Source organism: Homarus americanus, unplaced genomic scaffold, assembly GCF_018991925.1.
Source record: "Homarus americanus isolate GMGI-L3 unplaced genomic scaffold, GMGI_Hamer_2.0 scaffold40565, whole genome shotgun sequence".
Taxonomy (NCBI): Eukaryota; Metazoa; Arthropoda; class Malacostraca; order Decapoda; family Nephropidae; genus Homarus; species Homarus americanus.
Window position 1 is genome coordinate 1,205,698 of NW_024735503.1, and position 72,089 is coordinate 1,277,786.

The window sequence follows — 72,089 nt, forward strand, 5'->3', positions numbered from 1 at the left end:
TGATCAACCCCGCTGCGACACCTGGGCCAACACGCAGCTGTGTGGTCGCCGGCAGTATAGCTAGGCACGTGCAGGTTACTCATGACACAAGAAACTCTGGCGGCGAGATATATTTACTTGTAGTGAGTAAAAACAGAATGTCATGGCTTGCTGGTTGTGTTGTGCACCCAACTGTCAATATACCCTCACATTGTTTCGGCGTTACTGTGGTCGTCAGACGATCCATATTATGAAGAGTAGAAATAAATTCTTAAATAACGGGCGAGTCTCGAGGTTATACCTGAGAAGTGGGCCAAGTGGCGGTACAGAGGCCGGGTTCATTGATGATATTCTGGCGCCAGTTAAGTAGTTCCTTTTTCACAATACTATACACCGATATCACAACTGGAACAATACACACATGGTATCTTTAGTACGATTATATATTTATTGTTTATATGTATAATGATTGACTTTTAGTGTGTGTGTAAATACTTAGCATCACGAACGCTAAGTGGAGCAGCGTAAATTTCAATCTTGTTATTAATAGACTACACCTGTCTTCCCACTGCTGCCCTTGACCCTTAGTTTAGATTATCCTCTTCATACATAAGACACCATCGATTTATTAAACTGTTAATTAACCCGAACCATTGTGTTCCTGTGGTTAGAGTTGGCATCCCATCAACCATCTAGAAGTTATGACTGACCAGATAAGTGATAATTGTCTTAGTATACGTCTATCTCTGTACTCAGTTATCTATATTCACTTACCCAGATGTATTGAGTTATCCGTATTGAGTTATCAAGTAATCGTGGACAGTTAAGGGGACGATAACCTCATTAGGTATACCTGGTACCTGCCTAAAGTGTGGTGAGGAAGAGATGGAAAAAATAGTGGGGTGGTGGTGTAGGGGTGTGAGGGAAGAAAGGAGAGTGGGGTGGTGGTGGTGTGGGGGTGGAGAGTGGGGTGGTGGTGTAGAGGTGTGAGGAAGAAAGGGGGTGAGGGTGGTGGTGTAGGGGTGTGAGGGAAGAAAGGGGGGAGTGGGGTGGTGGTGTAGGGGTGTGAGGGAAGAAAGTGGGGAGGTGGTGGGGGGGGGTGTGTGACCGGGATCTAGTGAACGTCCGTCAGTAGTGTGGGTGCCGTATGTAGAAGTGGGACTTCTTCAGTGTCTTTAGGTGAAACACTCTCTCATGGACAATGGCTCCAGCCGACCCTGCATAATCCATCTTAATGTATCCCTTCCTTCCTCTTGTCTATCTTTTTATCCTATTCTTTCGCTTCTTCCTCCTCCTATTTCTCTCCCTCTTATCCTGCCTCCTCTTCCTCCTGTATCTCTCCCACCTTCCCCTGTTTCTCTTCTTCCTGTTTATTTCCCTCCTTTTCTAACTCCTCTTTAACTCCCTGTTTCTATTCTTCTACTTCCTTGTCTTATTCCTCTTTCTCTTCCTCCTATTTCTCTCCATCCTCCTCCTCCTCCTCCTCCACTTCCATTGTTATTTTCATCTATTTTTTTCGTATCATCTTTTTTTCTACCTGTTCATTACTTCATCATATTATCATCATATCACTTTCGTTAACCTCCTTCTCTTCCATATCTCTTCTTCTTCATCAACCATCTCCGTTTTTTTTGTATTTCATCTTCCTCTTCCTCAATTACTTTCTCTGTCTTTATTCCTGTTGACTGATTCTTTGTCGGAGCTCAATTTTTTTTGTTCGTATGCGCTTATTGTCTGAGAGTGGTGGGAGAGCTCTCAAGTGACTGCTGAGAGACTCTTTTTAAGTACCTGGATCTCTATCGATGTGAGAGTCTCTTTAAGTACCTGGATCTTTATCGCTGTGAATCTTCAAAATATCCCAGGTATATACTGTTCTCACTAGTGTACCGTACCTTATACCTATCTAACATTCATACCGGGCTAACTTATCCTTACCCCACACCTGATAAACAAACTATAAACTAACAGAAATGAAAGATAAATCAGGAAAAAATTAATACAAAACTTACAAAAAAAAATTCCAGGAAAAAAAAGAATTAGCTGAAAACGAAAGAAATTGATTGAGAGAGAAAAAAAAATAATGACGAGTGTTTTAAAGATTCATTGGAAGGGTTCGGTTCTTTGATGCTGAATTCGGTTTATTCGAAGCTTCGTTTACATACAGATTACGAAAACAAACCCATTCTTGAAGTTGTTGAGGTGTTGGGGGCAGAGAGAGGAGGATGTGAAATATGAAGATGGTGGATTGGAACTGAAGGAAGGAAGGAAGAAAGAATGAATGAAGAAAGAAGCTGGAAGGACTCTAGACTACATAATAGGAGACGAATTGAAGAAGAAAACATGAAATGAAGATATGGAAGAGTCTTATGATTGAAAAGCAGATAGAGAGACAGGAACACCATCCGTTAGTTATCTGTCTGTCTGTCTGTCTGTCATTGTCTGTCTGTCTGTTCATTGTGTATTATTCGTTCTATTGTTGTGATCTTCCTGTTGACAAGTGATGCAGCTCCGTTAACCTCGGTGTTCACTTGTTCCCGGTGAAAACTACTTGACCTAATAAGAACAATGTCATTCCCGAGCGGCTCCCCTTAAAGGTCTCTCTCTCTCTCTCTCTCTCTCTCTCTCTCTCTCTCTCTCTCTCTCTCTCTCTCTCCTGTGGTGGGAATAATGTGTGGAGAATCCTTCGTTAGATTGGCGGTTCCTCCTTCGTCGCCGTCTGAGATAAACGGGCAATTATTTCTCCTAACAGGTACGGTTGACTATCTCCCGGGGAAATATTTCAAAGTCTGTCTGCCAGCCTAATGTTGATGAGTGTAAAGGCTGTCTCTCGTGTATTCTCCATAGGTATATGTTATAATATACTGATGATGGATTTGTTCACTGGTCAGCGCCTCGAGCATCCTAGTGAATCATCCTACTATACTCCTAGTTAGTCCTTACAAGCTGTGATAAATGTTGTGACGAAGTGAGTCAGTTTAACCCGGGAGTATTATAGTATATATTGTCTCCCAGGGGCTAATTCTATCTGCCTGGGACGAGAACTAAGTAGGTAGTGGTAGTATGTATATTGTGTACGGGGAATATACTTCATGTCTGCTCGTGGCGATGAAATATTCGTGTAGTCTGCCAAGCTGGAAGCCTCGCCACACACACACACACACACACACACACACACACACACACACACACCTAACCAACCCAGGGCCCGGGACGCACTCACTATTTTCCACGCTAATTCCACGCTGAATTTCATCCCTGCACTGTTTTGTCACGAGCGTTTCAAGCAGTCTTTTATGCTATGTTGGCGCTGTTCTCTGGCCTGTTTATTGGACACGCCCGGCCAGATAGATGAGATAGCACAGGCGTGAAATTGGAGGATTGACTGTTTTGCATGAGGCACGAAACGGGAGTGGCGGAGAGACGAACTTTGCTGGAACTCAATCAGCTGGGTCCTGCCACCACAACGGTGATGATAATAACAACAATAGCTGTCTCGACAACAACACCCATCACCAAAAACACCATTTATCGCCAACCGTATCGAGAAGGATGGTGGACTACCGTGCCTATTAAACTTAAAATAACAATGACGATGTGTGATTTTTGAATGCCGTTAAGAGTGCAGTCGGTAAAGAATGGTCGTAGGTGAGTGGGTGCCTCGTGTCAGGAGTGTCAATTAAGGAATATATTAACACTAGAGGTTTTGAGAGAAGTTCCCCATAGCAACATGTAACCGTACCAGCCACCGACCGCATCAAAGCCCTACAACTGGTTCTCGGAGTAAACACAAAAACACCAGAACTCGTTACGTCAGGAAGGTGTCTGTATACAGGTAATCTCTCCTTGTATTCATAACGTTAATTTTTTCAGTATAGGAAATTAGACCTCAGCATGACGAACGTACGGCTTGATGAGGTCCTCCCCGCGCCCTGCAGGTCCTTCTCAACAAAAGTATCCCACGTACGCGTTTTCTCCGTCGTGGTTTTATTGTTGGGACATTAGTGGTGGTGGTAGCATGAAGAAGCTCTTAATAGCGACGTTGATATGCGCAAAATGACACAGGAGTTGCAAGTCAGAGCGGAACGGCTGCTCTACAATACCACCGCCTGGTCAAACTGAAGCAGTTGATGGTGGGAGGGAACTAATGGTCAAGTCTGTGTTGTCTCGTGTTGCTGTTGTTGGGCGTGACCGTGAGCCTGTGGTGTGTGTGTGTGTGTGTGCTTGTGTTGTTGTATACCTGTTTATGATTGTGTAGGTATGTGTGAATTATGTATCATGTGTTTTAATTAAGAACTCACACCACACATCTTCCCCAAACACGTAACGTTAATGCATCATGTCTACCGGGTCTTCAGTCTTATTTTCTTCCTCGCCGCCTTACTCCTTCCTGGCTCAGTCTGTGTGTTCAGTGTTAATTATGTAACGACAAGGGAGACCTCATCTGGAGGTTTGTAATGAAGGGAGTCTGACTCGTTTGGGTGTTGCCTGCCACTTGGGGGCATGTGTCGAGTCCGTGCGAGTAGTATCAAATACTTGTGGAGGAAGACGAGGGAGCGAGGCAGCTGGTGGGAGCTACTTGGGATTAAACAGGATACGTGCCTGCAGGTGCTGGATTTTTTGTCTTCATTTCCTGTTTATCTTTTACATTAGGTAGGAACTGTGGTGGATATCCGGTGTAACTATCAGGGCATCTATTGTTAGGTTTGTTAAGGGAAATGTGACAATAGTCGTAGTTTAATAATATAGCCTGAGAAAACTAGTGTAGATGGAGAACATGTTGTATTCAATAAGTAAAGCCAGTAGGGACACACTATTGTGTTGAAGTGTCACTTGACGCGTTGCACCGCTCATACTTATGGTGTTAACACAATTTGCATATCTTGTCACCTCCGTCAACCCTGCAGTTGCCATGTATCAAAGTGACAGAACTCGACTGCAGTAAATAAACACCGCGTGTCACCACTTACCCATATAATAGTTTTATTTAATGTAACAAAACGAAACTAAAACACTCCTGCTAGACAACCTTCCACCTTGTTCAGTACAGTAGTTGTGTTATATAAAAGTTAGTTATCATCAACACGTCGTTACCAAATGCTATCAGCGAGGCGTGAAGGTAGGCGGGGGAGTATCTCGTAGAGCGCATTAACTCCTGGGGTCACCGACACTGCTTTGTTGTGTCACTTGAGGGTCACCAACCATAACAAGATCTTGTCACCTCACCCCTCCCCTACACCCACACACTCACCCTGACGTAAGTAGAGGTATGGTACGTTAGTTGTGTAATTCCTGGATTGTGGACGGACTGGTGCACCTACTTAAACGGCTCTGATTACCACGTGAGACAGAGGCCAGAGAGAGAGAGAGAGAGGCGGTTTTGTAGCGTGTGTTGTGGTAATATCTAGACAGTAACCGCTCTCTGCTATGGTTAGTGTATGGGGGGAGAAAGACGGTAGATGTATCGTGCGTGCCTGCAGTAACTGACGGCGATTGATTGCCTCCGTCAGCCATGATGGGAAACACAAGGGGAGCAGAGGTTACATGGGAATGTTGTGATCCTGTAGAACCAAGATGAGAATAAGGGCGTTAGAGGGAGGGGTGATGCACACATCTGGTGGGTCCTTGTTCATTAACGGCCGTCGTGCAGGGGAGCTCCTCCGTGATGGGGTCTTGTGTATGTGTTATTGGCCATTGCCTCAAGGCGCGTTCTCTTATTGCTGCTACCGCTGTTCTCGTTACCAGGAGGAGGGAGGAGGAAGCCTTTGTCAGGCCTCCCAAGTTTAATGAACAACATAGATCTACCGAACGGGAACAACAGATCAGGCTCAGGATAGTATTGTCTTGGGAGGCGGCCAGATGGAAGAGGCTCGCACACCTCCACATGAAAGCGACTGCTAGGCTTTGAATACACGCTTCACCCTTCCTAGTCTAGCTAATGTCCAGAATATTTCCTTGTGCTTGTCGACAGTGTTTGATGTATGCCTTTAATCTCATCCGTAACAAAAGCCATGCAAGCAGATAGGTGTATATTGTGTATATATCGTATTTATACTTGAATAATTACCAACAATACAGTACTACACCCCAAACGATAATACAATCCACTGAAGGCAACAATCACTGTGTATACTTGCTTGTAACACGATCATACTCCCCCACCACCTCTCGTGAGTATTTCGCATTTGTGTATTAATTCATGAGGTGTATTTTGTAGTTTATTATGAATGATCTCTCACCTATTAAGTAAAGTATTTCGTGAAGCGGTGAATGGGACGATAAATAATAACTAGGCGGGGACTGAGGGTGGGGGGGGGGGGCACAAACAACAGGATAATGAGATAAACAGTAAAAAGGAGAATAAGTTAATAATTAGTGGAGGGAGAGAGAGAGAGAGACTGATTGAGTGGGAGTTGGAGAGGGGTTGAGTGAGTGACAAAGGGAGAGGGACTGATTGAGTGAGAGTAAGGGAAGGAGAGAGACTAATGGAGTTACAATGGGTAGAGGGGATAATTGAGAGCCAGAAAGATGAGGGAGAGGGATGATGATGGGAGAGAGGAAGGAAGGGAGGGAATCAAAGTAGATGTGAATAAAATTAGTGGTGATGAGACACGACAGAGAGGGGGAGGGTGAAACGTAACATGTGTGGGAGAGACGGAAACAAACCGAAAAAAATGACTTGTTTTATATCTTTTTAACACTTACTATATAATTTACTCCAGCATCAATTAACTTCTATTATCTACATTACCTGGATATTATTATTATTATCTTTATTATTATTGTTATTATTCATTCTTCGGTTATTCCTCCATTATTTATATTATTCTCTAATATATCTTCGTAATATAACACAGACCTAGATTATGGTGGGTTAGGATAGTGCTAGTCCAGCTGTGTGTGTAGGTGTGTGCGTGTGGGGGTGTACGTGAGGTGTGGGGGTGTGTGCGTGTGTGTGGGGGGTGTGTACGTGTGTGTGGGGGTGTGTGCGTGTGTGGGAGGTGTGTACGTGTGTGGGGGTGTGTGGGTGGGTGGGGTTTAATGTGCCCTGTGAAAACTCATCTGGAAATTAAAACAATCAGTGTGTATATTTTTTTGAGTACACATATTAATTCTTCTTGTTCTCCTATTTACCAGTTTTCCGAACTCTGTCTGTCTGTCTGTCTGTCTGTCTGTCACTCTGTCTGTCTGTCTGTCTGTCTGTCTGTGTATGTGATCCAGCAAAGTCATGAGATCTTTTAAAACACAAGTCATGGACCGTATTAACCCTTCACAGAAATAAACCCGTCAAATTCACACCACAGGAGCTAAGAATGTTTGGTGGGGGTCGTTTTTAACACGTAATGCTTTTTCACGTATTGTTTTTTATGGAGGTATAGTGAGGTGTTTATGCCCTCCCGTGTGTGCTGTGGTTGGCGAAGAATTGTGTGGTTTACGGTGGAATTCTCAGTGTGTGTGTGAGAGAGAGAAAGTCTGAGAGAGAGAGAGAGAGAGAGAGAGCTCCAAGACGTCTGCCAAAACTCCCGTGTAATTAGTGGCATAAAATCATCATGTGTTAGAGCGAGCGGTGAGGGTAGACGACGTGTCTTAGGTAGGAGGAGAAGCCCGAGGGTCAAAAAATAAATGAAAGTTAAATTTTTTTGTTGGTGTGAGTAAACTTTTTAATTTATCATACTTTCGTTTTATTTACTAGTTTCGTGTTTTTGTTTTATCTCTGTTTTATTTACTGGTTATTGTTTGTAAGGATATGATAATAATAATAAACAATGATAATAATAATAATAGTAAATGGTTATACTACTACTACTACTACTGATAATAATAATAATAATAATAGTAACTAACAGCATAATCATGTGTGTGTGTCTTGTATAAACAGTTATGTGTTGTACTAAAAGACGAAATATCAATCCAGTTTAAAAATAAAAAAATAACTTTATTGAACTGTGAAAAAAAAACTAATTTGAACCTGAAATATTGATTCATTTGGGATGGGGGAGGTTGGCTCATTACCCTTTCCCATTAGTTTCTGTCTTTCCCATCACCCCTTCCATTAGTCTCTCCCCATATCACCCCTTCAGCCGCTCTCTCTCCCTTATCCCATTTCCTCCCCCAACCTATTTTTCTTTCTTCCATTCATTATTCTTCCCATCCTAAAATTAGTTTCATAATTTCTCCGCCTCCTCTTTCTACCCCCACTCCCTCTACCCCCTCCTCTACCCCCTTTACCCCCCTCCCCCTTTTCCTCCCCTCCTCTACCCCCCCACCCCCAGGCTATTACTCCCCCCTGTGTGCTTATTTCCCCATTACTACCTCTCAGCCCCCCCACAGCTGAGCATCTCTCTCTCTCTCTCTCTCTCTTTCTCGATGTAGGCATCTCTTTTGTTTTCTTTCTTCCTATTCTTTCTTCCCCTTCCTCCTCCTCTTCTGTGCCCCCTCCTCCTCTTCCTCACTACCCCATCCTTCCCTCCTCCCCTTCCTCCCTCCCTTCCCTCCCTCCCCCTTCCTTCTTTTATAGTTTCTCATTACAAACTTTATAATTTCTTATCCCTAGGTACTCTTTATCCCCATCCTCCTCTCCTTCCCTTCTCTTCCATCTTCCTTCCCTTATCCTTCTTCCCCCCTTCACCGTTCCTTCTGCTATTCATTGTCTATTCCTCCTTTCCTTTCATCACACCCCAACCCTTCCATCGTCTTTTCCTCCTTCCCACCCACCTCCTGCTGGTCACGTCTGGAAGGAGGAGGGTGAGGGGGGTGGCCGAGGGCGACGCCTCACAGTGGCTGCTAGACAAAGAAACGTAATTAATGTAAGCAGGTAACCCTCCTCCTCCTCCTCTCCCCACACCATCCGCCTCCTCCCTCCTTCCCCTCCTCTTTCCCCTCTTCCTTCTCCTCCTCCAACCTCACCTCATGGAGCATCTAGTCTTCCTCCTCCTCCTCCTCGTCCCATTGTCGTTAGTGGTAGGCGCTGTGCAGAAGGGGTTAATGGTAGCGGTAGTAGCAGGTAGTGGTGGTAGTTGTGGTAAGCTAATGTTGATGGTGGGAGTGGTTTGTGTTGTTAGCTGGTATAGTGATAGCTTTGGTGGTGGTGGTAGCTGTTGTATTGGTAATGGTGTGTGTGTGTGTGTGTGTGTGTGTGTGTGTGTGTGTGTGTGTGTTGTGTTGTGTGGGTGGGTTGTGTGTGTGTGTGTGTGGGAGGGCTTCCTGCACCTGTGAGCACGCCTGTAATAACACACACACACACCATAACATCACTAACATCCGAAAGTCTTACAGGGGCTGTGTGACTGTGACGTCACTTCCGCTACCATCCTTAACACCATTCATTCTTTAAGAAAACGACGTCATTCATTGTAAACCTGTCCAGAACACGTACCAAACGTGGCAAAACAGTGCAATACCACTTTTACAGTAACTAACTATTTTGTATTTAATTTATATAAGTATCCTCTCTCTCTCTCTCTCTCTCTCTCTCTCTCTCTCTCTCTCTCTCTCTCTCTCTCTCTCTCTCTCTCTGTCAGTGTTGCCAGATGCTGGAGTGGCAACAAGAGGGGTGTAGTCATCCGCCAGGTGTCGTGTTGTCGGGGGCACTTGGCAGCAGCGTCTGGCTACACTCATCTGCATGTGGTGACGTCACGTGTGGATCAGCTGATGCTCATTCATGCCGCATTGGGTGTGGGGGGGTCGAGAGAGAAAAAGATAGACAAGGAATGAACTGTTGAATAATGACGTAGAAAGAGACAGTACAAAAGAAGGAAGGGAAGAAAAAGAAGAGAGAGTGAAAAATATTTCTGACTTTATTGAAGGGAATCGTATAGACCAACAGCTGTACGGAATGACAGGCTGGGCTAGTGAAATCTGTGCCAATATGTTTTTGTTTTCCAATACACACACACACACACACACACACACACACACACACACACACACACACACACACACACACACACCCTTGTTCTCCCTACGTGTGGACATCTCTGTTGGGTGACGACGGTGGTAGTAGTGGTGGTGGTAGTAGTAGTAGTACTGGTTGTAGTGATGGTGGTGGTGGTAGTGGTGGTAGTGGTGGTCGTGACATCCTCTGAGTACCTAAACCAACCCCCCCCACCCATAATCCCTTCTCCAGGATGACCCGGATTACGTGGCGTTAATCCGTTCTTCTCCATCCGGTTTAAAGGTTTACGGTTCCTGGTTAAAAAAAATATATATATATATTATATATATATATATATATTTATATATATATATATATATATATATATATATAATATCAGCCATTAAGACAGTCCACCCCCAGGAAAATTACACACAGGTGAGGTGAGGTAAAGGTTAGGGATGTTAGGTTAAGTCATCATCATCATTATTATCGTTATTACTGATTAATGACATCGTGTGTACATTAGTGGTGGCTGCTAGAGAACTGAGTTAAAATTCATTGCCAAGGAATTAAAGTCATGCGCAGTAATTATTGTATTATTTTGATATTATTGAATATTAATGAAGAGGAACGTGTGTGTGTGTGTGTGTGTGTGTGTGTGTGTGTGTGTGTGTGTGTGCTAATTGTCCTCTCCTTCATCTCCCTCTCTCTCTTTCTTTTCATTTCCTCCTTTCTCCCTCTTTCCCTCCCCTCCCTATCGTTTCCTTTTCCCTTCCTTCCTTTCCCTTTCTTTTTTCCCTTTCCCCTTGTCCACCCTCTTCACATCCACACACACACACACACACACACACACACACACACACTCACTGTATACAAACATCTGTACATGTTTCGGGGTCGGTGGGATGGAGAAGAGGAGGGTGGGAGGAGGAAAGAGAGAGAGGAAGGGAGAAGGGTGGAGAAAGGATAGGGAGAAAGAATCAAACTCCCACCCACCAAATACAAGACTCCCCCTCCTCACGCCTCACCCCCCTCCTCACCCCTTCCCACCTCACCCCTTCCACCCCTCCTCACCCCTTCACCCTCCTCCCCCTTCCACCCCCTCCTCACCCTCTTCCACCCCCCTCCTCACCCCTTCAACCCCTCCTCACCCCCTTCCACCCTCCTCACCCCTTCCAACCCCTCCTCACCCCTTCCACCCCCCTCCACCCCTTCCACCCCTCCACCCCCACCCAAAACTAAAATATATAACAGGGTCGCGTGGGCAGAACTCTTATACTCGGGTCGTGTTATGGGGCGATGTGAACTGTACCGACGGTAACCCAACGTTTTAAAGCTACTTCTCTTTTATTTTAGTATCATATACTTTTTTTTTTTTGCGGGGGTATTAATTGGAGCTGCATCGTGTGTGTGTGTGTGTGTGTGTGTGTGTGTGTGTGTGTGTGTGTGTGTGTGTGTGTGTGTGTGTGTTCAGTAGTTGCATCTTTATCTAACTTTTCACTTTTTTCTTCCTTTCCTCCTCCTCCACTTCACCACCTGTACTCATCCTCCCTCTTTATCCATCACCTCTCCTCCTCCAACCTCCCCACCACTTACCACTACCACCCGCCCCTCCATATCCCCCCACCCCCACCCCAGGAAGCCGTCCGCCCCGCCCAGGCAGGCAGGTGCACTTCCGGTGTCGCGTTGTCCTAATCACGGGAAGAGGTGGGAGGGGAGGATCTCCTGTGTGGAGGGTAGAGGTAGGGTGGAGGAAAACTTTCTCTGGGAGAGGGAGGCTCACCTGGAGGGAAGAGAGGGAGGAGATGCATTAGGGAGAGGGTGTGAGAGAGAGAGAGAGAGAGAGGCTGTACTTTATTGTACATAATACCTCCTCCTCTAGTGGTCTCTCTTTGTCTATTTCCTCAACCCTCCACCTCTCCCCTCCTTCCTCAGCTCTCCCCCCTCCCTCTCTCCCACTCTCCCCCTCCTCCCCACCACACTGATCATACTGGTGTTGACCTTCCTAAAGCAAGGCATTATCTGTGGTCCCTTAAGTGTCAAGGGGGGGGTGGTGGTCTTGCCTTGTATGTACTTGTTTTGTTCTATTCCTTGTTTGGTGTCTAGGGGGTGAAGAAGGATGGTAAGGGGGTGGGGGTGCACCACAAGAAGGAAGGGGAGGGAGGGAGGGATAGATGGGAGGGAAGAGGTGGTAGAAGGGGTTGAAAGAGGTGGAGGGAAAGAGAAGGAGGAAGAGGAGAAGACTAAGGGAAGTGGAGGTGGTTTGGTGAATGGTGGAAGAGAAGGAAGAGGAGGAGCGGAGGGAGAAAGAGAGGAGAGAGATGCTGCTTCAAAAGTTACTCTCCATATGACTAAATCCTTGCGATCCTGTCCTCATCCATATTCATCCTTAATCTCTTAACACCGCCCCTCCCTCCCTCACCCACACCCTCCCTCACCCATACCCACCCTTCCTCACCCACCCACACCCTCCTCACCTACACCCTCACCCACCCTCCTCACCTACACCCTCCTCACCCACACCTTCCTCCCTCTAATTTCATCACATTTCGTCCCCAATATACCCCTGTCTCTCTCACTTCTTCCACTCCTCCTCTCCCTCCCTTTCCACCTCTCTCCTTCCTTCCCATCCCTCACCTCTCTCCCTCCCTCACCTCTCTCACTTCCTCCTCTCCTCCCTCACCTCCTCACTTCCTCACCTCTCCACTCCCTCACCTCTCTCCTCCCTCACCTCCTCACTCCCTCACCACATCCAGCTTCCCTCACTACATCATTCCCCGGAAGGAGCATTTAGCCAGCGTCCATAACACGACCCTCTGGACACCCCGGCACTCAACACGTGTCCGGACGTCTTGAAGGACCAACATATTACACCTGACGGAGGAGGAAGGGTGGAATGAGAGGACTGAGAGGTGAGGGGGAGAAAGGGGAGGAAGGGGGGAATGGGAGGACTGAGAGGTGAGGGGGAGAAAGAGGAGGAAGGGGGTAAGGACGTGAGGGAGAGTTGAAGGCGAGGATAAGGTTGGACGGTGTCTTACTATTAACTACCACCACACACCACTACTACCACCAATACTAACCACCACTACTACCACCAATACTAACCACCACTACTACCACCAATACTAACCACCACTACTACCATCATTACCACCATCACCACCCACCACCACCAGCACTGTCATCAGGGTGTCCTTGTGCCAGCCGCCCGTCCTGCAGTGTCACTATGGCCTCCTCGCCTGGATTTTTTTTCCTCTCCTCGCTTTTGCCTCCAACATGTAATTTTCCCTCCGTCGATGATCTGTATCTCGCCTGGTAACCTCCTTCACGGCTGGTGCTGAACGGTACTGTCTGGGAGGCCGTCAGGGCTCAAGCGCACAAGAATTTTCATGAGCTGACTTTTCCCTTTAATCATTAATGTTTTGAATGTGTGTCACTTAATTTACGACAAACTTGATGGATTCATAAACGTTCGTGCGTGCGTAAGATTTCCTTCTTAATGATCCAAGGAAGTATCGTAAGTGTCTCATTAAAGCTACGATGTAAAGATGGATTTTGATTCTTAAACGTCCTTAATTTAACTTTTTTTAAGACATCATCTAACAATCTGGCTGAAGTTATAAGTTAACGATAGTTTCTTAAACGCCCGGTGCGCTGCCAAAAATTTTCTTTAACAAAGGCGACTCAATAAAACTGTGGCCGCACTCAAGCAACGACACAAAACACTGGTCACATGACGTTGAAATTACACCGAGACTCTACATCACGACCGCCTGTGCCCTCGCTCCTTCAGCCTCGGTGAAAATATTAAACGTACGAAGCTTTTGGGAAATATGGGTCAGGGGGCCTGCGTGAGGCGTCGTGCGGAGGAGTGTCCTTCCCTCCTTCCTTCCTTCCCTCCTCCACCTTACCTCACCCCCTCCCACCCTCCCTCCCTCCCTCCCTCCCTCCGCTAGGAGTGATGTATGACACAGGCTGTCAAGTGACCAACAACAACAACGGGACTACTTGACAGTCATTCTCCTCGTCCGTCTGTTGACAATCGTCTGGGAGTCTAATTGCACCGTGTAGCGCTGATTGCTTCATTGTCCACGAGGTGTCCTTCACGACGCCTGCAACAACAACACCGCCGCTGTCCCTCTCCCCCCTCCCCCTTACACCTGCCGTCACACCCTTTACCCCATTCTTCCCCGTGTTTACCCTCCAATTCCCCCCCCCCCTAACACCTGCTCTTGGCTCCCCTTGCCTCCTTCAATTTGTTTATATCTGCTCCTCCTCCTCTTCCTCCTCCATATTATCCACCTCTTCCTTCCCTTTTCCTCCTGAATTCCACCACTTCCTCCCTTCCTGCTACTTATCCTTAAATCCCCTCCCCCCTCACCTCCATTCCCCCGGGCCATCTACCCCTACACAGCCATTTCTCGTTTTCCTCCCTCCTTCCTCCCATTTATCATCTCCTTGATCCCCTTCCACATTGTTCTCCCAGCTCTCTACCTCCTTCACTCCCCTCCCTCCCTCTACCTCCCTCCCTCACTCCCCTCCCACACTCGTACCGGAGGTCTCTTGTGACGAAACATCAAACCTCTTTTCCCTCCTCCCCACCACTATCACTTCACTTTCATACCCTTCGTTCCCCTTCCCTCCCTTACCACCTTTTCTTTCCTTCCCCATCGTCATCTCCTTTTCTTCCCCTCCCCATGATTCACCCCTTCCCTCTCACCCTCCCATGCCAGCATCCCCTCTCTCCTTATGGCGTTTTTGTTATTGCAAGTGGGTAATTTTATGGCGCAGAGTTATTGGTTCAGGTGTCTTGCTGCCCGGCACGACTTTTGGGGTGGGGTGGGGTGAGGTTGGGGTAAGATGAAGTGGGGTGGGGTGAGGTGAGGTTGGGGTAAGATGAGGTGGGGTGAGGTTGGGGTAAGATGAGGTGGGGTGAGGTGGGGTAGATAGTGGGGTGAGGTTGGGGTAAGATGAGGTGGGGTGAGGTTGGGAGGTAGATGAGGTGGGGTGAGGTTGGGGTAAGATGAGGTGGGGTGAGGTTGGGGTAAGATGAGGTGGGGTGAGGTTGGGGTAAGATGAGGTGGGGTGAGGTTGGGGTAAGATGAGGTGGGGTGAGGTTGGGGTAAGATGAGGTGGGGTGGGGTAGAGACAAGCCTTGGTCGTCTTCCGCAAGTGACTCTCTCTACGTCCCTCCTCGACGTGTGGCTTGTGATGGTCAGGGGATATATCACCTCACGCCCCAAGGCTTAGCTAGAGGTGGAGGAAACTGTAGAAGAAAAGGATGAACGCTGTCCCTGTGTGTACTTGTAAACGGTAATAATTGATGCTGATATAATAATAATAATAATAATAATAATAATAATAATAATAATAATAATAATAATAATAATCTGATTGTCTCCTCTTCATCACCTGTTCTTCCCCACTCCCTTCCTTTCCTCCCCCTGCTCTTCTCCCCTCACCTCCACCTGTCCTTCTCAACCATATAGGTACCTGACTGTCTCTCCGTCGCGTGCCACCACAGGTCAAACTGTGACCTCTCACGGTGCCCTGGAGACCTTTTGGCCGCCTGCGACATGACCGCTACGATGATTTAGCGACGCCCGCATGCGAGGCCACACTCCTGACAATACCGCACCTGTGTGAGGATTCCCAAAGGTGACTTACCTAATGACGTTTGCGACAATACGTCATTGGGAAACCTGCGGCAGCATTTCCAATGACAACCCTTATTAAACACCGCTTGCGACAATACTCCACACTGCGCTAACCTTCAGCCGCTTGCGACGGGACGTCCAAAACGATATCTCACATACGTGTACGTGCGGCACAACTTCCTTACCTGTGAAAGAAAGAAAAACAGCGAGGTTACCCGTGAGTTATCAACAGACGGAGGGAACATAGAATCGTGTCCAACACCTGGGGCGGATAGCAGTAATGGATGTGTGTATTATCAAAGAGTGCCGATACACACACACACACACACACACACACACACGCGGTGACCTTGGCAATATCAACACAAGAGGCACCTCGGCAGGTCACATATACATACAAGGACATAATATTTATGAATTGTTAGGCGGTGATATAATGGTGTGGGTGGTGGTGATATAATGAGCCAATGGTGGTGGTAGTCCTAATAATTAATGGAGTAGTGGTGATATAATGAATATTAGTGGTGGTGATATAATGGTGTAGGTGGTGGTGATATAATGGTGTGGGTGGTGGTGATATAATGGTGTGGGTGGTGGTGATATAATGGTGTGGGTGGTGGTGATATAATGGTGTGGGTGGTGGTGATATAATGGTGTGAGTGGTGGTGATATAATGGTGTGGGTGGTGGTGATATAATGGTGTGGGTGGTGGTGATATAATGGTGTGAGTGGTGGTGATATAATGGTGTGGGTGGTGGTGATATAATGGTGTGAGTGGTGGTGATAGCGTGGATGGTGGTAGAGCCAGGGGATTAGTGAGTGTCCAAGGTGACCAACTGTTGGCTGGCGGTATAACTGAAGTGCGAGGTCTGAGGAACTGGTGTTGACCACGTGTAGTTGTCTGTTTGAGGGACGTACACACACACACACACACACACACACGACATGAGCCACCCACCTCAACCCTCATCCTCCTCCCACACTTGTCTTTCCCTCTAGCTTTGGTCCTCTTTCCTTCACTATCTCTCCCTTCCAACCCTCATCCTTCTCTCCCCTTCAGCCCTCACCATCTCTTCCCCTCATCCCTCCTCCCGCTCCCCTCACCCTGGAGGCGGCAGCGGTGGTGTGTATCGGAAAACTTTGGGGCCAAGTTTGCTGAGTTAGTGATATAGATTAGCTCATTAATACACGACCGCTGGCATTAATACTCGTATCGTAAAGGAATCTCTGCTCCGAGAGAAAATGTAAAGCTTGTTGCAGGGCCTTTTGGTTATGCTTGTTTCAGGGCACTGGTTTTATGGTTGTTGCACGGCCTCCTTGTTGCACGGCCTCCTTGTTGCACGGCCTCCTTGTTGCACGGCCTCCTTATATGTGTCGCAGAACACCCGTTGCAACACTTGTTCCAGGGCCCTTGTGTAAGCTTGATGCGGGCCACTCATGTTATGCTTGTTCCAGGTCTTACTTGTTACGCTTGTTACATGGCACCTGTTTCGTTTTTGCTTCTCCAAGATGGCCGCCGCCAATATAGTCTTAAAATTAACGAAAATCTCAGTTCCCAAGTCGTAATGAATTTAGTCTTGTAATTGGCCCAGCAGGAATTAATTAATGTAAGCCTTAAATTAAAGCAGGGAAGTTGGTGCATTGTTTTCTTCCACAATAGTTTATCTTTGAAAGTTAGTTGTAATTAGAGGCGGCGGGGAGATGAGAGCGGCGGAGTCGATGTTCCTGCCACTCTTGTTGGGAAAATTCTTGTAGGTCTTGTCTACAAACATACACACAAAGATAATTTTTGTCTGATTGTGAAAGATACTATACTGTAGACTCAGGTTACTGTAGAGGGCGAGAAAGATGCTCACTGAGAAGAACTAAGAGTGACAAAGAAACACTTCCTTGGCTGGCACTCAAAGCAAGGTGCCACAGAGGACCTAAAGCCACAGAAACACTGGCTAGGCTGACTATCTCGTTAACTAGGGTTGCCACCAGGAACTTTGGCAAGACTTGACTTCCCTACTAGGGTGCACACGGGGCCAGCTAGTGGTGGCACCTACACGGCAGACCTCCCCATAACCCCAGCTGGACGAGGTTTGTTTTGATACGAAAAGTTTGTTATGGTTACAAGGACGCCAGAAGACTCGGGTCCTGGTTGTGAAGGTGCGTGAGAGAGACTGTGTATGTGTGTGTTGGTAATCTTGTGTGGACACCCATGTACGTGTGTGTGTGTGTGTGTGTGTGTGTGTGTGTGTGTGTGTGTGTGTGTGTGTGTGTGTGTGTGTGTGTGTGTGTGTGTGTGTGTGTGTGTGTGTGTGTGTGTGTGTGTGTGTGTGTGTGTGTGTGTGTGTGTGTGTGTGTGTGTGTGTGTGTGTGTGTGTGTGTGTGTGTGTGTGTGTGTGTGTGTGTGTGTGTGTGTGTGTGTGTGTGTGTGTGTGTGTGTGTGTGTGTGTGTGTGTGTGTGTGTGTGTGTGTGTGTGTGTGTGTGTGTGTGTGTGTGTGTGTGTGTGTGTGTGTGTGTGTGTGTGTGTGTGTGTGTGTGTGTGTGTGTGTGTGTGTGTGTGTGTGTGTGTGTGTGTGTGTGTGTGTGTGTGTGTGTGTGTGTGTGTGTGTGTGTGTGTGTGTGTGTGTGTGTGTGTGTGTGTGTGTGTGTGTGTGTGTGTGTGTGTGTGTGTGTGTGTGTGTGTGTGTGTGTGTTCCTATTAAATTATATGCAAGATGATATGCCACAAATACCACCGTGGGAACAGTCCGTGATCCATGTACCTAGTTGTTAGTGTTACGTTAAGACTAATCTATAGAAGCGACCTCCAAGACCAGGTTCAAAAGCCAGTCTCAGAAGCCTCCTCAAAGGCTGACCCCTCTCCCCTGATCCCCCAACCCCCCGACATCAAACGGACATTCTCTCGTCTCCTTGTAATTCAACTAGCAGATTCTCTCCCGAGATTAACTAGGAGGCTGCCAATCCTCCCGTTGCTATTATGGCCGGCTTTCCTTCTCATTATTATGGCCAGTGACAGCGTAATTTCCAGCTGTGGGTTAGCACTTTCATGTCTTTCCCCCCCCAAGCCGAGTAATTACGTTTTATAAGGTAAGTTTTGAGCACTGAGAAGATCATTATGCGTTTGTTATTGTCCTTGTTCTTTGTTCTTTTTTATGTGTGTGTGTGTGTGTGTGTGTGTGTGTGTGTGTGTGTGTGTGTGTGTGTGTGTGTGTGTGTGTGTGTGTGTGTGTGGCGAAGCACTAGGTGGAAAAATCTACCACACTTTTGCCTGCTTTATCACCTTCCTTCTTTCCTTCCTTCTTCCTCCTCCTCCTCCTCCTCCTGCATGTGGTCTTGATGAAGCAAACACGCGATCATTCTTGCTTCTAATCTTTTCTCTCTACTCTGTGCCAGTTTGTCTCACTAACACCCCCCACTACCCTCCCCCAATCCCTAAGCAGGTGTTGTAATCGGTCACAGATTTTACCCAAATTTTGTGTTACCTGGTGCTGTTAATCGGGTTGATAATCGTTTGTGTACATCGGTGCTGTAGAAATCGGCAACAGATTTCAAATTCAATATCGGTGTTTAACTTCATTGTCTCTTGATATTTCATTAATCTCTTACTTCTTGTTAATCTGACCTCAAATCCATGACCCCGTATTAATCCCTGACCTCATACCAGCACGATATCTATCACGTATTACCTACAAGTCGATCGCCACCAATTACCTGTTCTTGAATGTCAGACGAGCATGTATGTATGTGTGTGTGTGTGTGTGTGTGTGTGTGAGCGTTGGTTGGGTCACTTGCCAGGCTTGTTATGTTGAGCTTACTGCGTCTCATATCTCCATTGGCTCGGTATGCCACAAACTTACGTGACTTTACAATGCAACACCTGATGTATTTTTAAAGGTGACTTAACCTACTCCACTGTGATGCATACTCAAAGGTTAGTAAGTCCGTGTTTTCCCTAAGTGAAAATACCATTACGTGCCCAACTTATGAAACGTGCCCAACTTGAAACGTGCCAACTTGAAACGTGCCCAACTTTAAACGTGGCCAACTTGATGTATTCTCAAAAAGGTTCGTAAATTAAAATATCGATTCCCGTTGACTGGAGATGAGAGAACACGTCTGAGTGGCCGACATACGTAAAGACTTAAAGGTATTATGGCTTCTCAGAGATTACGTTAAATATTTCTCTCCAACTCCTCCTCCTCCTCTTCCTTCTTTGCCTCCTCCTCTTCCCCGTCCTTCTCTTCCTTCTTTGCCTCCCTCCTCTTCCCTCCTTCTTTTTTTCTTTCTTCCCTCCTCCCTTTCTCCTCTTCTTCCTCTCTTCCTCTTCATCCTGTTCTTCCCTGACCATAGAGATATGAGGGCCTCTTTAACAAGCCTAACTGTAGCTGCGACACTTAACCCTTGTCTTGTCCTTTGTGGCTGAACAAAACCCGGGTCAGAGGCGTTGGTTCGAGGAGTGGCGGGGAGGGGAGGGTGGTGAGGAGAAGGGGGGGTGTCGTAGGATGGAGGGTTGTGGTAGGAGGTGGAGGAGTTGGTGAGGAGGAAGCTTTAGGAGGAGGGTTGTGGAGATGTGGATGGGGAGGTACTCTTGCAGTTTCACCCACAAAATAACTCTGCAGCCCCATAAAACAAGTATACCCATGAACGCACGTGTGTGTGTGTGTGTGTGTGTGTGTGTGTGTGTGTGTGTGTGTGTGTGTGTGTGTGTGTGTGTGTGACAGATGAAAGTCGTCCAAGTAATAAAAACACTTGACCAAATCCTCTCTCCTCCTCCTTTTTTTTCCTCCAGGTACAGGTGGACGGAGGGAGGAGGGATGTGATGAAGGAGGAGGAGAAAGGAAGAATATGATGAAAGAAGTAAAAGAAGGAGAGGGATCAAGAAATAAAGGAAGAGAAAAATGAAAAGAAATAAAGACAGTGAATGAACGCGCCCTACCTCACCACCCCCCCCTCCCCATCCCTTCTACCCCCAGCGACGTCCACCCCCATGTAAACACCCCTGAATGTCAACGAACCACCACCTCCTCCTCTCCTTCCACTTTGGGTGAATAGGTCTGCGACCACCTTATTCCCCCTCCTCCCTCCCCACCCCTTAGACACCCCTTCCCTCAATGGTGGCGCCCCTACACCCTAAGCACGGCAACCCCCACCCCCTTTATCTCTACTCTATTAATTTACCAACACTACTAACCCCCCTCCATCTCGACACCCCTTCCTCTTACCATCACCTTCCCATCTCTCCTCCCTCACCTCTCCTCTCACCTCCTCCTCACCTCTCCCACCTCCCACCTCCCACCTCCTCACCTCCTCCCACCTCCCCACCCTCCCACCTCCCCACCTCCTCCCTCCCACCCGTCCCTCACCTCAGCAGCAACAGGAGGTAGCTGTAAACCTCTACTTTCATAGTGATGTTTACAGCGATACTTGTCCACGTTTGGTCCTCATTATACAGCAAGTTGGAGGACCACCCCGCCACCCTCCCTGCCTCCATTCACTGGGGGTGGGGTGGGGAGATGGCACAGAGTGGGTGGAAAGGTGGGGAGACGGCAGAGAGGGTGGGTGGAAAGATCGGTTGTGCTGGGGGTTTGCGTGAAATGGGAGTTAAGGGGACTGTGTGTGTGTGTGTGTGTGTGTGTGTGTGTGTGTGTGTGTGTGTGTGTGTGTGTGTGTGTGTGTGTGTGGTAAGCACAGGCTAACCTATGTACTCTACAACTGTTACCTACTTTTACTTCTGTTCTCACCACCCTCCCTCTCCTCTCTACTCTCCCTCCTCTACCCACCCTCCCTCCTCACATCACACACCACCCACACACCACCCTCACCCACACACCACCCTCACCCGTCGACAAAAACAGGTAGAATGAGTGTAATGTTTTGTTTGCTCTTAGTTGAAAGTTGCTGTAAACTGGTGGGGTCTGACTTGATGTTTTCCGGCCAGTGTTCGTCCCTCTGTGGCGGAGGAGGAAGAGGAGATGCATAAAGGAGGAGGAGGAAGAGGAGATGCATAAAGGAGGAGGAGAAAAGGATGAAAGAGGAGGAGGAGCAGGATAATAAGAGTAGAGGAGGAGGGGGTGGTAAAGGAGAAAAAAGGGGGAGGATAAGGAAGGGGAGACAGGGAAGAAGAAAAGGATAAGGAAGAGGAGGAGGAAGGAAGAAAGGAAGTAGAAGAGAAGAGGGAGTAAAAAGTTAAAACAACAATTAGGTGAACAGCCAGATGATCCATTTAACACACCCCCATTAGTGTACAGGTAGACCAGGTAAGGGTGCCATGGAACAGGTAAATTAATGAAGGCACAAGTGAGAGAATGAGAGGTGAGGAGGGAGGAAGGGTCTTAGGTGAGGGATGTATGGGTGAGTGTATGAGTGAGAATACGGGTGTAAGAGAGGGTGTCAGGGAATGAGGGACAGGGGGTGGTGAGGGAGGATGAGGGCGAGGCAGGACAAATGAGTGTATACATCTTTAAGTGTGAGGGAGAGTGGGGGATCCTGTGGGTGGTGGTCCGCTGTTGAATGACCCCACAATGAATAGACCAGCGTTATGCATTATTTATGGTGAGATTAATGACCGATTCTTGTATTGTCAATCTGTCTTCTTCATCAGTCTGTCTGTCCCTTTAGTTAGTCTGTCTGTCAATCTGTCTATATCTCTGTCTTCTTTATTCCATCTCTCTCTCTCTCTCTCTCTCTCTCTCTCTCTCTCTCTCTCTCTCTCTCTCTCTCTCTCTCTCCACCATAATCAATAATATTAACTAAATTCCTACCGCCATGCTCTCGACGATGGACGGCTGTGTAGCAAGTATAGATGGTGGTGGGTCTTGGGTTATGCACGATGCTCTACAGTGCATAGCAATAACACTTGGGGAACGTCTCATGAATTATACAGAGCTGAATGATGAGGGAGGTTGTTGTGAGGTGCTGGGTGGGGTGTGGGAAAGGTAGGGGGTGGAAGGGTAATGAGGAAGGAAGGGAATGTGGCAGAGGTGGAAGGGGAATGGGATGGTAGATGCTGTTTTGTCTCATTATCACAAACACCAACTTGATACCACCACGTCTACGACATTACCACAACACCTCCACCACAACAGCACCACCACTACACTACCTCCACCTATCCACCACCACTTCACCACTTATTACCTCTCCACCACCACTTCTCCACCACTATCACCTCTCCACCACCACTTCTCCACCACCTTTATCACTTCTCCACCACCTTTATCACCTCTCCACCACCACTACACCACCATCTCTCCACCACCAGGAGCGCCACCCTCTGTAGTTAATCCCCTCAACACCCTGTAACTAACAAGACGTACGGCCATCACCTCTTGACCCCCCGCGCCCCTACATGGCCAGGAAGACCCGTGTAATGGCTACTTCGGCAGGCCAGTTCCCTAACACGCCACCGCCACCAAATAATGCACAATTCCTCCGCCAGGGCCAAAGACGGCGTTGTTTATGGAGTGTTGCTTCTTGCTAAACACCACCCCCCTCTCACACAACCCCCCTCTCACCCCACCCCCCTCTCACCCCACCCCATCCCACTCTATTTTGCTCGTGTTCACCGTCGTGCTAAAAGGTAGTGAATTGAATTTTCCTGAAGAAGGGGGTTTTTATCTTGAAGGTGGTGAGGTTGTGTTGTGACGGTGGCCGGGGCGGGAAGGAGTAACACGAGGCTATGTTAGATTAGGTTATGGGGGGGTGATATCTAGTGAAGAGGATCAGAGTTGGGTGATCAAAGTCTCTGGAGGAGTAGTAATAGTCCTAGTTGTTGTTGGTAGTAGTACAGTAATAGTAGTAGTAACTCAATAGTCTTGCATCTACTTCAGCATGAGTGAGGATATATTAACTAACAGTAACACTAAGAATCTGGAGGTGTTCAGATGATGATAACTTCACTAATGACTCTTATTATGAAGGTACCAAACGTATTCAGTACACCACGGGCTAACAGCAACCTTAAAAACAACATTTACTTGAGGAAAAGGCTGTAGAAAGACTGTGTTTACCCAAGACAAGTGGACGGAGAGTAGGAGGAGGAAGAGAATGGGGAGGAGGAGAGGCAAGTGGACGAAGAGGAGGAAGAGAATGGGGAGGAGGAGGAATAGAATGAGGAGGAAGAGGAAGAGAATGCGTAGGAGATGGAGGAAGAGAAGGCGTTGAAAGAGGAGGAGAAGAGGAAACCAAGCAACCAGCACCAACCATTCGAGTCACTTTTCAACAGGTTTGGATTCACCCTCAAAGTGACTCCCCGAAGGCACTGTTGATAACTTAACCTCTCACTGTAGCTTAAGTTATAATCTTACGGTTGTGAAGAGAAGACCGAGGGCATGACGGAGGACTGGAGGAGATAAATAAAGACAAAATGGTGGGGTGATCTGCGGCGTTTGAGGTATTTTGACGAGATTACAATGTAGCCTGTATCGAGCTTCAAGACTATAGCATGTTATCGATCGTCTGATTGTTATTGCTGTTAAATAATATGTCTATCTTATGAATTATTTTTGGGGGGTTGAGAAATAGAGTTATATAGTGATTATTTATTAAGACAGGTGAGAGAAAATGAAATGGCGTGTTTTGAAATGTTGAAGTGTGGGTGTGGGTGGATGTGGGTGTGTGTGCCTCGTTAACGTAGTGTATATCACATAAAATAACACAGAGAAGGAAAGAAACACGGACAAAAACGTGTAGTGCTTTAGAATAACAACGAAGGAAGAATATATTATTTTCTCCACGTCATAACACTATATCTTTTATAGCAACAGCTGCCGTATACCGCTGGTCTGAGTCGTTGGTATTAGTGGAAAGTTTCATCTCGCCATTGTGGTTTTGAGTTTTCCTTACAAAAAGTTTCCTTATGGCGTGTAAACAGTCAAGATTTACTCGAAAATGACTTTAATGACGGCACTCGCTAAAATATCCCGAAGTTAACAATCTGTTGAAAAAGATACTGTGCTTTCTCCTGTGTGTGTGCGTGCGTGTGCTTGCTCTTAAAGTTAAACTACAGTATTGTCATCGTTCTCAATTGACTGTTTTAGTTTGATAGCTCCAAAATATATCTCTGATGAAGGAAAATATGTCGTTAAAAGATCCACCCTCCACACACGGCACTTACTCCGGTGTACGCTTGAAACTTTATACAAGAGTTAAGACATTTGAAGGAAAATGACTGCCTTGTTTTAGATAAGTTACCCGGTATGATGTCGCTTAAGTCTTCCTCGCCCTTCATAAAAGCAGTTTTTACGTCGGTGAATTGTCTTGCCGGTATTAGAGTCTCACCCTGAGTGTCGGTAGTGTCAAGTGGAAGGAGTTTGTGCTCCAATAACCTCACAGTTTGATATCTGGGCTGTTGTCTCAACCAGTCTTGGCCAGATGTCATGAGGTGTGTTGAGGAGACGTCGTTCTGGAGGTGAGAAGTCCGCCCCCTCTTGACTGACTGTACGTGACTCGCTTTGAGAAGGACCTCCGTTGGGTACATTATATCATTTGAGCTTTCACACTTTCTCTGAGTTGGTATCATTTTGTAACTACCTGTGTGGCAGTTCTACCTGGGTGCTGTACTACTTACCTAACCAATCCTGATGCCATAACAGCGGACACATTCCTTATTTGGTTTTGTCACATCGAATAAATCTCTTTCCGGACGTATCTTAGAAATGTTTTTGTGTTTATTAAAAAAAATATTATACGAGTATCATGAATTTGGTACAGATTATTTTGATAGTTTGGGTGAACCAGATTATTATTTTCTAATGATTTTCTTTCTTTTGGGAGTTTATAATGATATATTCAACAAGTGTTTGTTCACCATCTTCAATTTCTCTGGGGACGTTGACACCTAAGTTTGATAGACTGTTGAATGTTTTGTCTCTTGACTATAATATATATATATATACCTGGCCAAGGGTCTCATTGTGGACGCTATATTGGTCGTGTGTGTGTGTGTGTGTGTGTGTGTGTGTGTGTGTGTGTGTGTGTGTGTGTGTGTGTGTTTGTTTGTTTGTTTAATGACTTAACTACTAGGTTTTCGCGTCCTAGTTTTGCTTTTAAATGGCTTCCGACGTTATTTCATCATAATGCAGCAGCAAATAACAATCTCGACAGCCATTTTCTGGTTAACAATGCCTCCATAAAACTGTGTCCCTTGGTTTTCGCTGTTTATAACGTCATTATCGCTCCCGAGATGGGCTTCTCCATCATGGCCCCTTGGGTGTGATGTGTTACGTGCGCCTCACTCAACTAATATTTTTTTTTACACACGTTATTTATACCCACCGCGGGGTAGTTGATATTGCGTCTCGTTCAGCAAAGTTCCATCGTTGTTTGACTTGAGCTGAGGTATAATGGAGAGGAACGCGATATTACATAATCATAGAGTCAGCCAGTCGATCAATCTAACAAGCTTAGCCAGAACGGGGCATCGCACGCGACCTGAATATAGGGGCTGAACCCTTCCCCAGGCCTGCGTCAATACCCTTTATGGGAACGTGAACATCTCGCCGTGAAAAGGTTCCGCTCATAAGTTAAGTAATTACTCGATATCGTGATAGTTGTATCATCGTGTTGTGCGGGAGATCATAATGTAAAACATTTTTAATTACGAACTTGGAGCCGTACAATCAATACGGAGTAGGTTTTTTTCACCACATCAATCACTCAGGGGTCAAAATGAGCTCCACCCTAAGACGCGCACGAGGGTTCTGGGCCTCAGGTACAGGAACAGTAAGGGTCTTATATACGGTAATGGCCGCGGAGAAACCACTTTACTTTCCCTTGAGGTTTGACATTGTTTTGCCCCCTCTCCCCTCCCCCTCTGGGCTTGTATAGACGATGGGGTAGCCGGCAGCCATGTTTTCTCCGGGCCTGGCAGCTGAACCATGTTGGGAAACTGAACATGGTCATTATGGCCGAGTTTTGGGTTAATAGATTGTTTGAAAACCTAATTTGATTACGGGTTATAAATTGACCGAAGGAATTTATTCATGTGCTGTATAGACTAGACAGCGTTAGTATAATAGTGATAATGATAACAAATGATTATAACACTACTCATTAATCTAAATTATTTATATTATTAATAGTCTCATAATAATTGTATTTTTTTAATTGTTTTTTTTATTTATAGTGCATTGACCATTGTAGATAAAATACTGATCAGCCTAGTAAATAATGGCTGAGTAAGCGACGTAAACATTGAAACAAATGACGAGCGTGAAGCGGTGATCCTACACAATAACTCTAATAATTATCATACACTCAACAGCACCAGATCCGTATATTAAACCAACTTTAATAAAAAAAACACCTAGAATATCGTTGTTTACCAAGATATGGGGAAGTTTGTACGGTAAATAATGGATTACTCGTTAACTGGAGGCGGTAATACGGACAAAAATTGGATAATCTTGCGGTAAGGAGCCCAGGACGTGACACTAAATTCCTAGTTCTCTTCGTTGTAGTTAAGATGAGGGGAAGTTAAGATGAGGGGGGGGTGATGGGGTGGTTGTGTGTCGTTGTGATGATGGTAGTAGTTGTGGTAGTTTGAAACACAGTCACCTAGTCTCTCCTCCCCGTCCCTCAAGCTGCCTCTTTCCCCTCACTCATTCTTTCACACAACTCACCACTCCCCCTCACCACTTGACTGCCTCTCCTCCCTCCTCCTCTCTCTCCCTCACTCACTCAAGGCTCCCTCTCTCACTCTTTGTGTCCCTCTGTTGAGTGCCGTGACTGCGCTTAGGGAGAGAGAGAAAAAACTACAAAATGTTCTACATAAAAAACTACAAAACAAAAAACGATATATAAAAAGAAACAAATACACAAAAACAGTACAAAAAAATAAGCGTAACTCTAAAAGAAAATACATAACCAGAAAAAACTACAAAGAAAAATGTGTGTGTGTGTGTGTGTGTGTGTGTGTGTGTGTGTGTGTGTGTGTGTGTGTGTGTGTGTGTGTGTGTGTGTGTGTGTGTGTGTGTGTGTGTGTGTGTGTGTGTGTGTGTGTGTGTGTGTGTGTGTGTGTGTGTGTGTGTGTGTGTGTGTGTGTGTGTGTGTGTGTGTGTGTGTGTGTGTGTGTGTGTGTGTGTGTGTGTGTGTGTGTGTGTGTGTGTGTGTGTGTGTGTGTGTGTGTGTGTGTGTGTGTGTGTGTAGGTGTGTGTGTGTGTGTGTGTCACTCTTCACCTGATGCTGACTTTCCTTGATGAATTCCCTCAGGGTAGGGCGGGGGGTAAAATGCAACCTTGCAATCACATCAACACTCCTCCAACCCCACCACCAACCACCCCATAACCCCCTGGTGCAACAAGCATCATAACCTCCCCTGACATTTTGAACCCTTACCAGTAACACACACACACACACACACACACACACACACACACACGTACGTCCACGTATTGAACTTTTTTAAACGTTAGCTGTGAAGTCTGACGTATTGCTGACAGTGAACATAAATTGATAGTAATCTCTAGTGTAAAAAAACGCTGACACTGTTAATTTTCTACGTTTAAACGCTCAAAAAATGCTTACAGTGACATCTAACAGAACGATAACAGAAGGCTAACAGAAGGCTAACAGAACTCTTAACAGAACTCTAAACAGAAATCTAACAGAAGGCTAACAGAAATCTAACAGAACGCTAACGTAAATCTAACAGATCTCAACAGAACTCCTAACAGAAATCCAACAGAACGCCAACAGAAATCTAACAGCAACTCACAAACAGTAAACCCTAAAAAAAGGTAAACACAATCCCTTCAGAAAACACAACGACTCCCAATTAAAACACAAGAGAATGGCCTTTTAACTATCTTCAAACATCACTCTAAAGACCAGTGTTGGAGGGACGTGTGGTGGTGATTACGTACCCCCCCCACCCTCCTCTTAGACGACTACATGTGAACTACTGTACTGCTTGTTCTGTCACTTCAATAACCACAGAACAACCACACGCCCCAAAAGGTACTCTAGGTAATTAAGCCTTTCAATCACTGGTTTAACTGCACAACCATAAATAAAGTACAGGAGAAAGTCTACCATTGGCAACCACAACCAGACTACCACCATCTTTCACCCCTTACTACTACCACCATCATTATCCTCACCCCTCACCACTACCACCATCCTTCACCCCCATTACCAACATCCTTTCCTCTACCACCACCATCCTTACCCCCATCATCATCATCATCATCATCATCATCATCATCATCATCATCATCATCATCATCATCATCATCATCATCATCATCATCCCTTACCAGCCATCCTCACTCCTCTCATTAAATTAAACCTTTGATACGATAAGAACCTGACCTATGTTCAAATTATGGTGAACCTGCTCTCAATTGATACAAACAAGAGAGAGAAGCAGCTTGATGTAGGCCTAGATACAGGGGGGAGGGGGTTACCGAGCCTATACACGGCCAGAAGCACGGATAGGCCTCCTAGATAACGCATCTTGAGAGGGAGAAAAAAAAACGTAATAATTAAATAAAATGGGAATTGGGGATGTGGCGTTAATGAGTGTACAGGGTCTCTTAAAGGCTGTCTGTGCTCATCACCTGACGAAGGGAAAGAAAAAACCGGAAGGGGATGAAGGGGCAAGACTGACCAGGTCCTCTGATATTAGTGAACGTACAAAATACCTCCATTGGTTGACTTGCCTTTATTGATTTTTTTTCTGATCATCTATTAACCTGTGTACCCCCCCCCCCCTTACTTAATTTACCCTGAAGATGTTTACTTATTGACAAGAACGTAAGCGGTAGAGGCCGGTTATTTCAGGGTTAAGTTAGTGGACGTTAGGGTTAGAGGCCGGTTATTTCAGGGTTAAGTTAGTGGACGTTAGGGTTAGGTATTTGAAGCTGGATGACGTGAACTGATGGAGGTTATAATGACGAAGATAATATTAAGTTAACTATTATACTTCCCCCTCCCCCACCCTTTCCTTTCCCCTTTCCCTCCTTTTCCCTCCCCTCCCCTTTCCCTCCCTCCCCTTCCCCTCCCTTCCCCCCTTCCTTCCCCTCCCCTTCCCCTTTCCCTCCCTCCCCTCCCCTCCCCTCCCTTCCCCCTTTCCCTCCCTCCCTTCCCCCCTTTCCCTCCTTTTCCATCCCTCCCCCTTCCCCTCCTTCCCTCCTTCCCTTTCCTCCCTCCTTCCCCTCCTTCCCCTTCCTTCCTCCTTCCCCTTTTCCCTCCACCTCCCTTCCCTCCTTCCCCCCCCTTCCTTCCCTCCTTCCCCTTCCCTCCCCTCCTTCCCCTTCCCTCCTTCCCTTTCCTCCCCTCCCCTTCCCTTTCCACTCCCCTCCCTCCCTCCTTCCCCTTTTCCTCCCCCCCTCCCCCCTCTCCCTCCACTGTTTATAAACATTTTTGCGGGTGTTTGCAGTTCGTGGTTAGTGGCATCATTACTGGCTCGTGTTTACCTTGTCTACATGTGCTCTCCCCTTCACGCCCTGCTTCACCTCCTGTGTGATGCGTGGGTGTGGTGGGTGGGTGCGTGGAGTGGAGTGGGGGAGTGGGTGGGAACACCTTCTCATCTGGTTCTTCTCACAGCTGGACTCTCTCTCTCTCTCTCTCTCTCTCTCTCTCTCTCTCTCTCTCTCTCTCTCTCTCTCTCTCTCTCTCTCTCTCTCTCTCCTCTCTCTCTCTCTCTCTCTCTCTCTCTCTCTCTCTCTCTCTCTCCACTCCTCTTCTTTCTTAGCACCCACACTTCTTGTTTTAGTCTGTTCACCACCTCCTCCCTCCTTCTCTCCATCTACTGGCAAAGGAAGTTGAGAATATTTTGAAGACTAGGAAAGATCATCTCCCGCGGACAGAGATTATAGCGTTAAGGGCGTATATATCGGGCGTATATCCTGCGTATGTACGGGGATAGGGATTAGGAACCTTATGGAGAATAAGCTTAGGGGCGACTTTAGAGTAGATGAGTGGCCGGAAGTGGCTTGGGGAAGGGGGGGGTTGAAGAGGAGGGGGCGTGAAGAGGGGGGGTAGGGGTGAAGATGGAGGTAGAGAGGGGGAATAGGTACAGATAAAGGGGTAGGGGGAGAGGAGGGTGTGAAGGAGAGGAGGGAAGGGGGAAGGAAGGATCTACTTATTAAAACTTTGAGAAGGACTTTGTGGGTTAGGTGGCGATACTCTCTCTCTCTCTCTCTCTCTCTCTCTCTCAGCGACTTAGTCAAATTAAGGATAATTATTTACCCAGTCATCAGGACGTGCTCATTAACACAAAGCCGGAACAGCCAATTAATGAAGTTGTTACAAAAGATCGAGGTAATTAGTATGGGGGGTGGTCTATCCTTATATCATCCTCCTCCTATTGGTGGACCTGTGATCACCTGAACACTATCCATAAGCCTAACCTAACCTAACCTAACTAGCAACCCTAACCCCACTGTCTGGTATACGGTGTTCTGATTGGCTGTATTTTAATGTCGTATGGATATCTTCCTCTTATGCTGTTGTCGATTTTGATTGTGTGTGTGTGTGTGTGTGTGTGTGTGTGTGTGTGTGTGTGTGTGTGTGTGTGTGTGTGTGTGTGTGTGTGTGTGTGTGTGTTTTTTGACTCCCACATCGGCAAATTAATATAGTTATATTTAGAAGTATCTAATTGTTTAATGATCGCTCGGTAATTAGGCACCGGAGGCCTTGTGGGTGGGCGTGTCTCTCTCTCTCTCTCTCTCTCTCTCTCTCTCTTTCTCTCACACACAGAGAAAACGGGGCCTATGTATGGAGGGCTCCGCTACCTGTCAGGTCTTATGGGCGTGGTGGGCGTGGATGCTAAGATGCTATGGGCGTGAGTTAGTTATTAAAGGGCACGTTTCTAGGCGGCAGGGGGCAGTGGTTGGTGGACAGGCGCCGAGTGTATCACATGGCGTGAATTGGTACAAAAATCTCATCGTTTGTTGACATGGGCGTGTGGGGGATGGGCGTGTGGGACCTCTACCCGTATGATTAGGCGCGTGAGGACATAGATTGGCAGGGAGGTGGTGACTGTGGTAATGATTAGGTGCTTAAGGGGCACGTGTGGGGGGGGGGTCGTGGGCGTGTGGGCGGTGGTAGAGATACAAGTGTAGGGGAGGTGATTACTTTATTGGGTGTACTAACTACAATGCACATGAGTGGTCGCAGATGGTAGCGTTGTCCTGCCAGCTGCTTGGTACAAAGGGAAGGGGGAGGGAGGTAAGGAGAGGGTGAAAAAAGGGAGGGGGAATAGGTGGTGAGGAGACATCATCATCATCATCATCATCATCATCATCATTATCATTATTATTATTATTATTATTATTATTATTATTATTATTGTTTTTGTATGTTTATTAGTATATTAATTATAATTATCTTTACAGGTAAGCTTGTGGAGGTGTGACAGACCGACTTCTTCCGCCCTGTGAGTAGACTGCTGTGTGTTGACGATAGATAGATAGATAGATAGATAGATAGATAGATAGATAGATAGTTACTCTTGCCATTAGGTTGAGCTGCTCCTGTTGTGATACTTTGTCTACCTGAGTCCACTTAGTGTTTGTGTATAAGGCTTCTGTGTGTGTGTGTGTGTGTGTGTGTGTGTGTGTGTGTGTGTGTGTGTGTGTGTGTGTGTCCTGGCCGGAGTATTAGTGTCTGTTTGTGTTCCTGAAGCATTACTAGTATCTGGCATTGTGTCTGTCTGTCTGTCTGTCTGTCTGTGTCCCAGCTGCTGCGTGTGATGATGGACTGTTTAAAGCCATTGAATCTCTCCCTGTGTCTCGTCTTGTGTGGATGTTTTGTTTCCATGTTTTGAGCCGAGATTAAGTCATGTCAGTCAGTCAGTCAGTCAGTCATGTCAGTCAGTCGGTCACTACTGTAGGTTACATTATAAACGACCTTCCAGTGATACGAGTTACAGGATGTTGTTATTGACCTACTGTACTACCTGACCTACTGTACTACCGCAAGAGTGAAGCACCGTCCACCTACTGTACCGCTTGCCCTTCTAGGTCACAAACGGTATGAAAACCACAGTGAGTAGGTGGGGTGGGTTGGGTGGGTGTGTTGGGTGGGTGGGTGGGATGGGTGGGTTTTAGTGTGACCGCCACCATCACTATTACAATGCGTTACCTCAATTCACCTACTGTGTTCTACCTTTTGCCTTTCATTCCTCCTCCTCCTCATCTTTCCTTCCTCCCCCTACTTTTCCTCACCCCTCCCTTTTCCTCTCCTCCTTCATCCGTCCTCCCTCTCCACCTTCCCTCCCACTTCTACTATCCCTCCTTCCTCCCCCTCACCCCCTCCCCATCCACCCCGGGGTCATCTGTCATGGCTGCCGGGGTCATTTTCACCAGTTTTACACAACAAATTTCAACGATGCAGCCTTGAGATGATTTATTTACAAGGCAGAGACATCACAGGGCATAAGATATGAGCTGGTGTGTGTGTGTGTGGGGGAGTTCTCTCTCTCTCTCTCTCTCTCTCTCTCTCTCTCTCTCCTACCACCACCTCCACCACCACCCTAGTCTACCACCCCCCACGCCCTCAGATACCTCCACAGCTTACTTGGTGATCGCCTGTAGGAGTGACCTCATGGTCACCGGCAGTTCACGGGGCCCTCAGGAAAGCGATCCACTTAAAGGCTCAATTACCTATTTCGTCCAACAGGCCACAGATGCCGCGGGTGGCCGAACTGTGCCACTCACTCCCTCCCTCCCACAGGTCAATCCCTCCCTCCCACAGGTCACTTCCTTCCCTCCACGGGTCACTTCATCCCTCCCACAGGTCACTTCATCCCTCCCACAGGTCACTTCATCCCTCCCACAGGTCACTTCCTCCCTCCCACAGGTCACTTCCTCCCCTACCCCTACAGGTCACTTCCTCCCTCCCACAGGTCACTTCCTCCCTCCCCCTACAGGTCACTTCCTCCCTCCTACAGGTCACTTCCTCCCTCCCTCCCTCCCACAGGTCCTTCCTCCTTCCCACAGGTCACTTTATCCCTCCCACAGGTCACTTTCTCCCTCCCCTACAGGTCACTTCCTCCCTCCAACAGGTCCTCCCTCCCCCTACTAATCCTCCCTCCCCACCACTCACTCCTCCCTCCCCTACTCCTCCCTCCCTTCACTCCACTCCCTCCCCCCCTCTCCTCCCTCCCCTCCCTCCTCCCTCTCCCCACTCATTCCCTCCCTCTCCCACTCATTCCCTCCCCCCACTCACTCACCCCCCACAAGTCACGCCTCTCCTGTAGTGACTTTCGGGCTCCGTCACTAACCTGTTCCTTCAGTATCATTCGTGACTGACTGACTGACTGACTGACTAACGGAGAAGTCTCGGTAGGTGATTCGATTAGGTGGGTCTCAATAAGTGGGGGTCAAAACTTCATCCGAGTAAGTAATTCTGACTTGGTTCGATTAAGTGATTCGAACTGGTGAACCCGAAGTGTTAAGTCGACCGTGTGGGTGTAGTAATTAAGATGATGGCAGTGTGTTATTCTCCCCCTCTCTCTCTCTCCCTCGCTCTCCCTCCTTCAGGTTTTCCTCCCCCGGCAGGTGGAGAGACGCCCTTGAACGTGACCCCGGTATAAGCGAGGTATGAGGTGCTTCCCTTGATGGCGGTGGATTAGGTGGATGTGAGGCTTAAGAGGGAGGATGATTAGGAAAAGTGTCAATCAGGTAAATTACTAGTGATTGGCCGGATAGATAGAGAGATAGATAGATAGATAGATAGATAGATAGATAGATAGATAGATAGATAGATTCGCTCAGTTTCATAACTTCAACAACGACATAACAAAGACGACAACAATAAAAACAAACAACTTTTTTTTCTCAACACGACATAAATTTAGATTTTTTTTCACCCGTTCCACCGCGACCACGACGACATATGTCCTCCGCGACAGAAGATACAGCTGGGAATTTTTTTCTCTCCATTCGTGACCAGTCGTGTGTACTGAGCGTCATTTTAATACACTCTGCCGCGGCTCAAGTCGGCTTAGGCCTATATGGATGATGGGAAGGGGTCGCTTTGATCATTCCTCGAGGGGCTCTTGACACCCTAGGGGGGGGGGGTTCTGGGGGCCGCTTTGGGGATGTTTTAGAGGTCTTCAGGGCTCTCTGGGTCCCTAGGGTGAGTCTTTGAGGGTTTTAATGCCCTAGGGGGTTCTTGGGTCCCTAAGGAGTTCAGGTGCTTGCTTCAGGGCTTCGAGGGAGGGGAGAGCTAAGGGTAAATGAAGCTCCGGTAGTTTGAGGGGGTGGGGGGGTAAGGTTATCAGTACAGCTGGACTCGGGGAGAGGGAAGAGCGTGGCAGCTGGTGCTACACGTGGTCGCAGGTGGTTGCTGTTACTGAGGTCGGTGTCCGGCGGAGTCCTTGTGGTGGTAGGTCTTAGTGGTGCAGAGTAGTGGTGCAGTGGCGGTGGTCTTGGCGGTGCAGACTGGCTGTGGTCTTAGTGGCTGTGGTGGTTTTAGTGATGCAAGGTAGTGGTAGTATTAATGGAGCACAGGACGAGAGTACGTTGGCTAAGTGGAGCACGAGTTCAGGATATGGGATCTTATTGGCGTAGGGCGTTGATGATTTGAGGTCCTAGTGAAGTACAGGACGAGGGTATGATGACCTAATGGAGCAGAAATTCGGATGTAGGGCGGTAATGGTACAAATTGCCGGTGATTTGAGGTCATGGTGGAGTACTAGACCCATTTATAGTGGGTTAGTGGAGCAGATGTTAAGGTATGGGATGTTAGTGGTGATGGTGGGTGCTAGTGGTGGTGGGTGTTAGTGGTGGTGATGGTGGGTGCTAGGTGATGGTGGTGGGTGCTAGGTGGTGGTGGGTGCTAGGTGGTGGTGAGGTGGTGGTGGAGTGCTAGGTGGTGGTGATGGTGGGTGCTAGTGGTGGTGGGTGTTAGTGGTGGTGATGGTGGGTGCTAGGTGATGGTGGTGGGTGCTAGGTGGTGGTGGGTGCTAGGTGGTGGTGAGTGTTAGTGGTGTTACTGGTGGTGCTGGGTGAGTGTTACAACATCCTAATGGAGGTATAGAGACGGGGACACATACAATAATGGTGTTAAGTAAAGTAGAAGACTCAGAATGTTGGCTCGTAGTGGCGCGAAAAACGTGGGAAAATCTCTAGTTATACAATAGTTATACAAGGAGGTCGTGTTGTTGTTGCTGTAGACTTTCGGTGATGCGTGGTCGTCGTGGGCTGATAGACGGGGGTGTGGGGTCGTACTGAATTATAAAACAGGGGTGGTGGTTGACAGGACAGAGTTATGAGGTTGGTAGTGGAGAGAGAGAGAGAGAGTTATGATATATAGTAGTGGTAAGGAATAGACAGGGTTGTGGAGGGGGTGGTGGTGATGGTATGGACGTGGACAGAGTGTGTTGTAATAGGGTAGAGTAGTAGTAGTAGGGGGCAGGGCAGGGCAGGGCAGGGCAGGGCAGGGCAGGGCAGGGTAGGGTAGGGTAGGGTAGGGTAGGGTAGGGTTAGACATGGAGACCGTGGCTAGGGTACAGAACTCTTGGCTCGCGGGACAACAATCCTGAATCAGCGCTCTTGTCTAGCTGATTGGAGTCACTTAGAGGAGAGTGTGGAGGTGCTACGGTGGGAGGAGGGAGTAGTTTAGTGGGAGGGAGTGTAGAGGCGAAGGAGAGATGAAGGGGTGGGAGGGAGGGGAGGCAATGTAGACGTGCAGGAGAGATGAAGGGGTGGGAGGGAGGGGAGGCAATGGAGAGATGTAGAAAATAATATAGGGGGCTTTATAGGTACAGGAAAGAAGGACGTTAGAAGAAAGTAGAGGAAGATGGGGAATGAGAGAAGGTAGAGGGAGGGAGGGAGAAGAGACAGAAACAGGAAGGAGAGCTAGGTAGTTGAGAGAAGCTGGAGGGAGGGAGGGAGGGAGAGAGGGGTCAGTATACAGAGTGAGAGGCCAAGTGAGTGTATTTATAGTAAGAGAGGGAGAGTGGGAATTGGACGTGATGAGAGGTGAATGCGTGGAGGTTAGTGGGCAGAATGTTGTTATTGAGGAGCGACTACTGCTGGTCACGACGTTACCCTCCCTAAGTGGAACCTTTTATACAGCCTGACTTTGACGTTCTTTTTTTGTTAACCTTTACATGAAGACATCAACACTAGACTGGGCGGCAGGGGGGGTATGGTGAGGGTAGTGGAGGTATCTTGAGGATAGTTTACCTAACATTCACAATTTGGGGACCAAGATATCGTGTGTGTGTGTGTGTGTGACCAGCGGCCTCCCTCACCACTATCCCCTTCACGCCATCTCACCTCACCGTTACACAGTCTTCACGTCGCTCAGTAGCCTCGTGCTGTGACCTCTGCTGCGTCACCTGCTACGTATTGTCTGGCGGCTCACGCGTCACAGCGCTCCCCAGGGTGAAGTTGTTGTTGTGTTTGCGAACTAATTTACCCGTCGATTGTCTGGCAGCAATTTTCTGTTTACCTTCAGTCGTGTCCTCTGGCGTGACGCAGGTGATACGGTTTTATTTTACAGAGTTTACCTTAATTAACGTAACTAATAGGAACACCTGAAATTTAGGCCCCATAACTTATTTCACCTAGCCTACCCTACCCTTCCATCCCCTATCTTACCCTACCCTTCCATCCCCTATCTTACTCTACCCTTCCATCCCCTATCTTACCCTACCCTTCCATCCCCTATCTTACCCTACCCTTCCATCCCCTATCGCACACGTCTGGGTACAGCGTCATACAATGTTATCATCAGATCCTTCCATTATTGGTGTGTCTCATCCATTAGTGAGGGACCCACCGTCACCCCGCCCGTGTTCTTGCTGTCACCTCCGCCCACCGCCCCACACCACCGCCCCACACCACCGCACACTACTTAACCTAATCTAGCTAACTTAACTAACCCAACCTAACTTAACCTAAAAAAAAACTAACTTAGCTGAATAGTTGGATTTTACGTTGGTTGGATTTATCTACTTTTAACATTTTGGTCGAAGGATTTGGGATTTTGTCCGGTGTTAGTTTTTTTTCTTGCGGGGATTTTTGTTCTTATGTCTTTAGGAACTTCTCCCAGGCACTACCACCCAGACCACACCAGGACGATAATGACTTAACTACTCCTATTATCTCTCTCTCTCTCTCTCTCTCTCTCTCTCTCATAACAAGTCAGTTAAAAAACACTCGAGCATGAAAGCATCTCTGGCACGTCTTGTCCCACTCCAGGGTCCACCTTCCCCCACCCCTGGAGGACGGTGTGCATGTCCCTGGTGTCCGTGGTTTTGGTGATTGATCACGAACAAATATGGGAGTCGTCCGGCGCAGGGCAGCGGTCGGGGTGGTAAGGGAAGGCGCTAAAAGCTTCCATTATCGCCCGTGTTGGTGACGTGGGGGGAGGAAATGGGGAGAAGGGGAAGGGGGGTGTTGTAGGTGGGGAGGTAGTAGGGGGAAGAGGGTGGATGTTGTAGGTGAGGGGGGGTAGGTGTTGGTGGGGATACAATGGGGGAGAGTGAGGAGTGGGGAGGGAGAGGGGTGTTGTGGGTGGTGATAGGGTGTTGGGGAGGGAGTGGCAGGTAAAGTGGCAGTGGTGATAGAACCTTTGGCAGGGATGAGATTGAAGGCAGAAGAGGAGAAGTGGCGTTTGATAGAAGGCTGAAGGTGAACCGCGAGTGGTGTTGAATGGTGTGTATGGTGGTGGTGGTGGTGATGGTAGAAGTAGTTGTGATGATAGTGGTGGTAGTGATAGTGGTGGTGATAGTAGTAGTGGTGTTGGTGATAATAAAGATGGTGGTGGGTCCAGGCTGTAAAAAGTGTTAACAGGAGGTGACAGTGACTGGTAGGACTAGCCTTGGTCTGGCCATCTAAGGGAGGAGGGGATGAGCGGATATGCCTTAAATTACCAGGAACCAGCCATTTAGCGCCATATTCTTTTATTCCCCAATTATACTCTATGACCCACAATGGACCACGTGATGATTAGATCCCCCTAATCTAACGTTAACCTGCCTTCACCGAACTCCCCCAGATAGCGTTAAGGTGTTTTTATCACAAGCCAAAATAAACTAGGGTGCTTAATCTTCAGATGATCCCAATAGAGCAGCACCACGCGAGCATTAACCCCTGCTGTATTCACCACGTCAATTTGCATGTAAATCTTGACGTCTGGTGGACACAGGTAGCCAAGAGTCTTGTTGTCTACGCCAGCAGCAGATAAACAAGACGCCTCCTGGAATGGACTTCTTGATCACGTGGGAAGAGAGAGAACCATGGCTATCACATCTCCATTTGCGGCCGCTTGCCCTTATCGGGAGAACCTGTGTTGTGGTGGTGGAGGTGAGAGCAGGGTTGATGGGGTCTGACCTGACACACGGGATATGGCCACTACTTGCTCAGTTAGGTTTTTCTTCATGGTTAACTGTACTCATGATACCTGGAGTTGAGTACATCGTTTGTATAACTGTACTGTCTAGGACTCGAGATATATACACTGGTTCGAAGTAAACTTGTATGACGATTTTACTTGTATCTGTGTATGTTTTTACCCTGTTGTCTTGAGGGTCAGGTGATGATACTATTGGTGAGTGATTACTTATGAGTCTAGTAGCACCTGGTAGAACTTATACTGACGGGTAGCATTTATAACCCCTCGTCACCAACACCCCGCCACCAGCACCCCCTCGTCACCAGCACCTCCTCGTCACCAGCACCCCCTCGTCACCAGCACCCCTCGTCACCAGCACCCCTCGTCACCCCCCCTCGTCACCCAGCACCCTCGTCACCAGCACCCTCGTCACCAGCAGCACCCCTCGTCACCAGCACCCCCTCGTCACCAGTACCCCCTCGTCACCAGCACCCCCTCGTCACCAACACCCGTCACCAACACCCGTCACATCACCATCACAGGAGCCTGGGGTCACCGGCCGTTCCCCCCAGAGAGCCAGTTCCTCCTTCAATAGGGAACCCGCGCCACCACCTCCTGATAGGCCTTATACCAGAAGCCGAGGAGATGTGTGGGTAGGCCTGCATTTTTAATCGTCCGTATTGGGATGATCTTCTTCACTGACCCTCGGATAACTTATTATTTAGGCCTAGGCAGGAGACACGCATGCCCTTGGGTGGTGACTAAGACGTATTTGGACAAGAGTCGAGGTTTGAATCATTAAATCACACCGCCCCGACGCGATAACGGATCCGGGATGCTACTTGGTATTCAATGAAATTCTAGGTTTTTTATTTTATTTTTATCGGCTTAACTCTTGTCATTTGTTTACATCCGTTGGTAATGATAAATAACACAATTTTTAAAGCTCTTTGTCTTAATTTATCCTCTTATTGCTTACATCCGTTTAAGTTTTAGGTAAATTTTTTTATAAATAGTTTTGTACAGTATGACATCCTGTTAGGTGTTTGTACTGTATCCTGTGGTGGACTTGGTTGGTTATACAGCCTAGCGAGAACTACATCACTATATATTTAATCGTATACAAATATCTCATTATTATTTTCACTTACGAACACCGTTGTGAACTTGTTGAATAGATCGGGTAGTAACGTAGTACTGTAGGCTATCTAACGTGCCCTTAACTAACCTCGTGTAAGAGACTACCTAACTTCACCTTAACTTATTCTTAACCCAAGCCATCCGAACCTCTTCTGATTTAACCCTGAGATGATAAAAACCTCTTTAAAACTATCACGATCAGCCAGTTCGTAGGCGCGGTCATCGGGTACACAGCAGCCTGACCACCGCCTCTCTCTCTTTGGCAGTTGTGTGGTTATTGTTGTGTTTTGTGGCAGCTGTGGCAGTAAGAGTCATATATGAGACTTATGTTGGTTACTTGGAAGGGGGGAGGGATACGTGCTTCATAGATTAATTGAACGAGAGAGAGAGAGAGACGCACGCCACATACACCGTCAGAGAATACAAAGTCAACTTGAAAGACCCTCTAGAATGAACAACTTGTCACCAGAATATATAAGATATGTCACCAAGGGGAGAACAATAAAGGTACAAGTCCAACCACAGAACATAATGTCACCACCCCCACCTGAGACCTTACTACATTATACAGAGTGGGCAAGAAGTAACTCCCACATTGTTATTGACACGTGGAATATAAATGTGTTTGATATTTCTTGCCCACCCTATAAGAATCATTGTTAGGAGCAAAGTGAGGGTCATCTTCAGGCGGTAGGGTCATCAGGAGGTAGGGTCATCAGGAGGTAGGGTCATCAGGAGGTAGGGTCTTCAGGAGGTAGGGTCATCAGGAGGTAGGGTCATCAGGAGGTAGGGTCATCAGGCGGTAGGGTCATCAGGCGGTAGGGTCATCAGGCGATAGGGTCATCAGGAGGTAGGGTCATCTTCAGGCGGTAGGGTCATCAGGAGGTAGGGTCATCAGGCGGTAGGATCATCAAGCGATAGTATTCATCCGTGTTTACTAAATGCAATTGTTTCCCGAGTGAGAGAGGGGTTACGTATTACAGTATACTATAGATGTATTTATATGTGTTGGGTATGGTATTGTAGAAGACACACTGCAATGATTCATTTGTAGTTCAACTGGAGATCTGAGAACGTGTTTAAATGACTCGGGAGAAACTTCAAAATTAATGGCCAAAGTGACATCAGAATTACCTAACAATTTTAATGGTGATAACATTTCTGTATTATTATTATTATTATTTGTTCTTATTGTTATTACTACTACTATTACTACTACTTTTACTTCTACTATTGCTACTACTTTACTATAGAACTCGTAGAAGGGGCAGCTGTGTGGTCCAGAGCCTCACAACCCCCGTGTAAATAAGGTTGTCCAGAGACGTGAGGTGTGTGTGTGTGTGTGAGCTGGACCGCTGTATTCATAGACCATTAGTGAGTAAATTGTGAGTGATGAGTACTTCCCTTCATCCCCATGATGGGTAGATTACTGAGAGGGAGGTGAGGATGGGTTGAGGGAGGTGTAGGGTACCCGCATTAGGGGTGATGTTGACGACTCTCTCTCTCTCTCTCTCTCTCTCTCTCTCTCTCTCTCTCTCTCTCGTGTGGTGGAGTCACTGCTTCCTTCCCTTAACCTCCTTTAGGGGGATCCAGAACCTTTATTACGGTGAGCTATTACCTCCCCCCCCTCCCCAATTCACTTCCCTTTACTTTATCTCCCTTTGGTGATGTAAATACCTCCCTTAATTTTCATTATAGGGATTGTGTGAATGTCTTCTCTTCCCTCATTCCTTCTCCCCTTATCTTCCTCTCTTTGGGGGATGGTGTAGATACTCTCCTTCCTTCCCTCCTCCCTCCCTCCCCTCCCCCTTTCTCCCTTCCTCCCCTTCTCCCTTCCTCATTCTCCTTCCCTCCTCCCCGTAGCCTCCCTTTGGTCGTGCTCAGATAAAAAAGTCCCTTGAGCACCCTCCTCGTCAGGTGGCCAACACGACGAGCCTTTGAGGTCCACGACCACCGCTGCCAATCATATCGTTAACCAGCACTATCTACCACCACCACCACCACCACCACTACTACTACTACCACCATCAATACTACCACCACCACTACTACTACCACCACCACCACTACCACCACCACCACTACTACTACCACCGTCAATACCACCACTACCATCACCACCACCACTAATACTGCCGCCACCACTACCAACACCACTACCACCACCACCACCACCACTACAACCACTACAACTAACATTAATCCTGTGGTAAGGAATGGTTAGTGGGGGTGTCTAGGTGTGTGGGGGGTGTGGGCAGGAAGAGTGCTAAGTGTGGGGGTGGGAATAGGGGAATGGTAAATGGATAAAGACATTGCCAAGTTAGGTAGAGAGAGAGAGAGAGAGAGAGACAGATGGCCCATTAATGACCTCACATTACCGGTGTCTGGTAATTCTCAGGGAGGTGGTTTTAAGCCACGCATGACCTCGGTAAATAAGAGCTAACAGAGCCAGGTGAGTGCCAAGGTCAGAGGTCAGCACAACTGGGGCACTTAGGGATTAAGCAGTAGTGTGGGAAATATGTCACTATTTTCATTACCCTGGTGGCCCTGAGGTGAAAGGGATCATATTAATTTGTAGGTTTCAATCTTGTAATTACGTGGATCTGAGAATTTGATGGCAGCCGTTGACTCAGTAAAGACGATAGTACTCCCCGACCCCGTTATTAATAGGGTCAGTACAGTGCCAGTTTTGGTCGTGTAAACTTGTTCCCCAACGCAATCCGTTGTCAGCTTTCCATTGTCATCTTTGTCAGTAATTCACACTCGTATTACTAACTACTAACCTACGGAAGACTTCATTGTGTACAACTGAATTTACAAAACATCGGTGAAAGTCGAGGAACTGCTAGAAGGTTTGAACACCCGAAGCCGACGTAGCGGGGGAGGCGTTCATTACCGGCCTAAAACACCGCACCATCACCTCTACCCATATTGTTAAGCAAGTTTATATTTCATCATGTGTCTTGTTAAGTCGAGGAGTAAAGAGTTAATTTTCTCTTAAATATTTACATACTTTATATCTCCCTGTCCTTAATTTTGGTGACCCCGGAGTGACACCGTTATACACAGGACGTTGTAATTAGCTGTTGTTATATTGAGGGCACCTGGAGGAAGGACTGACAACTTCTTAAACGACCCTCGAATGAATAAACGTCATGCAATGGGATCACAATTTTATTCTGAGGTTCGGACGACAGATTGCTGTAATCGATAAAGTGGGATTTACTATTTCCACTGAAGGTCTAAAGAAAACTGTTGATTATTATTTAGAAAGTAAAGTCGTCAGGTTAGCCGATCCTTATGTCATCAATACACTGGGGATCCCATTACTTGGTTAAATTCGTGAATAAAATCATTTATCGACATCATGTACGAATGTTAACCAGTACCAGAAGTTGTCTAGTTGCGGGTCCTCTGCCTTATGGTAACGATCAGATAAGTCCAGTAACCGATCGAGTCTTTGCATCACCAGTGTCACTTATGGTTACTGGAAGAGGTGCACAAATAAGTTCTCCTGACATAAGCGCCTTGGTTGACGAAGAGATTGAACCAGTCTGTAAGTTGTGGGGATTTGGATAATATCGACATTGATTTAAACCATCCGGCACCTGACGACGAATATGTTCATCCGAGTGTTCTGGGAGGACCCGTGGCTGTATGCAGTGGTCTTGACGATTATGCATGATTTAAGTATGATCAAGGTTCCCGCTGACACATACAGGAGTAACGGGACAGTAAATCCTCTGTTTAGTAATTTAACCCCTGATGAGATTAGGTATACAGTAGACAACATTCTGGAACTGATCGGGGGAGATTTAATTACTTGTGTATGTATAAAGGACTATTTGATATCTACCGGTAGCCGTATGTGGAGCACTACAGATCCTCGTGGTTGAGTCAGCTGTGCTCCCTCATGTGGAACCCAAACATCACGCAACAAGTTATTTATAACCTCAAAGTTGTCTTAGTTATACTGTACAGGATTATTTTTGAATCAGTTTCATTTAACGTAAAGATGTAGACGCAATATATCCATATTTTATTTTGCTTTACGGATCTGATTTATTACGTCATAGCCAAGAGGATGTGGGTGATAGGTAGCCTCGTAATGTTGGTGTAGCCAGTTGCTTCAGCTGAGGGAAGGGAATTAGTCGCTAACTCCGGTTTGTGAGGATCAAACGTGAGGTCACGCTGTGTCGTTAGTTTGTATTGAAGATGTATTCATGTCGCAGCAATAGCTTCATCTTATGTCAGTGTCTGTGTAAGAGCAAGGTCATGTCGCCATTACATCCTACCGTGTAATCTGTTGATGTCTCAGGACCGCCATGTGGTGGGATTTGCTCTCAGTTATGGAGGCTAATGTAATATCCGCAGGTCGTGGAGGTATTGCCGGAGTTATTATTATTGAGGTGATGATGATGATGAGTTAAACGTGATATATTATGCCGAGTTCCTGTGGTGGGTATGGCTGGGTCACCTGATGAACTGTTGTCTCGTGATGTAGTGTTTGGTAATTAATCGTTACGTATACCAGAGTGAACTCGTGAGGACACTTAATGGAATTGATGGTTTTGATTTCGTAGGCGAGCAGTGAATCACGCAGTGTGTTATGGTTGACAGTGGCCAACACAACCTAACACCCCTCCCCAGCCTCCCTTTTCCCACTCTCCTTTATGTCCCCAGCCTAACCACGCCCTCTCCCTCCCGTGGCTACTATCGCCGCGTTGTCCCTGGCCGCGCCCCGCTCTGCTGCCGATCCTTATCAGGCTCGGCTCTTGATCGTAACTTCGGCCTTATTTTTATTACTCGTACTGATCTTTAGTGCCTCCATATTTTACGTCAGCAGGTATCGATAAGCCTTCTAACTCCCTTCTTTACAAACACGGTTCACATTTCCCCCTTACGAGGGGTGGCACCTGCTACCCCTTGAACCACCTTTCCTATCCTTCGATCACCTTCCCCCATCCACCCCCTCCCACCACCACAGTCACCACCACAGTCCACCTAGTTACAGGTTGGTGGCCCAAGGGGTGTTGCTGGAGCAGGCAGGCGGGGGGTCGACGATGGTGGTCGGTGGGAGAGAAAGTGGAGTTGTCCGCCGTAGTGTGGAGCACCATTAGTATTCTCCGAGTGTCCCTCACAGCCCACACACCATCATCGCTTTTCTACTCTAGTAACTTGCCCACTACTGCCAGGCATCTCTCTAACTGCGGCCTCCTTCCCTCTTCTCCATCTTGTCATGTGTTTGAAGTTCCGCCACTGTCCTCCTTACTCCCTTGTCCCTGTTTACGCAAGAAATTAGCAGCAGTCACAAGCAGTAACGGAACCATCTCCATTAGCAACTAGTCTGTATTCTGTAAGCAGTGTTCCACAAAACCTCGATTCATTTCTACCACCACCTGAGCCCACTACCACCACCTGACCCCACTACCACCACCTGGCCCCACCCACCACTGCTAGTGTTAACTAAGGCCGCGACTGTAGCTACCAGTTCTACGACCATTCCCCTAAACTACTGTGTTGTTACTACCACTACTACCACCTATATCTACCAGCACTTTCGCAACCAACAGGACCACTACCACCACCCCAATAAGTACTGGCCGCCATTATCACCAGCACCGACACTCGCCCACCTAACCTTGCCTACATTACGACGAACACATGCAATCGTAATCTGTAATCCGCTCTCGCATGAATTTTATCACCCATTAGGATTATTCCTATATCGCCGTGTTGCATATATCCGGGGGGATTTCTGGCAGGACTCAGGAATACGGGTTAACGCCATGGCAGGATCTCTCTCGATGTACTCTGGTCATAAACCTCGCACGGCTCGTCACAAGTTTCTGAAGATGTAAGAAAGCATCCAGTTAGCTCACGTAATCTGCTACAAAAAAGACGGATTCTCAAAGGTCCACACGTTAAATCTTCCTCTTAGAGACGATATGTAAGCTGAGATACAAAGGCGGATTTTCAAAGGTTCTCACGTTCAATATTTCCCATCAACTGTCGATGTGAAAACGTGTCCAACTTGTTCATTGAAACTACGACAAAAAAAGACGGATTCTCAAAGGTTCTCACGGTCATAAACACACCAGAGATTCTACCTTAACTACAAACAGTCATTTATCCCCGGTTAGAGGGTATAAAAAATGGAGGGGAGGGGGATTAACGTACACAATTGAGGTAAAAGTGTGTCGTAGTAGTGTCGGCTGGAAGAGAGACAGACGGCACTAGGTTTCAGGAAGGGCTGGTCGGAGTTTTGCTTGTGTTTGGACTCTGGGGTGGAGAAGGGGACGGACGCTTTAAGGCAATTTCCCCATGTGTTAGTCTAAAAGCTTTGAGAATGACTTGGTTAGAGGAAACACAGTCGAGGTATTTTTCTTTGTCTATTGGATATATTTTTCTCGCTCATTCCGTTTTGTTTGGTGTAATGATGGCCGTGTCTAGCCTTGTGTGGTATGCAGGTGTGGGTGCTGTTTTAAAAAGGGGGTAGATAGTGGTAGCTGTGATGTTTATTATGGTGGTGGCTCTGTTGGTACCTGAGATTGTTGTTATTTCGGTAACTAGTGGTCGTTGTTGTGTTGGTAAACATGAACTAATTGGCTGTCTTGGTAACTGTTGTGGAAGCTTTTGAGAGGTGGTTGTGGTGTCATTGTTGGTGGTGAATAAGAAGATTGTTTTAAAGAAGAGCCGGTTATTGCAGCAGTGAAACGCGCACACACACACACAACCACCAGCCTACCACCGCAGTACCACCCACAATTTGCCTCCAGCCATCACTTTCTCTACTCCACCTTACTCTTGCAGCCTGCCAGACCCCACTACACACTCATGCATGCCCCACTGGACCCAACCAGACCGCGTCATAAACTGCTACACCACTCCAGACATCACCCAGACCCCATCTTGCCTCAGCAGACCCCATCTAGATATCGCTAGACCCCTTCTGACCGACTCATTTTCTCTTGCCAGACCAATTATTTCTCCCTCAGGAACCTTCAGGTCTCACCGTACCCAGCCAGACCATGCCAGACAACCTCCCTCCCGCCCCTCGCCCTCTCCTCAGACCAAACCATTCCCAGTTAAATCCCGCGAGGCCCCGCCACTCTCCGCCGTATCCTGGCCACCAGTTTCCAGATTCTCTTAAGATTTTGTCGTTAAGCTATTTTATCGTAACTTAGGATGAGAGAACGGTAAAGCATCTGCAGTTACAATAGTAGTTTGGCCACCATCTTCGTGTCTTAGAATAACATAGAGAGAATGAAGTTGATTCTCACGATATTTTGAGAATCCATCATTTTGGTCACAACTTGAAAATGGGTTGGTAGTTAAGATAGAAAGTTGTAATAAGTAAATTTAGCTAAAGGATGTTTACTCACGTCATTATATATGGCGGGGGGGGGGGACTCAACTTACGAATCTCGAGAGACTTTGGACATTGATTTGCATATGGGGGCCATTTAGTTGGGTCTCGGGGAGGGAGGAGTAGTGAGGGTTGTACACGAGTTTCCTGGGCGGGGTCTTAGTGGCGCAGGTGTGTTGTGCTGGTGGCGTCCACTCACCCAAGGCCTGCTCTACCGGACCTCTTCTTCCTCCTGTTCATATCACGTCTCTCTCACCATACCCTGACATAGACCGTCAGTTGTAAGTCTAATTACGAAAAATAACAATAAAAGCGCCAATATTTCATCTCCATCGAAATCTTGAACGTATTGGAATAGTCAGCTACTAGGAGCGTAAAGATTACAGTGGCATTGATTATTATTATTATTATTATTATTATTATTATTATTATTATTATTATTATTATTATTATTATTATTATTATTATTATAAGGTCCCTGGGTGTTAATAGCTATTGCCTTGGGTGGCGCTGCTTCCACATCTAGCTTAACTGTAAATAGCCAATGGGACAGAGGAGGGCAGGAGGGGGTGGGTGAGGATGCTGCTGGCCTGCCTAGCTGTTTTAATCAGACCGTAATGTGTTGGCCAGTAATTGATCCCCGGCTGTCAAGTCCCGCGCGCTGGGGAAAGATTAAAAGTCGTTTCCAAAGTTTTCGACGATTTTAATTTCCGAGTCCGCGCCTCCTGGTCTCTCCGCCACGGGAAGGAGGGTGGGATGGGGTAGGGGATGGTAGGAAGCGTTAGTTAGTTGGTTGTTACGGCTTTGTTTTCTTAGAATTTTTTTAGAACTCTTTAGTAGACTATTGTTTGCTGAAACTTTTCTTACGACAGATTTAACGAACGTATTATCTGAAGCTTTTTATTAGTTAGAACGATATTAGGTACAATTTTGTTAGCTAGGACTGTTGTTAGAACTGTTAGATACAATGTTTTTAACTAGAACTGTTGCTAGAACGATGTTATATGGAGCTCTTTACGTAGCCTTCAAAAAACATCATTAATGAATATATCCGCTAAAATATAAACACGCTAACATCTGATGCTAGAATGGTATTAGCCAGAACATGTAGTGAGGATATGTTAACCACTAGGCTAAAATAGACAGACCAGATTATACTTTAACGTTAACTGCGTGAGAAGTTTTATTTCTAAGTGATAAAGGTCCACTGACAATGACTTTAAAATATACAAATGAATTCATAAATACAGTCATTTTGATTCTGCAGTAAGATTATTGCTCAGTTGATTTGAATATCTGAATATTCATCGCTCGGAAGATGTGAATTGATGTTTAGTAACGCTGTTTGGAAGATGTGAATTAATGTGTGATATTCATTGTTTTGGGGATATACTGTAGTTTTTCAAATACATTTTCTCGAAGATGTGAATTAATATTTACCATTTACGGGAAGACACTGTTTCGACGCTCATAATTGAATTTCTTATGCGATGGAATTTAGGTGGAATATCTCTCTCTCTCTCTCTCTCTCTCTCTCTGTTTTTCTTCTTGTTATTGGCTTATCACATTCTGGCCGGGCTGCAGTGAAGTTCGCCTCTTGATCGGTAAGGTTAGCTTGTTAAGTGAATGTAAACAAGTTGAATTAGGTTACTGATAGAATAAACTGATTGGTGATCTAAACTGGAAAATTAGTTTGCCATGTTTAGAAATATTTGCAAGGGTAATCACGTTAAGGTCTGAAGTTGCCGAGTTAAATAAGTACTGTCTGGGATTATAGAATGATTTCCATGATAAGATGCTGTGTAATATACTCTTGCCTTTTATGCCGGGACTCAGGAGAGCATCTTGTTCAATTAGTTTTTTGTGTTTGTCTGTGTTGGTATAAAGTTAATGTGTTGCCCTGTTGAGTGGAGGACCTGCATAGCGATTATACTGTTGCGACAGAGTAGTAGTAGTATCTGTGTGAGGGTTGCTGGTATGAATGAAGGGTTGAGCAACACTGGTTCACCTCGGCCCGGGCTATCAACGTCCCCGGGTGGTCCTCACTAAAACAAGTTACTGTTACTTTTCTTTTTTTCACACCAGTTCCTTGAAAAAAAGATTAGTACGTCAAATTATGAATTGCAAGATCTGGTGTTAGAATCTGACCCTGTTGCCAGAAAGTGAAAGAATGTGAGTCAATGTCGGTAATTGTGAGAGGAGTGTACGATGCTTCACGGTCATCAGATATAAATAAACGTTTGATTTATTGCTGTCAATTTTCAAGACCTGTCAAAACAAATCAAGGAAGAAGACTTATCCGGGAGATAGTTTTACACAGTTCGTGGTGAGTAAACTGTACACAGTAGATCGGATTACAGTAACCTATAAATGTCAGTAGCTTAGCGGGTGAAAAAAAAAATCCGTTTATTCAGAGCTACATGAATGACTTTTTCCCAGACAAGCTCCGGATGTGACCATTGCATCACAAGCACTTAGTTATTCCGGACACTTTCCCTTAGGTGAGGGTTTTAGGCCACTGTGTAGTAGCCAGAAGAGTTGGAGGTGCGTGATCACCTCCACCTGCCTGACCCACTCCTCCCTGCCCTAAAAGAACAACACTATCTGATAACTTGTAGCGACGGGCTGGGTTGTGTTGGCCCGCCCTGGTTGACGCCTCCCATGTTGAAGTAGATGTGACACGATGTTTGACACGTTAACTTGTGACACTCGAGCGTTATAGTTTTGTACTCTCTGACTTATTATTTTTGAGCTGAGGGAATTTATAATCAGGTTAAAACGTCCGCGGCCGAAGGTTTTATTTTAGTAACAGATACAGTAAATTATCCTTACTGAGTATGTTAGTGATATAGTGCATCTCAAGTGGAGGTGTTGGTTAATAGAAGAACTTTTCAGAGGAAGACGGTGTAGACTAGAGCGGGTTTGTGTAATTCTCAAACTTCACAGCCAAATTAAGTCGCCGGTGTCGGAAATGTTAACCGAAATATGAAACTGAATGAAAGGTTTTGAACTTTTCCGGAAGGAAGAAATGGTGAAGAGAAAGAGAGGGAGACAGACAGACGGGCAGGGTAAAGAGACCAATGCAGTGGCGAAGAACGATGAAGGAGACCTGGCAGGCGGGCGTGAAGGTGCTCCTCGGCTGCAGTAGTCCTGGGAGAGTAAGAAATGGAGGCGCATGACCGTGAAATGGAGTTGTGAGTGTGATGGAGGAGAGGGCAGCCCCGAGACGGATATATTTATACCTGCCGGCGCTGCCCCCAACAGGGGATAATGCAACACTGATTTACTACCGTATATATTCATGGCTTGCGGTAGTCTGAGGTCGTGACACAACCAAAGATCTGTGTCCTGCAGTAGTTTGTACTTATGACACTGCAGTGGGTTTCATCACGGTGGTGTGAGCTTGCAACACAGGCACTGAAGATAGTTTATAGTAATGTGTGTTTACGTACTGTACCGTAATATCCATCAGTACGTGTAGTGTGAGGTTACGAGACCGCAAGAAGTTTAGTGTCTTACTTGAAAAACAAATGTCCATTGTTGTCTGTCGGTGATGGCGGTATATTGTTAAGACAATCGTGCTGTGAATTAACACCTGATAAAAACACAAACCACTTGTTGTGTTGAGAATGACTCCAGCGTATGTTGTGTCGCAAGATTACAGCCCCGGCAGTAAGAGTCGGGAGATGAAGGACCGTCCTGGGAGTCGAGGTGATGTTGATTTTTGCCTTCGTGTAGTCTTGAAGTCCAGAGTCAATAGAGTGATGCGGGAGTGGCAGAAGGGAGCGATACTACAGTGAAGAAAATATGAAGAAATGAAGAAAGCAAGACTTGAAGAAACGAATGTAGGAGCGAATGGAAATTATGGAAAAATGAAATAAAGATTGAAGGAAAATACGTAGGATAGAAGAAAAATGTGACGGAGGAGTGAAGAAAGAATGATGAAGGTGTGAAGTAAAAAGAAGGATGTAAGAATGATGCAGAGTCGACATGCGAGTTAAGAGAGAGATTTAAGAGGAGAGAAAAGATGGATGTGAGGCTTGTGTAATCTGGCCAGGAGGGGGGACATTCATCACAAGGGGGGGGGCACGTCTCCTCTTATCTGATAGCTGAGGAAACTTCAAGGTCCCACCCACAGCCACCTCCCTCCTCACCCTCACCCCTCAACCTCCTCACCCTCATCTTTCCCCTCTCCCTCCTCACCCCCACCCTTCCCCTCCTCACTCCCACACCTCATCCTCCTCACCCCCCACCCTCATCCTTCCCCTCCTCACCCTCATCCTACCTACGCCCCCTTCTCCCCAAGATGAAAGGGGTACAATAGGAGGCGGATGTACGGTATATAAACGTGACAATCGTGGTAACATTGTTATAAGTATTTACCAACACCATGTAACACGTTATTATCCAGATGATATTAAATGTTATATAATAATTCCTGGTGATAAATGTACAGTATATATCAGGCGCCACTAAGAGTCCTCGGGCTCCCACTTGACTCACTCTTGATATTCCCTTCGTATCTGTGTTTTCTACCTTAATAAACTGTAGCAAAACAAAATGGCAAATAAATCAGGATGGGGAGGAAGGGTGATGGAGGAGGAGGACAACAAGGTGGAGACGGTAAGATACGAGAGAGAGAAAGAGAATAGGGAGAAAGGCTAAGGGGGGGGGGCTATAAACAAGAGGAGAGTGGAACAAGACGTGTGGTCACGGGTGGACGAGCCGGCGCGTGCCTTCCTCCACCCCGCCTCCTACTACTCCACCCCGGGAGCTTCTACACCCCCCCCCCATACCCCCTACCACTCACTCTGGCTCCATCCACTCCCTCACTCCCCAACTCCTTTCACTCGTTGACTCCTTCTTCTTTCTCCCTGACTTCACCCCTTCCCCCTACCACCCCTTCCTCCCCGCAAATAACCGCCTGGGAGTGAGTGTACCGCAGTGACCGCTAGGGAGGGAAGGGGTGAGGTGCAGTGACCACTTGGGAAGGAGTGAGTGGCGCAGTGACCACTTGGGAGGGAGTGAGTGTGGCGCAGTGACCGCTGGGGTAAGTGAAGGAGGGCAGAGTTAACGCAGCACCAGCAGGCGACCTCACCAGACCCTCCACGCTTGGCTGGTCACACACCGCCGCCACGCCCTCCTCCACACTGTGACCTGACCTGACCCCCAAACACTTTCTCATGCTCCAGTATGCTCCGGTAGCCTCCAAATGCTGATCACGTTTGATAATCACAGTAAATAGACCGCGCAAACTGTTATTTCAAGCGTTCATATTGACCCTCCGTTTTCTTTGAGGAATGCGTTGTACCTGTGTTTACACCCAGTTGCACAGTAGTCGACTCGTACCGTATTTGTAGATTCTTTTTGAGCGATTATTTGCTTCGGGAAAGTGTTCTTTTTCATCCCTAATGATCAAGTGAAAAACTTCATTCACCACAGTCAGGTTTTAATGCAGCCGCTGTGGATCACTGACGTGTGTACCGTCGAGGCCCACATCAGCCGCCACTCTCCACGCCGGTGTAAACCCTTCCCCTTCACTATCCAAAAACCTTCCCACTAATCTGTAACGTCCACGTGCCCAACCCCACCCACCCAATCTACCCACCACTCACTCCACCACCTACCTACCTACCTACCTACCTACCTACCTACCTACTCCCCCCACTTACCCAGGGAATTACTGCCCTTACGAGCGCTCCATCCCTCGATGCTTACCTTATACTCAGCATCTCGACTGGCTTATGGGTGCTAGGCAAGGCTGTCCGGTTAAGTGAGGGACCTGACCTGAGGCCGTGTTGGTTAGGCTAGATACTGGTGACTGAGTGACATGGTTAGGGCTAGACTACCTATCTGTAAATCACAGATAGGTCGTCTGGTCTGTGGACCATGCTAGCCTAAACTGCGGAAACCCCTCTTCCTTTCAGATGTAAATCTACAAATAGATATCTGATTGGTGAACTGAAATGAAACGGAAAGATATTAAAGTTTTAGGGAAAAAAGAACCAGCGTGTGTATTTCAGCTGTGATATACACACCCCGCATACAGAGGTACGTGCTCGCGCTCAAACATTCACAGGAAATACTGAGAGAACAAAACAAAAGAGGAAAATGAATCCCCGTGTTGGTGTCCTGCATGGCAAGCAAGGGAGGCAGTGACTCACCCGGGTTACCAGAGCGGAACCGCAAGTCCGTTGTTCTTTAATGCCAAATTTAAGTTCATTTGCGTGTGTTGAAACCCACCAGTGTTGGGAGTTATTTGTACTGTAATGTGAGGGTTTTCGGTAGTATCCAACAAATGTTCGTCTCAACTTCTCACTGGGGTGTGGATACTTTTGTTTACTCTGGGAACTCTCACTGGAACCGGTAGTGGCGCCACAGTCGAGCAGCAGGGCGATGCGGGTCAAGCTCTTATAATCACAGACTTGAGATGCGTGTAAATTTGTTTTAAGTCAGAGGCTGGGTTCAAAGGTGACATCGGCAGCACCGGTATATGATGTTTAACGAATCTCAAAGCTTTTCCCTTTTGACCTGTCCTGTCTCCCAAGTTGTAGTCCTCCTTGCAGCCACCTCTCTCTCTCTCTCTCTCTCTCTCTCTTCTCACCCCCCCCCTTACCCTAACCTCCACATCTATTTACTCTAACTTGACATTTTATATCTTTCCCTCGGCCTCCCACTATACCTTGGCCACACACCCCCTTCCCCATTACTCCCTTACCCCTTCCCCATTACTCCCTCCTCCCTCCCTAGTCGACACAACACAAGGGCGGGACCACATGTGTATTGAGCGCCTGAGTGGAGTGTAATTTGAATACAAGTTTTGTTCGGTCTCGCCGTGGGAGTTGGCCCGTGAAGTATTGCCGGCCGTTGTAACCAATAAATACTGTTTGTTGTGAGTTTAAACCAATTTCCATCTCAGGTAGTCTCTGTTTTGAATATATCTAAAGGGTTAAGAGGAGATGGTGACTTAAGGAATGGTGTTTCTTATGTAGGCTCATCGATCTAACACCCTTAGACTCTTAACTGATGAGGGGTTGTAAGGTGAGAGAATTTATTGGCTGACGAGGTGTTGATAAATAATGAACAATGGTAGTTGATAATGGGAAGGAATCTGTCATCATGGAGGGATGGAGGAGGGTAGAGGAAGGAAGGGAGGGGGGTAGAGGAAGGGAGGGGAGGGTAGAGGGAGGGGAAGATAACGTTTCGCCACCCTCAAGTTATTTACTGATCAATAAATTTGTAGGCCGGTCAGATAAGCAATTTGGGCAAGTGACGTCAAATGATTTATGGTCGCCCCGCGTGTTAGTATCTGTCTGTCTGTTGCACCTTTACTGTTATTTCGAAAGATATGAAAATTTATTACCCAGTGTTTTATCTGGCCATCGTACTCTGAATACTAACTACGATAAGCTGATATAAAATGGCATTCTAGTCATTTTAAGTTGGTTAAACTGTCTGTAAATGACATACCAGTACTTTTAAACCTGTTTATGTATGCAAATGATATTCAATTTTTTTTCTTCTATTCGGCTAAACTGTTGGTAAATATCATTCCTCTGCTCTCAACTAGGCAGGAATAGGTATAGTGACAATGTAGTATTTTTAGCTAAGGGTTGGTAAGTCACCCCTTTAACCTAGTATTTTTAGCTAAGGGTTGGTAAGTCACCCCTTTAATCTAGTATTTTTAGCTAAGGGTTGGTAAGTCACCCCTTTACTTTTGAGTGGGTTTTAACACAAGACAGATGGCATTCCATTATTTTTGTCATGTTTCAAATCCAAGCAGATCCAGTGCTTTACCCAAGGCATCACCGACCCACAGTTCGTTTCAGAGCAGGTCTTAACTGACGCCTGCCAGACTGTCTCCTATTTTACACACGTCAAAGGGGGCCCAGCCACGACGTCACCCATCAGAGTGGTTGTCAATGCCATCAACCTGCGTGCCCTATCCCGCCCGGCACCTCTGACTTGACCTAGTGTGACCCCGTGCCTCGCTCTGACAGGCATGGGATTGGAAGTCGTGCTGGACGGATGAATGTGAGGAGAGGGTAGGAAAGGGAGGGAGGGAGAGCTCAACTTAGGCTTTCTCGTGTGTGTGTGTGTGTGTGTGTGTGTGTGTGTGTGTGTGTGTGTGTGTGTGTGTGTGTGTGTGTGTGTGTGTGTGTGTGTGTGTGTGTGTGTGTGTGTGTGTGTGTGTGTGTGTGTGTGTGTGTGTGTGTGTGTGTGTGTGTGTGTGTGTGTGTGTGTGTGTGTGTGTGTGTGTGTGTGTGTGTGTGTGTGTGTGTGTGTGTGTGTGTGTGTGCTAAAATATATGAACAACATAGACGTGAATGAAAAATGTGAAAATATATAAAATGATCATCAGTATTTACAAAGTTGAGGAAAAAACCACAAACAAATATTTTAGATTATTAATATAAGTGTAAATATAACTTTTCATTCTAATTTAAAACCTTTGATGTTCTCAATGCAGTAAAACACCATAGTTAGTTGTGGTAAGATAGGCAAGCAAATCACCATAGTGTGTGTTGTTAAGATATAGTCAGCTTAATTACTTTATTACCCAGGGTTAGGTGAGTGGTGATGGTAGTTGTAGTGATGATGGTAGTTGTGGTGATGGTAGTAGTTGTTGTAGTGGTAGTTGTGGTGATGGTAGTAGTAGTAGTGATGATGGTAGTTGTTGTAGTGGTAGTTGTGGTGATGGTAGTAGTTGTAGTGATGATGGTAGTTGTTGTAGTGGTAGTTGTGGTGATGGTAGTAGTTGTAGTGATGATGGTAGTTGTTGTAGTGGTAGTTGTGGTGATGGTAGTTGTTGTAGTGATGATGGTAGTTGTTGTAGTGGTAGTTGTGGTGATGGTAGTAGTTGTAGTGATGATGGTAGTTGTTGTAGTGATGATGGTAGTTGTAGTGGTAGTTGTGGTGATAGTAGTAGTAGTGGTGGTAGTTGTGGTGATAGTAATAGTAGTGGTGGTAGTTGTGGTAATGGTAGTAGTTGTAGTGATGATGGTAGTTGTTGTAGTGATGATGGTAGTTGTTGTAGTGGTAGTTGTGGTGATGGTAGTAGTTGTAGTGATGATGGTAGTTGTTGTAGTGATGATGGTAGTTGTTGTAGTGGTAGTTGTGGTGATAGTAGTAGGGGTGGTGGGAATGGTTACAGAGTCGGTAGTATGATCATGTGGGGACGCTAACGACCATTCCCCCAGCGTTGTTGTCGTTGGGTTTACTGCAGGTGGGTGTTGGTGAGTCTCCCAGCACACTATGGCCCGGGGATAAGAACCTCACTGTGTACCTGCCTGCCTCACTCCCTCAATTCCTTCCTTCCTTCCTTCCTTCCTTCCTTCCTTCCTTCCTCCACTAAACATGAGTAAATCCATCATCCAATTACACATACCTGCATTGTTTTATTCATTTTTTCAGGGGACGGGGCCGGGGGAGGAGGGAGGAGGGCAGGGGGGGGGGGGTGACCGTGTGCTGCCACTACTGTTGACCGTGTGCTGCCACTACTGTTAATTTAATGCCTCAAACTTGTGTTGTTGTCATGTAAACCCCAACATCAGCCGCCATTGTTGTGGTCGAATTTGATTGGGCGACGATTTTGCCGTGTTTTGGTATAAAGGGGGTGAAGTGTGAGGGGGTGAAGTGTGAGGGGGTGAAGTGTGAGGGTAGGGAGAAGGGTGAGGGAGGAAGGGGGTGAGGGTATCAAGGAAATGGGTGAAAGAGAGGGACGAGTGTGTCAAGTCCTTCTCTCCCACCTTCTCTACACCCTCCATCCCCTGCTATCCCTTCCATACCATTCTCTTTCCCTGTCCTCTCTCTCTCCTATCCTTCTCTTTCCTACCACTCCCAGTCTTTTATTTCCTCCTCTTCCTATTTTCTTCCCATCCCTTTTACTCTCAAGTCCAACCTCTCCTTCCACGATTTCTCCCATCCCTCCCATCCCATCCCTCCCATCCCTCCATCCCTCCCATCCCTCCCTATCCTTTGAGACTGTGAACCCCCGGGCTAGTGCTTTGTTCTTCACAGGGGTTCTAAAGCACAAGCAAGCAAGCAAGAGAGGGGAGGAGTAGCTTTGAAGAGCACTAATTTTTTTATTAAGAAATTGCTTTTGGTATATGAATAACGTCACCCCATGTTATAAGAGGGGAGGGGGGAGGCTATTATTATTGGGAAGCCATTGTGGGGAGGAGGAAGGGAGAGGGGAAGGAAAGAAGCAAAAGAGAACAGGGAAGAGGAAAGGTAGGGAGGAGAGGCAATGTAGAAGATAGTAGGAAGAGAGAGATATTACTGACGAAGGTGTGTGTGTGTGTGTGTGTGTGTGTGTGTGTGTGTGTAAAGACTAAATCCTTTCCCGAGGCGGGTCAGTGAACCAGCCTAAGTCTCCCCCTCTCTTTCTCCCTCTCCCCTCACTCCATCACTCTCTCTTCCCTCATCTCTTCTCCCCCCCCACGTCCATTGTTCTTCTCCAGTTATTTTTATTGTTTTATTTTCTTGTTCTCTGTTATGTGACAGTGGCCGGGGGAGGAGGGGGGGGTGGTGATTGCAGTGGTGCTTTGGGTGATTGCAACTAATGGTATGTTATTTTTTTTCTCTTTTTCTACAGGTATGTTGACGGTCGGTGTCGGTGCCTCGGTCGGGTTGGTCAGAGATGTCGGTCGTAAGTACAGTGTCTTGGCCTTTACCTGTATGTGGATAATAGGTTAGATTAGGTTAGGTTATAATTTTACGATTTCATGTTTAAAAAACCCCATAAAATTCACAGTTGAGGAAGAAAAAAAATAGTAATTCGCTTTGGTAAGGGATTAGTATAACACGAGTCAGCTGATTGGGTTAATCCATTCAAGAAACCAGTCCAGATTTACAATGGGATTTTCCCCTAATCGTGTTTGGCCTAAAGTCTCTTGATAGATTACGTTGCTGATTATTCCCGAGTTATCAGGACGTTTAACATCAGATCTAAGGTAACCCATTGGATGAATTGAGAACCAGTGGAGGGGTGAGACAGTGGATGGATGGACGGACGCACGGATAGGTGATGAACGGATGGATAGATGACTGGATGGGTGGAAAACTAACGTAAAATAACTCGACTAGTCATTTTCGTCCTCCAAGCGGTGTGTGTGTGTGGTGAAGGCGTTGGTCATTTCCTCCAAGTAACGCTGAAGAAATATATACGCCTATTCTTTATGTCTCTTAGTGTAGCGACGGAGGATCTCTTGAGGGGGGGCCAGCCAAGGACACTGGCGACTTGATAAGGCCACTTGAAGGATGGTCTCTATGACAGGAAGCCACAAAGGCCGTAATGGACTGGCATATATCTGTGTCTTGGGGGGTCATTGTGTGGCGGGGAGGATGGCAAAGCGCCCGGCGGTAGGGAGATAAAACACACACACACACACACACACACACACACACACACACACACACACACACACACACACACACACACACAGGGGGAAATACATTAAAAGAAAACAAATCCTTCACTTTCCTGTTTTGATTTCTCTCCTTTTATCACTTTTCTTATCGTCTTCCGCTCTTATTTGCCACTTTCATGATTTCCTTTGGTTAAATATTTAGCACCTGTTTTCCTTAAGCCTTTGAGTCAAATATCCAATGAGAAGTGCTTCTTTTAGTGCGGATCTGAAGTGGGTTAAGTGTCTTCAGGGAGTCGGTTCAAATTTTTAGGTTTTTTGTTAATTTAATGTTTAGTTCGGCTTAATAAACTTATTATATAGGGAACATTTTTGGGGTGTAAAGGAGAAAATGGAGTAGGTAAGTGAAGGGTATCGTTTATATAATATCTCCATTACGGTTGTTGTGACGCCTCTTTATTCTGTCCGGGTTATGTTGTTGAAATACCTCTCTTGTTTTATTGAAATGATTAATATCGGAAATATTTACGTTATGTTGAGTAAAGTCAAACAGATATGTGTGATATATTTCGAGATGTTCTGCCATTTGTGTCGGAGGAGAGGAGTAGGAGTCATCGTCCTGGCCAACTCGTGGCTCTGTGTTTACATTCTGGTCGGCGGGTGAGACGCGGGGGCGACGTTTAGGGCTCGTCCCTCAAAGTGTTATTGGTCCCGCCGTCCCTTATACAGACGTTCCGGCTGCCGCCCTGCATTGGTAACGCTGTGGAACTGTTTATTCTAATGCTGGAGTGAACAAAGACAGCAGTAAAGTGTTGGTAAGGCGCCCCCCTTTCGGCGGACCTCTCCACCCCGTCATGGCGGCTCTAGGACTCTCCTGTTTTTCTTTTTTTAATTTTTAACCTTTCGTCAGATGCACGAACACTCTTGGCGACCAAATGAATATGAACCGGTGCGAGTGTCTCTCTGCTGCCGGCATTAATGCATTTGAATGACAAGCACGTATTTTCACTTGGTACGAGGCTTTCGACCATCTGCCAGCGCCTCCTACCAAATAAAACTCAAGAGGTCTTCAGGAGACAGCATTATGCTCTTTTCGGCGCGCCCTTGAATTAATGAAAAGTTTTGAAGTAATCTTCCAATTGGACCCGTGGACGAGAATCATTTTGCTGGCTCATGTGGTTTTAGAACGCGGTATATTACGCAATAGGTCGTGCAAGGAGTTAGGTCAAGTTCAAAATATAATAGGTTGAACTTGCCTGTCTATTATTTTTAAACCTAGTTCTCTTTGATGTAAAAAAAAATCCTTAGCATTTATAACTTCAGTATATTTATGACTGCCAGTATAATAAATGTTGGACGATTTGTATTAACTGGGTAGGAGGACTGTTGGCGGTCGATGAGAACAGGACTAGACTGTGAAAAGCCTCGGGCCTCCACACTCCAGATTTTGATATAGTCTTCACGTACAATGAACAGTCGAGCATAGTGTGTTTTGCTTTTATGCTCTAGCGATGAGAAGTGGCCGAGGTCGGTGTTTTCTTGGTGGTAGTGAGATGTATGTGTTGTGGAGGAAGGATGACCTGATATGGGAGTGACGCATCTCCAGTCGTAGGTGGCACGTCGCCAGCAGGAGTCGGCCACGATCCATACTCCACCCGTCACACACACACACACACTGCCCCGCCGGCGCCCTAAATCTCTCCACTCTTTCTGTTTCCAATACAGGGTACAAAATATCTTGATCGTCTCCCATACCAACTTCCATCCCTCCCACAAACACACTCCTCTAAGACGCAGTTAAACCAACACGGTCCAGCAGAGGCTTTCACCTAACGAGAGAAACTGCCATAACCATACAAGTCCTACCTACTACACGTGTTTCCTGCAGCCACACTAAAGCTTTCTGCTCTCCTGACTTCTAGTGTAACAGCAAGGAAAATAAAAGATTGAAATGGTGTGTGTGTGTGTGTGTGTGTGTGTGTGTGTGTGTGTGTGTGTGTGTGTGTGTGTGTGTCAAACCGAGGCAGACAAGCGCCAACTCTGGAAAGACGCTGCCACCGGGCCCCTCCTGCAGTAGATGGAGCCCTCCACATGTGCAACGAATGTGAACGACGGTGCCGGTCCCGCATCGCCCTCTTCAGTCACTCACTAACCTAGGTGACACCCCCAATAACTCGTATCATTGTATCATAGCTGGATGATCGTCATACTCGATTTCAAGTGACAGCAAAGTAGTAGTAGTAGTAGTGTGTGTGTAGCCGGAGAGGTTGGCCAAGAGACGAGCTTTTCCTGTTGGCGAGATGTTTGTGTGCTCCCGCTGGACTAGTCACTGGCCGTTCATACCAAGGGGCTCCGTCACTTCCCGCAGGTCACTCTCACCTGTGTGACGTCACGCGGTATGATGCGTCACGCCCGGAAGTGCCCAGCTGACCTTAGTCCCGGTCTTCCTCCCCTCCCCCACGCTGCTCTCTCCACTACATTGCTCCTCCCGGCACCAACTTCCACGTTCATCTAATGTGTCACTACAGACAGACAGACAGACAGACATATATAAAGTGTATAATATTTTCCTAATAGGAGACATAAAAAAAACATCAGACAAAGGCTTTAATGTTTCTATCCTGTAATTGTCTGAGGAAATTATAAAATTCCAGCCACCAGTGACATACTTGCATTTTATATTTATTGAAAGTTCGCTCTTGGGAATCAAAAACTGTACTTCTCATATTGAACGTTGCATGTTAGGCGGATAAAACAGCGAGGGCAGTATTCTCTTACCGATATGCAATCAGCAGTTATTCCGTAAACTGAAACATACGATACATGAAATTGCAACCGAATACACTTTTATCATCAGTAATGATCGTGATTTCGTTCCAAGAACTACCCGATATGGGGGGTGACAGTAAATCCCGTTTTCTTTGGAGGCCGAGCAATATCAGGGAGGAGGGACTCGTAAACTCTAGTTATTGACCTCATCGGTTTGTACCAACACCAATTTTTTTCTCACCACTGAGGCACTGCTCTTGGTATATATTCATTTTATGTGGTAATGCGTAATTTAGTGGACTAAGTTTCTCTTAAATTATTTACATTTGTTAATCAGGTCCACAGGTAGGACAAGTAAATATTGAATGATAATAATTAATTTACACCTGGGAATTGCAGACCCGAGGTGGTTTTTCTCAGTTTGTTAATTGTTTGTATTGAAATATCCCCATTCCTTTCATAGAGTTAGTTAATAGTGTTTAGAGGGAATATATTCTCATCTCCCCAAAATCCTTGACTACGACAGCGTCACTTTGGTATTGTATTTGGTTATCGTCAGACGATTTTATTCAACACAGAGATGATCCCGTTCACAGGGGTTAGTAGAACATCTCCCCTAAGTGCCTCTTGATTAACCCTCACTCCTTCACATTTGACTTTTCAACTTGTGTATCTGTGTACGAGTGTCTTGTGTATAACATTTTCTATGAGTATACGACTTAGTGTCCTGGTATGTTGCGTATGATGTATGTAACTGAAGGTCACAATCTCCATGTTTATACGACTTTGTATAATTTACTGCATATACGAAGCTGTTATTCCCGGAACACTGAAAATGTATTGAAACAGCTGCAGGGAGACCATAAACAAAATATGTTGGTGTCATACTCCTCTCTCCTCCCCTTCCCCCACATAGATGATTGAACTATTGTATTTTCTTCAGCTGTTGTGACTCTTAGTGTACAGTAGCTGACGCCGGGTATTTGACAGAACATCGATGATCATGTGTTAGTGAACTTAAGAGGTGTTCCGGGAATGGTGGGGTGGTGATCAATAGGGCGCGGATTCTCAAAAGGTTCTTAAGAATAATACAGTATTTCTCGAAACTGAGGCCATAAGTAGACACAAAACTCCCATTTAAAACGATAAAAAAATAAATAAAAATAATAAATTACTGTAAAAATGACGCCCAAATTACAGTGACATTCTAGCCTTAATTAAATACGTTCACGTAATACTTCTCAACAGACAAAGGACAAGACCATTTACAGAGTCATTTACAGAGCCATTTACAGAGCCATTTGCAGAGCCATTTGCAGAGTCTATTCTAAAAGATTCAGAATGTAACTTTGTTTCCTAACCGATGCTGAGTGACCGGATCTACTATCTACTTCAGGTTGTCTTGGTGTAAATTCGGTCTTGTTTTTAGACATTATTCTTGTTCTTTAGGTTGAGTCAGATAGTAATTCATACATGTTGAGTTACGAGGAATATCCATCGTACGAACTTTTGTGAATTTGACCCCAGGAATGTATTTATTTGCCACCGTCGACGGACCTACACCACTTTAGTCTGTTTTTGTCTTTACTGAACTCGATAAAGATAAAACCCTGGCGTCTAAATTTGTTCTATTGTTGACGGGAAACATTGTAAACTCTATTTTGTTTCTCTTCGTGTAAGTTTTAGTTAAATCACGAAAGGCATCATCATTGCATTGTTGTCGTAAAAGTCAGCAGCTTTGATCCCGTGTTTACCAGAAGAAACCATAAACATTGGAGAAAATTACGTTCATGTAATAACTACGCGTGTCGTGATTCAGCACTACTAGGACTTGGCTGCCCCAGAAGTAGAGGCTAGGCTTCATCCACCCTCAGTAGGACTTGTGTACCCAGACATTTACCTTGACTAGGCGACTGGGTTGGATTATTGAGTGGGAATTATATATAAAGGAGCGACTACCTCTTCGACAGGAGCGAGGGCGGGTGTGTGGGGACCGTAGATTATAAACTCCCTACCTGAGGATGCCAGTGTACGTGGGCGTGTGGGTGTCTTAGCTCCTTAGATTAAAGTGTGGTCGTGCTGGGAGCGTTAGGTGGCAGCTTACAGCCCACCTTCCTGACCACTTGGAGGCGGGAGGGACACCTGACAGCCCTGGCGTGGGCCTCAACCACAGCAACACGTTGCTCTTTTTGTTGATTGTAAGATTTTTCCTAATTGAAACTGAATCTGTTTCGTAATCAATTATTTTTACATATATTGTACACAGTATAGTTGCCGTGGGTATAATGCGTAGGTGATTTAAATAAACCATAAGCTTAAAGATTGTGATTTAGTGATACTACGAAGGATGACAGTCCAACGCTGGATGCATTCAGGAACAGGTTCAGTATGTTGTTCATGAGCCCAACCCCTGAGCCAGCCCACAGTGGTTAAGTTGACTTGGCACTGTAGGTTGAAGTCAGAGAATAGTGGTAGCAACAGCCTGAAGAACCAGCAGGTATTCAAGGAGGAAAGCTTCTATTTACACTGCAGGTAACACTGAGGCAGTAGATGCAGCGGCTATATCCCCTAGTCCCTGCGATTCTTTACTCCTGTGTGTAACCTTATACCTGGATGCACGGACAGTAAGTAAACATCTCGTGTAAGGCCAGGAGACACTCACCCGAGGATGTATGGGCCATAAGGTCTGTGTAAGTCACCTACATCTGTTTAACCTTTAGGTAAGATAAACACGACACACTGAACAGGTTCCCGGGGCAGGTCCTTGAAGCGAGGGACCTGCAATAGGGGAAGTTGTTCTTGGTGGCGGGGTACACACACACACACACACACACACACACACACACACACACACACACACATACATACACACACACACACACACACACACACACATACATACACACACACACATACACACACACACACACACACACACACACATACACACACACACACACACACACACACACACACACACACACACACACACACACACACACACACACACACTGGGGGGGGGGGGGGAGTCTTAGTGGGGGGGAAGATGAGTAAGAGCTGGTGGCCTAGGATGTCGGGAGGATGAGCTGTTGTTTACCTCGTGAGGGTAAATTGAGACTTCCTTTCTATACTGTAGAGTTTTCTTTTTTTTTTTTTTTTTTTTTTTGAGAGAGAGAGAGAGAGAGAGAGAGAGAGAGAGAGAGAGAGAGAGAGAGAGATCATAACAGTGTGGTTGTATCGAACACAAACACTAGAACTGAGGCTGTATTTTCTCATGTATTTAAGTGTCTTTGTTACTTCTGAAGTCTCTGTTATGACATAATATATCTCCCACATTCAATATACTGTATACGCGTCATCTACCAACGTCAGTCTTGTTGGCGCTTAACCACCCTCAATATCATTACAAGCGTTTCATTTTTTTTTTTTACTTTTACCTTTCACGTCAACCTTTCCTCGACGCTTGTCTCTCCCTTTGTTTTCACATTTCTCTTCCCGTCTTGGCGGCGCTGACCCCCACGATATAAGTGACGCAGCCCCACCATGGAATCGCATCACCAAGACAGTGGCCGGAAATGAGGCAATGATCACAGCCTAGCGCCTTAGCCCTTCCTCATCCACTCAGGGGCTCTTCCAGGAGTCAGCCTAGCCCCTCATCCACTCAAGGCTCTTCCAGGAGTCAGCCTAGCCCTCACTACCCTATACAGCGGTTATTTCTTACTGGCGCCAATTTTTTTCTTCCATATCCTGCATTTTTTTTTATTTTAGCCAGATTCTTCAAATTCGTTGTTCTTACTCGTCTGGTAAACAACTGGTCGCATTTCTTTCTACTCATTGTAAGTTTTTGATGAAAATCTAAAAATATTTTTGATCGTGACATTTCTTTCTCTAAATGTCAGAACCTCTCCTTCGAATATACAGATGGCTGATGATTTTTAGTCGGTTTTATCCAGGCAGCGAATTTTTATTTAATACCCGAAGTGGACAAACCAAATGTAATATCAATGATCTTTTTTTTATTACATCTCCGCGACCTTTTTGAACTAAACAGGAGTTTTACCAACCAATCTGTCTACTCCAGGATGGCGACCCATCGATTGGAAGACCTTTGTTGTATTGTCAGAGCAAACCACAGGAAGCATCTCTTGATAACGACGGAAGAGGAAAATGGGGAGGACTCAGTGTGGCCGGCCAGCAGCAGTGAAGGCCAAGACACGGTAATAGGGGGGGGGGTGGTTGATGGAGGTTCAGAGTAAAAAAAATAAAGTGCGCGGCCAAGTGACTTGCGAGGAGGACCGGCTGGCTGGCCAAGGGGATTAACACCAAGCTGGCGGCAGGATCGTATTTACGCGCCTCAGTTGCAGCCTAGCCCTGGTTGTTGACGCAAGGGGCAGCCTGACTGTACTGAGACCCTTGCGAGAGAATGTTTTAGCGCTTAAGCCGATCTGAAATACTTTTTGGTTGGCGATAAACTCATTTAGCTGAAGTGACACATTTTTATCGGGCAATCTTTAAATGATACGGGAGATGTTGTTAGATAAATAGTATACTGTACATGAATGTGAATGATATAAATATAATAGTATTTACTTCTGTTGTTGTCGTGAAGGAATAGTTTAGATTGCTATGGAACTGCAATGTTGTCATAGATGGTGCCTCAGATAAATGGCTGTTTTTGTAGTATTGTCCAAGCCGAGACATGACTATATAAAGCTTGTGACGTTATACTGCTCATGACATCATCGTACCTATTATAGCTTTTAGTTCCACTTTAGCGTTGTTTTTAAGCTTCACTGTTGCTTTCTCTAACACCTCACTTAGCTGAGTTTCTGGGTCATTTGTAAGCTTAACATTAACTGTATTATAGCCTAGTTTGATATTACCTACACGCGCTACTTAGGTTAAAATATATTACCTGTGCCCGGCTGAGTCGCCTAATAAAATATTTATCACATTTAAACGAGGGAAGCTCAGGTGTTGCTCGTATAGCTTAGTAAAATATCTACTACACATATAGCCTACTGTAACATGTAACACATAGCCTTGTGAAACATTTATTCCACTTACAGCGCTGTGCAAAATGTAGCGCTGTAATAGCCTAGTGAAATACTAATAAGTGCCTCGTGTCATGATAACGGAGGATGGCGCCATGATAGCCGTTGCATCATGAGCGAGGTCGTCAGAGATGAAGTGAAGCTCTTATATATCCACATTATGGCTGCATGTAACGTTAGCCTCATGCCACCACCTGCGCCGCGCCTCTTAACACTGAAGCCTGACTCTCTCCTCCCCCGCAGCTGTTCTCGCCTACCCCTTCTAGTTGAGGTGTGGAGGAGCTCAAGGCCCGTCTCCTACCTGCGTGTGTGACGGGCGTGTGTTCAATCTCGCTTTCCGTGTGTGCATTTATGTGTGATGCTCAAAATAATACCGGGAGAGCCTCCATAAGCCAAAGTGGTGATGTCCAGCACTTTCCTAGCCGAGCCTGTGGTGATAATCCACTTCCGAGACCATTACCCGCGCAAACTTGACCGCCAAATTGGTAATTCATGTCCATGTGCCGCGTCCGAATTCGCTCGATATATCGTGCGGGAATTAAATTTTCGTCGCCCGGTTTTTTTTCCCTGTAAACTCGAGGCAAGATAATGACTTTTAAATGTCAAACGCAATAATGCATGACGAGAGTGAGTTTGTCCACTCTATAATATTGTGTTGAGATAAAAGATTGGCTCGGGACGACACTCATGACGCTACGTTGTGGATTATAACAATAGACTAGTCTGTACCCTTAGTGTTGCACCCGTTTCATATCTCAGTGTTGTTTATCCCCGTGCTGCATGGTCAGGAGTCTGCTTAGTATGCCTCGTAGGGGTGTGAGTGAGTGGATATACCGATTAGGTTTTTTCAATCCTGTGGCGATTTGGTTTAAAATGTCTGGGTATTGCCTTATCTAACAGAGCCAAAATATTCAAGGGTTATAAGACCTTAACATTGTACAGTGGAGTAAGTCTTGAATAATTGTGTGTATGTAAAGTAACTATGGGTCCGTGATAAAGGATGAACCTGGCCTTGGTAGGACTAATCACCATCTTCATTAAAGCTCTGTATCAAAAAATTAAAAGAATAAGACTGCGCCTTATATTATGAGTTGCCAGGCAGACCCAGACGGTTACCATACAAACTGGGTTGCCAGGTGAGCTCAGATGGATGCCATACACTGGTGTGGCAGCGAATTAAGATCTTGCCATTGATAAAAACGGCCTCTCTGGAAGATATCTGGACGGTTATCACCCATATTTTAGGGTGAGTTTAGGTCGTGGTTCGTGTGCTCTCAGCTCGGCCATGTTAAACAAACCTTTATCGAATTGATTTGCATATCATTCGCGGTGTGACATTGACCTTTCGCACAGACCAAAAAATCAATTAGTATGCAGCGTAAATTGGAGCCCTAGAAGTTAAGTTTACAGGGCAACAGATAAACACGAGAAGACGAGGATGGGACCCAAGGGGTATCTAAACCACTACAGTATTTTACAACGTTCTAAAGTTTTATTTTTATGTTCAAGCTGTAAAACAACGTATATTTAGTATTGTGTTTCACGGGAGAGGAAAATGGAGCACACACACAAAAAAATGTTCTCTGGTTAGCAATTAAAATGCAAATAAGAGCGAACGTGAATGTTGGACCTGTTTAGCCTATCACATTTTGACACACACCAGCAAAAGGCAGTTTAGGTATACACCATTAGCCAATGTGCTGATCGCGATGTATATATTACATTTTTATTCATACCTACGCCTCGTAATTATACGCATGAAAGGATACATTTAGATACTTTATTTTTTCTTGTTTTTTGCTTTTACATTTTTGCCTGGCTGGACAAGGAGTGGATGTTCTAGCTAACCTTGGCTTAATGTAGCACAGTTTGTTGGCTCGGGTGTGTTTGCGATCCATTGAGGCGCCACAGACAAAGCGGAGCTCGCCTGCGGAGCTAGACTCGTAGACGGCTTTTAAGTGCGAGTTGGTAAGAGAAGCTGGAAAAGAGGAGGAGTTACTGTAAGGATGTAGAAGAGATGAAAGACCAGAGGGTGGGAGGGAAGGTGGGATGGAGGGAGAGAGAGAGAGAGGGGTGGGATGGGGTGGGGGGATGGATCCGAAATATGACGGGTTACTCAAGAGATGGAATTGAGTTTATGGAGATGGAAAGGAGGAGAAAGAGGAGGTTCGTGGATCCAATAGACGCAGTGGAATGGAATGAAGTTTGAGAGATAAGAAAGAAAAGGAGAGAATTACAGTGAGAGTCATGATTTTTACCGGATAAAACTACTAAGACCAAGTTAGCGGGAGACAATGGGTAGGAAGGAGATATTTAATGGGGGTGTTCTTACTGATTTGCATAGATAAGATACGAATAAAAGGGATGAATATAGATCGTATATTAAAGAGGTTGTGGTTTATTGTCAGAGGTTTAGGTTAGGTTAGGTTACGGTTGGGTTGGGTTAGGTAGATGAGGTTAGTTTAGGTTAGGTTTGGTAGGGTGGAGGTGAATATTAAACTGTAAATAAATTTGTGCACGAGGAAGATAAGCTCCTGCTGGGGGGGTACACGACGGTGATGGAGGGAGGATGTGGGGATAGGAAGACCTGTGGGGGCATCGTCTCCACCTCGAGAGGCTAGGAGGAGATTTGCTGAAACCTGAGATGCCGCCGCCCGCTGTTATCTCTGAGTGGACGAGATCAGATGCGCGGCGCTCAAGGGTGCTCAGAGGCCAGCGCTGGGAGCATCCACCACCAGGCCCTAGGATGTGGCTAGGAGTTGTGGAAGAGGAAAGGTTGCTAGGATGTTTCTAGGAGTTGTGGAAGAGGAAAGTTTGCTAGGATGTGGCGAGGAGTTTGGGGAGAAGGAAAGGCAAGTTTGTTTTATTTTCTATTGGGTGTTGAGGGGGTAAGGAGGGAAGATATCAGGATGAAAGAGGGACGGTGTTGTGGGATCGACTGGTCGGTTGTGGGACGGTCTTGGTGGTCACATTGTCACATCACTCACTGGGGGATGGACGAGGCTGGAACACACACACACACACACACACACACACACACACACACTGGCCCAATAACACTTTATATTACATTCTTTCTTGTGCATTTCCTCTTTGATTGAAATGCCTCCCTCTGTTGTGGCTATAAACGAGACGAACGATCCTGACAATACGATTTTTGTCTTTTTTTTCTCCCGCTAAACTAAGAATTTGGAAAAACGTTTAACCATCGTACCAGTTAAACAAATTACACTTTATTAAAACAATATTCACATACAAAACTAGGAATTATAATGAGGATGAACCAAAGCATCAGTGAAACAAAACCCTAATATCGAGGAATTGTATTGGTCAATTATCTTACGAGACACTGTGAATAATATCAGCAAATATAATAAAATAGTTAAGATATGTATACAATATATATTAGTTAAAAATCTCCATGTATATTGTTGATGCATACAGCGAACGATCACAATAAACATTAATGATTTGTTTATTAATAGACCAACAAAGATGCAACACTTAAACACTTATTAGCCTAGAGAAGGTTTAAACGTCAGGTTAGGGGTGTCTATAGTAAGGTTGTGGTGGATGCCTCGTATTGACGTCCCCGGCCGCTACTCCTGCAGTGTGGTCCTCTTGTGGCCTTATGTTTTCTGCGGGTGTCTGCCAAGGTCCTCGTTAGGCTGGTGTGGGTGGGTGGCGTGGGTAAGGAGGCTGGTGTGGGTAAGGAGGCTGGTGTGGGTAGGGTGGTTGGTGTGGTTGGGTAGCGTGGGTAAGGAGGCTGGTGTGGGTAAGGAGGCTGGTGTGGGTAAGGAGGCTGGTGTGGGTAAGGAGGCTGGTGTGGGTAGGGTGGTTGGTGTGGTTGGTGGCGTGGGTAAGGGGCTGGTGTGGGTAGGAGGCTGGTGTGGGTAAGGAGGCTGGTGTGGGTAGGGGTGGTTGGTGTGGTTGGGTAGCGTGGGTAAGGGGGCTGGTGTGGTGGGGTGGCGCAGACTATTGTGGGTATTTGGATAACGTAGAATTCGCGGGAGGACATGGAGCAGACAGCGCGGGAGGACTTGGGCGCGGTGGTCCTGGTGCAAGAGCTCATTTGTATGCCTGACGGTGAAACCAACCCTTGGAGATCAGCTGGATACGGGAGGCGTGCAGCAGGCCGCCCCAACAAGCTCTCACTGCAGGGTCTCTGCAGGCCGCTTGCTGCAGGTCCTCTCTTAAGACCGTTTCTTCTAAGTTTGTACAGGCTATGAACTGCTGGACGATCACCGCAGGACGCTTAATGCATGTCATTGCTCTAGGCCGCTCAGTGTAGGCCGCTCCTGCAGGGTCAATTACTTCAGGACAGTAACATAGGTCTTAATTGAAGACCCGCAATGGGCAGTCTGTAGGGAGAACCTGCAGTGGGCGGCCAGGCAGGAGCGGAGTACGATATCATTGTGAAAATTTAGGGCGGTGCTGTGAGGAGGAGCCAAGTTTGTCACGCACGTCACTCCTGTCACCCTCTGTCACTGTCTCACCATTATTACTCTTTTACCCTTGTTATTCCTCTCACCCTTGTCACTGTCACTCCTTTCACCTCTGTCACTTCTTGTTACTCCTGAGATTCTTGGTCACTCTTCCTCACCCCCACCACTCGCTCACCCTCGTCACTCGTTATTAATAGTAGTAGTAGTAGTAATCTTGTCATTATTAGTGTTATTATTTCTTCCCAGCCCTACAGGTGATCCCTTGGTATTGGATGTAGTTATTAGTATCATCAGTTATCTTTAGAGTATTGTTATAGTGAGGCAGTAATAGACAGGCATTAACAGAGTCATTATGGATGATCACTGAACCATTATTAATCTCCAATACGATACCTTTGATCTACATTGTTACAGATGCACAACAACGTATTCCTCAAACACAATCATTTGCATATTTTTACCGGTGTGTGTGTGTGTGTGTGTGTGTGTGTGTGTGTGTGTGTGTGTGTTGACTGATCATGTAATGGATCGATGTAAACAAATGGATGCCAGCACATTGAACACATAAGGATATACAGTGTTCCTGGCGCTGTATTCGTGAACATTCATTTCCCCAATTGGTGGTCTGGGAATCGAACCAGCGACACTTAGTACAGGTGAACGGCACTGTATCCGCCGGACTGCCGCTCTGTTTATTTATTTTTTATAATAGAAACTAAAGAATTGGATTATATTTTTGTAGTTAAGAGATGCAATAGTAACGCCCGTGGTACATTAACACATTAGGCTAATTACCTCCTCAAACAACCATGGTTAACATTTCTTGTTTAAAATCGACTCTTCAACAAAGCTGCATCAACATCTCCACTACCAACCCTACAGGGACGACCATACCAACCACAGCCATACTCACGTTGTCCTCTCAACCAGCTCGTGACCAACCACACAGCCACGGTCGGTCGCAGTGTGGTGTGGAGTGAGCTGTGGTTTGTTTTGTTCGGGCATAAAGGCTGGCACGAGAGAGAGTGTGTGGGGGGGGGCCTTTGTGGCGGCGGTGGTGTCGACTGGCGTATAGGGTCCTTCTGGGGCACTCCAGGGACCCCGGACCCCAAGAGCGCCAGCTTTACACGCATTGAGGGCCCCCAC